The following is a 72,089-nucleotide window of genomic DNA, read 5'->3' on the forward strand; positions in this document are numbered from 1 at the left end:
ATATATATGTATTAAGATATACATATACTGTACGTTTAAAAAAAATATACGTTGGAAGTACATTCTATTTTTATACACGTTTCTAATTTACAGAGAGCAATACAAGTGTGTTGTTGACTATTGTAAATATTCATTTTTATGTCTGTGTTTGTAGTAATAAAGCAAATCGTTTTTACCCCAACTCAGGAGATCTGAAAGCATTACTATCAGGTGCAATAAACAGTGCACACAGTATACATACAAATATATTTATTTCTCTAGAAAGAACAAAGCGATTTTTACGAAACTTTTAGGGTTTATTAAATATAAATCAAGGTATACTTAGGTATAATTTCTATGTTACTATATGTAAGGGGACAGGAGCTAGGGGAATAAAATATCTGAAAAAGGGAAATTTTTGAGGGAATTTCCCGAAAATCCCTCTGTTACGGGAAAACTGTACGTGATGGAGAGAAACCGAGTGCATATTCGAATTCAGCGCAAAAAGTTCCTTGAAGATCAGGTCATTTTTCTCATGTAACAAACAAAAAGTTTAAATTTGTTAACTAGTGTAATTCATTGTGCGAGTCTGTATTATTGTGCGAACCCCTGTTTTCCCCAATGGGTTTACTCATTTTTGTCATTTACAGAAGTACATTGCGGTCTTGCATTTGCGGCCGGACATTAGGAATTTTTCATTTTTCATTATTTTTTTTTAATATAACAATGATGGGTCATGTATTTTTGGAGATAACATGTAAAAATGGGAAGATGTAGTATGCCACTGACATCTTTTAAGTGAAACAGAAAATTCTCCTTTCTATAGTGCGTGAGCATCTATTTGTTGCATACCAATTTACTTTTTCTGCAGGATATAATTTTGACATCTCTCGCTTCTCAGAAAATTATATAGCGATCTCAATGTTGTTATTTTTATTAAACTTTTGCACTATACGATCTCAATCAATATTTCCTTCTCGAACTTCTTTTTTCTTGTTTCATACTTACTGCTTCTGTTGAAACTGGATGTGCTTGTACAAAACGACCGGAAGTTTAAATATGTTAATTGTCATGTAGATCATAATACGATAGCCCTCGTGCGACGTCAGACATAAGTACTCAACAGAACGAGTTCATATATCGTCCCAGTTTTAACTATTTTACTTTTGATTTCTTTCCTTAACTTCCACTTTTCCCACTGTTTCACTTTTTACACCTTGTTGTATCTTCAAGTTTCTCTACAGTAACTATTTCCCCCTTCCTCATCTTGTCTTTTATATATATATATATATATATATATATATATTATAAGACTTCGACTTGTCTACACGCTCTTAGCTCTTACTTAATAGACTGCTTTCAATGCGGCAAACTATTTCATATGATCTAGTTTTCGTCCAATATTATTTTTCTTTTCTTGACTCTCTTCTAAATTGTGATGTCGACACATCCCTCTTGGTGTCCATATTTAGCGTTTCCTGTATCTCTGTATTTAGCGTTTATCTTCTAACTACTCGCACATTTATTACGAGTTTCCTATTTATGCTGAGATCCCTTTGTTTAACCTGAGAGAGAAGAAGAAAGTGCAAACTCCATCCATTGTTTCAATCACCTGCTGCATTTAGGTGTTGCTGAAGCTATCGAATCAGTTTCTGAACTCTGTAAAAAATTCGATATTTGTCAGCAACGCTATTGATTTTTCAGGAAATAGCACTTTCAAAGTCATTGTTGGAGCAATGTTATACCGGACATCTATACACAGTCAAGGTATTTTATGACGACATGGTGATCCAAGAATCCCGAGAATATATCTCGTTGAAAGTATAAGCCACCATATCTCTCCTAAAACTTTCTGCTTCCTTGCAGAACTTATGTTCACGGTTCTTGAACATCCAGACGACAAACGCACCGTTGGAAGAGATTCGGACATTAATGTTGCTGTGAAGCTAATAGACTGTAGCGGAACACCTCACCTGTCAGCAAGAAGAAGAAATAGTTGGAAATCTCTTCCGTTGCATTGAAGGGGTGTGACTTAAAACACATCTAGTCTGTCACCCTTAAAACGTAAATGTACATTCCCCAGTAGCTTCGCTGATTCAGTAGTTCTTCTGGAAGGCAAAAAGCTGGAAAAAGGAGATTAAGACGAGAATGACCTGAGGAGATTCTTGTACGAAGTTACCAATTTTCACATCGAAGAAATTCGGAGCAGATTCAATGATACAGGAAAGAATGTGATTTTAAATATACAGTACTTGCTAAGTGGGAACAGAAATGAGAAAAAAAATTGAAACTTCTGTGCGACGTTGTCAAATACTTTGAAGTAGCAAATTGATCTGTCCAATCACTAATGAATGAGACTCATCGTTGAAGCAACTCTCAATACAAATTAGAAAATATGGTAAGGGTTTTCCGGCTAAAGGTGTTTACAGAAACTGCTCAATTATTTCGTCTTCCATGGCCAGGGTCGAAAGCTGCTTTTCACATCTGATGGCTCTCTTTCGTGCCAATGACTCTCCAGACACACCAACGAAAATTGCTTCTTCAATTTTTATAGGTACAAATACCTCATAATTTCCTTGTAATATGCGACATTTTTAATTGTCAGTATGAATTTTCTTTACGTAATTAATGCTTTATACATTTCTGTACTCCCTAAAACAAAAAATATGTAATTGAATTGAATTATGTACCATCGTATTTTTATTTATATTTATTTGTTAATATAGTATATCCTTTGTGAAAAGCTACAGATTCCATAAATAATAAATTAATTAATTTTGTGCATGGGCGTTAGGGTGGGTCTAGGACGGACTCTTGGAGGAAAGGTGGTGGGTGGGGTGTAAGATTATTTTCTCTCTCGCTGGGCTTTTGCAGCACTGGTACTTGTTGCTGGGATGGGCAAGGGAACAGATCCTTCGCTTCCTTGGGTCCGATTATGAAGGGCGTCGTCGGGATTTCTTTCAGAGAGGTGCAAAAATGTAATTTCGAACTTGATTACAATTTGATATTTGTAATATTTGTACACTCTACTCTAAAAAAGGACGACCGCATTGATTATGGCTGTTATGAAAATTCTGGGGTCAGAGCTGAAAATTCTCTAAGTTAAACTTCGGGTATCTTCGGAAACAGTAAACCAAAGATGCTATGTTCGAGCATCTATAGAACCTTAGCGATTAGGAATAATAATAATAATAATAATAATAATAATAATAATAATAATAATAATAATAAATAAATAAAAATAAAAAAAATGTGTGGGTATGTTTTAGAACTTTTAAGTGTAATAATGCATGTTGAAATATTAAGTGTAGAAAAGAGTAACATTCATTTAAATAAGTTAAGACAGTATACCAATACACGCTTTCCCCTCAAACCTATTCTGTCTAGCAATACAAAACTTGGTACATACATTTCTTATCCCCTATAGAGGAGTCCAAAGTTGATGGGAGGGATTTCTGGAGGGAATTTTCCCGATATTCTCCCAATTTTCCCTGTTCAAGTACATTATGGGCCCCAATACATAGCACTTCTGGAAAGCTTGTTTCATGCTGAGGGGAATGAACTATAAACCGTGACTTTCTAATGAACAGTGTTGATGCAATAGCTATTTCACTATGAACCTACGATTTTCTTTACACTAACAGGGTTAATGGGCCCCAGGGACTTATTCCGTTGTCCATGGCACCTAATTTTTTGTGCATGAACATATCTTTGTTATGTTTATCGAATGGACTAGGTTTCATTCGGATGTCCAGATATGTTCATGTCCGTTCCCTGTAAGGAGGAAACTTGTCTCTCATCTGCCAACGCCCATGGTTCTGTGGTGTTCCTTGGTGTCTTTGTCGTTGTCCCGTTCAATATTCATTTTTATTCTGTAAGGAACAAGGCTGGCAACGGGCCCATTATATATATGCACAAAATTTTGTTAAATGGGAATGATTATCTGATGCAATATATTGGACTGGTTTACAGGAGTTAAGGAAGTGCCACCAGAAGGGAGTGGGAGGCGAATTCAACATGGCAGACACAACAGAAGGGAGAGAAATGTAATACGACGGAGGTAGAGATTACAAAACGAAAATTATGTAGGAAAACTTCCAGTAAAAAAAATAGTGTTAAAAAACACATATATTTAGTTTTTACAATAACCAGTTGCTGTGATAATACAAGGAAAAGCTATGCCACGTTGTTCTAGTATTGGATAGCTATGTAAATCGGAGTACAGTTTTTGATTTGTATGACGTACTAAGCTGAAATTTATCAGGCTATGACCACACTACTTAAAAGATTAACATTTTGCCGCGTGTTATTTAAAATACTTTACGAACCACAGATCCTGTAAGTTTATTCGTATGTTCCTACTCTAATTCCTACGCATCGTCACATCCAAGTCTATTGTACAGTTCCTCTACTTTGTTGGTTCCCCTACGCAATTCGATGTTAACTTCTTATACACCTTTATTTTCCTTCTACACAGCTTTGTTTACACATTCTTCTCTCTTTTGTTTTCAACACATAACACATCTGAATATGGCTTCTTGGCCCTGATCTATTCGCAATATTCCAGATTACGGGTTTCCTGTCGCAATATCCTAACCATTTCCTTTGCAACCTCATTCTCTCTCAGTTTCGAAAATTCCTGTTGCTCTCACTTACTAGGTTTCTGAATTTTTGAATACTTTACTTCAAACATTATCAACAAATTTATTTCTAATTTCTTCACCTTTCACCTGCTCAATATCAGACTTCTGTTCCATCTTTCTCCAGGTATTTCAGTTGGATATCTGCTTCAAATAGTATATATGATTTACGAAGATAACTGAATTATTCTGAAATCTATTCTATATCATTACATGATCTAACTGAAATCTGTTAATCGAATGGAGACTTCCTCTGTGTTGATTGAACTGCTTTCTCTTATCAGAAAGATGATAAATTGAAGCAAGGTGCAATGCAACCTTCGTAAAAGTTATCCAATTTTGATGAGATCAACTGTTTACTTTAAGGCCTACCAATCATCAGTATTTTAGATCGGAATCAAAGATAAGGAAGGGAATTCAATCTCTAAACTGAAAGAATGTTCCACGACAATGTTTTGAGGCTTAAGAGCAACTCCTATCATTTAGAGTTTAAAATGAGTCGAGGTTGTAAACAATAATAATAAAATGAAAAATAAATAAAAAAAAAAAGTTTTCAATGAGACATACAATATGTTTTCTTGAGGTGTAAAAATTTCCCTTTTGTTTGGGGTTGAGATAAGTAAGTTAGACCGGGTCTGAATTCATAATCTTGTTTATCATCATCCACTAGATTCTATTGGGCACAGAACTTATATTAGCCAGCGGAGCAAAGTGCAATGGATGCATGTTATCCTCCTATTCTAGACTGATTTCAATCCCAAACACAGGAGTGATAGAATGCCTTAAAAAAGCCTTCATAAAAATGTTTTTCTTTTTAAATGAAGGTTATCATGGAACAAATACACAAACAAGAGATGTTAACAGAAATAAATGTCGTTGAATTGTAGAAGCTCGCTTCAATAAAAGAAGATTTCAGTCCTTCATCATTGCCCAATGTATCTGTGTATCTTTTGATATCCCGTAACCTGATCTTATTGTGACCGAATAATACTTCTTTCCAAAACTATATTGCTATACTTTCACAATTTATAATCCTCTGGAAAAGAGAATGAAGAAAAATCCAAGATTCACACCACAAGTGAGATAGACAATGCATAGTACTAACGAGAACGTACTTGTAAAGTACACATACTTTTGTTTGACATAATCCTATCCAAAAATAGAAATATAAAAATTTGGAAGTTGTGGATATTCAGATATCGAATAAATGTCAGTTGTACATTGTCCTTAAAGCATATGTTACTTACACGAGTTGTTCTTTGACAATACAGGTGCATGTTCCAATAGCGGCGGTTAAGCTTTTGAATAACAAATAAATAAATAAAAGAGCCTTTACGAAACAGTCTTTATTCGTATATACTGAAAGATCATCTGATGTGCACTCCTCTGTTCGTAATTCAATGAATTTCGATTATTCGGAATTCTGTATAATCCGACACTGCTATTTGGAAAACATTTAATATAAAGCAATACCCGACAATTTTGTCACCTGTTTTAACTTGGTCTTATTTCCTTTGAATCTGCATTTTCCAATAAAAAACACATTTATTACTGTAAGTTGGCTACGTGTTTATCTCGGGATTATGATCACATTGCAGCAACTCTACTTCTACATTGATGTTAAATCCACCTCTACATGTTGGACTTCTAAAACATGTCAAGCTGTACACTCAACAGTATACGTGATCTTTCATTTCTTAAAGTGACCTTAAGTGCCATTCATATTCTACAATTTTTAAGACATTAAGTAGTTCAGTCCCGAGATATTTATCAAGTTATGAGTGCCCTTTGCTTTGCTCACGCATTCGAAGCATTTCCCTTCTGGAAAATGCAAGATAACATTAACAAATGAAAATCGAATTCGTGTTGCAAAGCGTAAAAAAAGATAACGGCTAAAGTCTGTTTCACCCAGCTGCTTGGTGGTTAATCCCAACTCGCATGGGATTATAGGATGATTATTAATTCACAAGTATGAACCACATGTGTTCGCTATTTGAGGAGTGGATAGCATGGATGTTCTAAGTGTTTCTTAGAATTTACAATCTCATCTGCATCTATCACCAAAGATGGAAGGAAAAAATAAAGAACTGTCTTGTAGGTAATTAAAATGCAGTTATAGCGTTTAAATCAGAGTACGGACGGGAAACTAACCGAGGAGAGAGGTAATTAAGACAATGAAATGAAACATTGTTGTCACTCGATAGAGTTCCTGATGGCCTATTCAGAACTATTTTCATCTCATTTCAGATTATATTCCAAGGTTGCATCGAGTCATCTGTTTTGCCTTATTTTCCACGTAAAACCTTGTCTTTGCTTCTACTACTAGTGGGATTATGAACAAACAAGGCTGCGAAAAGTTAATCAAGATTATATTCAACAAAGTAGAATCAGAATTCTGAAAATGAGTTCTTTACTCTTTGCTCGCTGAGATCCATTTAGTGACAAGGACAAGTTGGTGGAGTGAATAGCTATTGAAAATATACCTAAGAATACGACCCCTTGCTCCCAGCCACGAAACTTGTATGCTTTTGCCCTTAGAAGGCCTGTTTCAAACGAATGCAACACTATTTGCGTTTGAGCACTGAAGGCTTTCGAATATCTAAGCGTAAAAATGAAATCAACATGTTTTCCAATCTTCGAAATCAGAGACTGGAATCAGATTACTACGTTTTTTGGGCTTATATTCTTATGCTTTCTTAAAGTCTGTGGATACCAGGCCCGCAACCAGCCACAGGGGTTTTGGGGGGGGGAGGAAGTCATTACACATATCTAACTTGTGTTTCTGTGTTGAGGTCTGGAGGAGCCACGAAAAGTTTAGGGGGGCCAGCCCCCCCCTCTGGTTGCGGGCCTGGTGGATACACTGATTTTCCTTCACCATTGGACCTCGGTTTTCGGATTTGTGTTGAATGAAAATAAAAACTAAGTTTAATGTCCCATGATTATGTCCTTAGGCTAAGGGAGACTGATGATTAAGGCAATTGGATGATGATGAATTGGTGGAATGAGAATGCAGGAGGAATTGGCAGTAGCCCGAGAAAACCCACAAAGACTATGCTGTCCATCACAAACTTACTTGGACGGGGATCGAACCAGGGACTCCACACACCAGAAATAAGCGCCCTATCACTGAGCCACCGTGCCTCCCCTCGGAATCGTGTTGTGAACTGCTCTGAATGTAATAGCCTTGCGCGTGTTCGATGCTTATGGTGCAAGAAGTACTTTTGTCCTACCGTCAAACGCAAGCCATGTAGTCAGTTAAATATGTTGATTAACTTTCCACAACCTTATTTGTTCATAATATCACTAGTGATAGCAGCAAAGACAATGTTTTATATGAGAAATGAGGCAAATAGAAGGTTTGATGTAACTTTAGAATGGAATGGGAAGGTAGGAAATTAATAGTTCTGAGTAGGCTATTAGGATCTCTATCGAATGAGACCTATATAAAGTTTCATCCTGCTGTCCTAATTCTTCCTACCTTGTTTTATTTTTCGACACTTTGGACATTACTTTTATTTTAGCAAAGTGTACTCATCGCAGAAATTTTCTGTGGAGTAGAACACTTTTCTCATTTTCTTTAATCATATACGAGGTATGTTAGAAAAGTAATGAGACTGATTTTGTACTAACTAAAGTTTTTATGTTTTTCAAAGAATGTTATCCCCTTCAAAGTAGTTCCCTTGGGGAGTTATACACCGGCGGAGTCCTTGTTCCCACTCTTGGTAGCAGCGCTGGAAGTCTTCAACTGTTATGACTTTTAACTGGTCGGTCACAGTCTTTTGAATGTTCTCCAGAGTCCCAAAATGACGTCCTTTTAGGACATGTTTCAATTTCGGGAAAAGGAAAAAGTCACAAGGACTCAAATCAGGTGAATAGGGGGGTTGAGGAACAACTAATTTTTTTTTAGATTAAAAAATTCACTGATGGAAATGGCCGTGTGACACGTGGCATTGTCATGATGAAGCATCCACTTGTCTGCAATGTCTGGTCTCACACGAATCACTTTTCCTGAGCCTTTCAAGGACACTTTTATAAAACACTTGGTTGACAGTTTGTCCTGGTGGAACAAATTCTTTGTGCACGATACCCTTACTGTTAAAAAACAAATCAGCATCGTCTTCATCTTTGATTTGCTCATTCGACATTTCTTCGGCCGAGGAGATGACGGAGTGTGCCACTCTTCGTTTTTCCGCTTTGTTTCAGGATCGTACTCAAATATCCAGGATTCATCACCTGTGATCACACAATTGAAGAATTCTTGGTCACTGGCAATCCTCTCAAGAAGAGCAACACACATGTTTTTTCGATTGTCCTTCTGTTCAGTTGTGAGGTTTTTCGGCACCGTTTTGGCACAAATCTTTCGCATGTTCAAATCGTCTGTGTCAAAATTTGATGTACGGTAAAAGTGCTTAAATTTATCTGTTCACTCATCATCCTTATTGTTTAACGACGGTCTGATCTCACAAGAGCCCTCACACGTTCAACGTTTTCGTCAGTTTTTGAAGTTCAAGGTCTCCCTGAGTGAGGTTCATCTTCAACGTGTTCTCGGCCTTCCAAAAATGATTTATGCCAGCGGAAATCTTGTGCTCTTGATAAGCAACATTCCCCATAGGCTTGTTTCAACTTTTCAAAAGTCACACTCACGGATTCACCAAGTTTAACACAAAACTTTATTACACAACGTTGCTCTAAATTCCGATGCTCCATTTCTGTAACACAACAAAAACACAACTTCACTGATGGCGCTGTCAAAAATAATGTGTTAGCTGTACCGAGTTGTATCCCTTCCACTTTCTCGGACTGAGGAAGTGGAAGGGATAAACAAACCGGTCTAGCACAGGCCGGTAGACAACGTTGCCAGATCGCCCGCAGTGTTGCCAGTCTCATTATTTTTCTCACACCCTGTAAGAATAACGCATTGTTCTCGGTTTTCTCAGACCGTGGTACAATTGTCGCAAGGGAGATACCAGGACCTCATTGCTAGAAGCTGAAATGTAATAGCCAATCATTTTAGGTATTTGAAAGTACAATTTTCTACTAAAATGCCCTGGGATTCAGTGCAGCGTAGCTAATCATTGCGCAAACCGCGAGCAGATATTGTGCAAACTTTCATAGGAGTAACACGTTGTAGCGTACGAGCCCAGCATGTACAATCCACATAAAAGCATAATTTAATATTGTAATTTTTTTTTTCTTGCTCGTGTCTCATAACCTGTAAGTATGCAAAGTTTAGCAAACGTCATATTAAAATTTGGTTTATGTTAAGTATAATGGCCGAGTTTCATTTTGATACACGATTTTCCCATGTTGGAGTTATATTTGTGTGCATAAGATTCCTGTTACTTTTCCTTCTTAATTAGCATTCGAATGAGTGACCGCTTCTTGGAAACTCGTAAATCAAAAATCAGTATAAACTTATCTGGTAAGATGCATTTATTTTATGCAATGTTTTCATGTTGCAGAAGTAACTTTTACTATAATTATATTGAACAATTTACTAAATGTAGCTATAATTGTAACATTCAAAATAAGTTTATTATTCTTTTTCTTCAATCTAATTTTCTGGAAGTTGGGCACTTTTTAGTTGAAGTAATGAGGCCGTGGTAGCTCAAGTAGTAGAGTGTGCACATCTGGTGCGTAGGGTACTTGATTCGTTCCCAGCTTCTATCTAGTGGGCTTTTGGTGGTGGACGAACACCAGGTGAATGAGTTTTCTCAGGACATTTCCGCTATCTCCTACTTTCTTCATCCCACCATTTCATTCATTCTCATCACCGTCATCTTACAGGGCAAAATCGTGGGTCTAGTTGAACTGATGATGGTAAACAGATTTTTACTATATTTGTTGTAGATCTAAAAAGGATCATTAATTCATGGATAATTCCACACATGGGAGGTCTACAACTTCATTGGTTTTTCCGTTGTTTTCTTTCTTCCATTTTTTCTCTCCATTAGATAATTATTTCAGAACTCGCTCAGACTAGGTAATGTGGTTTTCTAAATAATTATAGAGAAACACTAACTAACTAACTCTATGGCCTATGGAACCCGGAGGTTCAATGCCGCGTTCACAAAAGCTCTCCACTGACTTCTATTCTTAGCTAATTGGATCTAGTTTCTACTTTGTATTCCTATTTCTGCGAGATCCATCTTAATATTGTCCTCCCATCTGCGCCTAGGTCTTCCTAATGGTCGTTTTCCGATGGGTCTTCCAGTGAAGACTTTGAAAGCGTTTCTACTTTCTTCCATTCTAGTATAGAGAAACACTAGGAAACCTTTTGTGATTGAGTTGTTGATCCAAAACATCTTGTAGAAAACATGTACCAATTTGTAGGACTTTTATTAAAAGTTAGTTTATATTTAATCCTACAACGGCCAAGAAAGGATCGAAGCGGATCAGAAGGGAGCCCATACCATTAAGTACGTTAACTACTGAATGTATATGTAAGAATTGTGCCAAAATGACAGCAATACTACTATACGTCATTCTCATTGAGCAAGGATAAACAAAGATGACTATTCAAGACCTGAAGTGTTCTTAAAATATTCACGTACTGATACCTGAACAATTCCGGGTTTTCTGACTTATACATCACTTCCACTCCTGAGTCGCACAAACAAATATAGTGAATAGAGGTTACATAAATTTGGATTACTCACAGCTCATACGCTAATTGTGCATCTCACAGTATATACATATTGACATTAGTTATAAATGTAAACATAGGCCAATATCAAAATATTTGACAGTGTTCGAATTGCTGGGGAACCCTCAGCAGTTTACATACGCGTATACTTCAAAATACATTTTACTGGTAATCTTATTCGAAAGTACATGTCATTCTCCTGCGGAAGTCCCTTAATTCGCAAACTGATAAACTCAATCATGACGGTTTATGAATTTCTTGGGAAAAAGAAACAGAAATGTACACACTGGGGACAGTAGTTCCTGTTTGAACTGTATTTGCTATACAATCTATTGTACTGTATCACATTTATTTTCACATTACAGAAATGTTTGTAGGAAATAAAGATTATCCGTGTCCGAAAAAGGGAGGGCTCTTATTCCATAATATTATATATATATGTATGTTCGCCGGGACAACAAGATTGAGGTATTATGGAGGTGTCTGTTAAGGAAGGTTTCACTGTTATTATAAATTACAAAACAATTTAACTCGCGTTCTGTATTAGTATGGAATTCATTGTTTATGAAATAGTACAGACTACTCTCTGAGACTTCATCGGGGATCTGTAGAGCCTCCTTCGCCACCACACGTTTGCTGCCTTTACATTGTTACGAGGCTTATTAAAACCGCTTAAAGAATTTACTCTTTATGATAAAGTCGGGCTAATAAATAATAATAAAAAATAATAATAATAATAATAATAATAATAATAATAATAATAATAACATCAGTATTTGTTTTACAAACTTGGTTTCTTTTATTTTTCAAGTACAGAATCACGTAAAATGTAATGTCGGTTTCATTCTACATGAATATACAAAAGTCCCAGGTTTTTCTGAACGTATCGTCAATAAATTTCCATATAACAAGATTTGACACTTTTTTTTTTTTTTTTTTTTTGGTTTGTTACGTTTATTAGACAGTAATGATCAGGTTTAAAGCAATAACTAAAGCTGGCCTAAGTATAATTACGATATGTTTATCATCGAGGAATGACTCCAAAAGCATTCGGAAACACTGTAACATATTACTTATATATTTAGAAGTTTCTTCAAATCGTCCTCTGCACACAAAAAGTCGTGTGCAAAGCAGCATATCAATATTTGTAGGGAACTTCTGCACTTATTCAAAGGACTTTGAACTCAAAGAAATCAGAAATTGATTGGTGACCCTCCAATGTCGAAAATCAATTCACTGGTAGCTAATGTCTAGGATTAAACCATGCAATCATTACACACATTTAAAAACATAAAAGCATAATATCAATTCCACACACAGAAATTCGTACACACATCAACAAACAGACAATATATATACTTATACAGGAAAGTGTTGGAGAACAATAATATTTTTTTAAAAAAATCATTACTTAAGGGCAAGTATCTTTTTAGAACACTGTTATTGATAGTAATTTTCTTTATGAGATTTTCACGTTTCTGGTTCAGATATTAATCAAACTTTAAAAAAAGGCAATATTCAATATAATACACTTCTTTTATTGCTAATCAAGCATGTTTCACAAGCGTTGTTTATAGTTAATTAAAATTTTTTTGTCAAATTAGGGGTAGAAAATAAGATACACTCAGTAAGGTCACTGGAAAACACGTAATCCACGCATGAAACCTCAACTTAATTTTGAGATCACAGAATTGTGTTAATTATCTCATTACTGCACAGTTTCCGTAAGCAACATGCATGGATAAAGCTTACGATTATTAAAGGAAAAATATTTAAATTTGTAGTAAAAAATCTGCTTGTTGGTAAATTCTCCACCGAACTCATCACTTTAAACAGCAATACATTAACATATATAATATGGAGAAATTAACACTCAAAGACTATGGCAGATTTAAAAAAAATTGCTAGCGTTTACCATAATATAATGTGCATGTTAAATCACGCATATATTTCACTATACTGCAACAAGTTTTTTTTTTTTTTTTTCTTTCTTCAAACGAAGATTTGCCAGTATAATTAACACGATGTATTAATTACACAGCAGAATCAGGGAACCATATTTACTCACATTGCTGCAGTCACATGCGAAGAATAATTGTCTCGAAAGGTATTGGACTGAAGACACAAAGTATGTAGAATTGAAATCATGTCAAAAGTAATTATTTTACTCTAAATTTTGAATTTCAAACACAAGGAATACAAGGAATTTGTGGAATGACAACAGCACTTACTGCCTTTCATGTAAAATGTTCCAAGGATCAATTATAATTACGGGTGGGAAGACGAGACTTAATTCTTTGGGTTGTCTTTCTTTTAATGTTCTACACAGAAAAATAAATATTGGTTCCATAAAGATTCTTATACGATTTTGGTCATTATAATTTCGGTTACAAGAAAAGTTATTATGTGCACGATAAAAATTTGAGATTGATTTTATAGTAGTCACGTTCAAACGACTTAAACACCCAACCAAGAGTAATTTTGTAACAAAGGCTTCAGCCCCTTAAAGCCTTTGAGACTACTTACGATAACCAAAGACATGTTTTGAAATAAAGATGAGAACTCAAGTTATTTGAATATGATCATCAAAATGGGGTCACGAGAAGGGCATAAAACTAACGCCCACCGACACACTAATACATGTAATATTACACCTGCGTCTAACATCTCTGAGTTATATAAAGAAAACACAAATTTAAATTTATTTCGTTAATAGTGGGATTTATAACAAAACTGAATACTGTACAATACAAGGAAACAATTAGAAACATATCAAAACTAAACATCAGGTACAGCAAGACTTACGAAAAAACAGGGCCTTAATGTTTCCACGATTTATGGCATTGAACAAGACACGTTACAAAAAGGCCCTTCTTGCATCCGATGTAGTAATTACTAATTGCCATGTACAGCTTTTGTTACTCTATGGCTTTATACTATGTAGCGTAAAGATATTCTAATGTTTCTTTCGACTGTTAAAGAAATAAATAGTGCCCTTGCGTAAATAATTTCCTTCCTTTGTGTGTATTACATTCAAATTAAATTTTCTCGCTAGGACTAAAAGAGGGTATTCTAAATATTCCAGTATTCTATGTCCTAATGATGTGGTGCTCGGTTATGACTCTCAAACGTTATTATGACTTTCTACGGTAAGCTGTCAAAGTACTTCAAGACACTGGGAACCCAACTTAGTCAACATAATCCAGTGTTATTTTCCACAGCCTTCATTGTTTCAATCAAATCAAAATTTGATATTCTAGTTATTATATATATAGCGAAGAAATTCGCTCTGATGATAATTATGAACTTTTCATATGAGTTCTTCATGAATACAAAAATTAGCTAGACAGGCAAGTTCTACGGAATGGAGGGAAGGTAACATACTGAACGCAATAAAGGACAAGAAGAAATATTGTCTGAGACATTGAAATATATTTCAAGCTAAAGGGAAAGATACTATGTTCCCTGACAATATTAAAACAACGTAGATAACATTAAAAAAAGAACATTGTTGAAATCACTGTAAGGAGGGCTGAGCATAATTTATCACACTAATATTTAGCTCAAGAAATATGCAGTTACTTTCAATTTCAGAGACGAATTACAAGAGATGTCACACTTAATTTCTGGTATGGCCATTAGAACTGGAAGCATTACCATGTCATGGATAGGAGGTAGAACAATTTACATAGCGCTATAAAAATAGCAATAAATTGGAAGCACACACGTCTAGCTTACTTTACTAAGAAAATATGTGAATAGATGAAGCTTGTCAAAGGAAAAACATTTCAAATTGCAGTACTTCGTTAATACAATTTAGGATATTTTAATGCTTGAAACATCTAATTTGAAAGCATAATTTAAAGTTCAAGCAGAATTACAGCTCGTATTTAATACAACTCTTTGCTACATGCATGACAAACACATATTTTTTAAATATCTATTCATTGTTTAATTTATCCAAAAATCTTTACAACTGGATACCAATATCCTAATATTTGTCTATAGATGTTTTGCACGAATTTTTCGTGTATCAATTTACACTATTGAAGTTTAGTTTCATATCTTAAGAAATCAAAGTGAAGTCCAAACAAGTTCTAGGTACACGCAAGAGAGCAAATGTTTATCTTCTACAGCAAAACACAAATTTAAAAAACAGACTTCAGGTAGTCAATCATCACATGCTTTGTTTTCGGTTACAAAAACTATGCCCTGCGCAGTCTCCTCTAACATGAACTTAGGACTTCATGTCAAATCTAAACGTTTTGACAACTAATAAATCAATAATTTTAATGATGCATTTCAAACTGACTTATGACGGAGGCTTTGCACTTGATAGGTAACGTAACTTATGTAATCTGAAATCCATTATTTACTGAAAAGGAATATCCTAAATGAAACAACTCCTCCAAGAATGTAATTGACAATCTGAATAACATTAAAAGAAAACTAAAAAATGCATGGAAAATAATTCGGAAGGCAATGTAACCATAGGAAAAAGAAAGAAAGAAAAAAAAAACTGGTAGTAATATTTTGTGAGGTACTTTTATACACGGACTAGAAAAATATATTTCGCGCGTTAGTAAGTTGTTCAAGTGAGACGATACAACAAGCGCCCGCTATTAATTTCTGATAAACGATCTTAAAGCTTTCAATTTTCCTATCATCTGAAACTAATGACGTACTTATCTACTCAATTCCAAAATGCTCTAATAATGATCGAACTATCAATTGTCTTGAAACAAAGCTTACAAAGACAAATACAGGATGTACTGCAGCTTCTAATTTTACCCATTTATGAACAGCAGTACTATCACACTGCAAACTTATGGTACATATTACACAAAAATGAATCTGGTATTCATCATTGGATAGTCACAATTTTGAGAATATAGGATTTCTCACTGTACAAATCGTAAATATTTAAGTATTGAATTACAGTAAGGTATATTTATACATATATATCTATATTTTCCCGGCTCATTTGTAATTTTAACAGGAATTGTTAGGTTAGTCCCTTTCTTGAGCAACACTTATTTGATCAGACCTAACATGTATACTCCTTTCATAGAAAGGTTCGAGAAATCTATTTCCAAAACTTTTTTTCACTATACACAAACTACTTTTACAATGAGCACAACTAATAAAAATACAATAAACGCATTTTCCATTTTAAATTTTGACAATCACTGCTCTAAATGTTTATAAAAAAAATAATTAAAGCACGAAGTGTACACATCAGCTATACCTGAACAAGTAAGATCACATGTGTGGAATATATAGCGATAGGGGAAGGACGTACTGCTACCTTTTCAACTGGGTTACCAGAATCACAGTGACTATCACGCCAACTATCACAGCCAGGAGCAGCAGGAACCATAACTTCTTCCGATACCTACTCTGAAATAGTAAGAAATTAGCCATTTAGTTTTCTCTCATCATGACCTTTCACAACACAATTCTCATTAGACTACAGGACGTCATCCTGTTTATTCCCGTTCTTCGTATATGTTTTATATTATGCATTACTAATGATGATTTAAGGAAAACCTGTGGCCTTTTGTGGGCAAGTAGCTAACGTGCGTGGTCCTGCGTTTGTTTATCAACTGGAATACTCAACCTCAGTGCTGAAAGAGGACATTAAATTTCAAACAATTGCGAAAACCAATTATGAAGATGTTAATAATGATGTAATTATTTGGTTGTTATACTGTTGAGCATCGCCTTTTCTTATCAAGCTCACTGCAGAAAACTGTAAATGCCAAGCTAGTCAGGTGGCAATATGATGTTAAAGTTATATGAAAAAACACCATGAAGAACACAATTAAGAGTGCTTTTTCTTTAAGACTTCGAACAGACATTCTACACATCTAGCCCGAAAAGAAAGAAAGAAGAAGAAAAAAAAGTTAATTTGGAACAAGTAATGGTTGAATGGATGCTGAAATGTGGTACCGGTAAAAATGAGTCCCACGCCACCGACCAGTAGAATGTTTTATTAAGTTCCTCAGGAATACCGTGGAAGCGGACTCTCGGAATAGTGTTCATACAATTGCAGACGAGTTAAAGCATACACTATATATTATTCCATACGCTCAGGGAACTACACACCTGCCCGATTACGTAGAACAGTCGAATATTAGAGGTGTATATATATATATATATATATATATATACACCTCTAATATTCGACTGTTCTACGCAATCGGGCAGGTGTGCAGTTCTCTGAGCGTACGGAATGACGGAATGACCAGGACGATTTCCTGCATTCGACTGTCACTACGACAATGGCAAACGGCCAGGACAGTAGATAGGATTATGATCAATTCAGGACAGTCTCCAAAATTACCAATCAAAAATTTTGATGTTGATTCGTTGTGCCATTTGTTCATTAATATCCATCGTCGATACGAACAAAAACAGGACACCACAAAATCAATTTCACTTCTAGCTGTACACTCGCCTCGACAGTCTGGCAGTTACTGCCATTCCAGTGGGTGCTCTGCTAACAAAGCAACAAGTGCGCATAGCCTAACTCAAGGAGACACTGCTAGCTCAGTTCGCGTATTTGGACAGACCACGTATATTATATATATATATATATATATATATATATATATATATATATATATATGGTGGAGCTATGAATAAGGGCCTCTGATTGGCTGAGGGCAGAAATCTTTGGAACAGAATAACACTGTTCAACAACGAAAATGTAAATTGAACAAAATCAGCTAATTCTTATTGATTTTGTGGTGCTGATCACGAATTTGAAAGTTATTTTCGAATATTAGCTCTACTTTTCGTTTTACAGGCATGTCTAACGCTTTAAAAATAAATATATTCGCTTCGTTTGGGGTAAAATGTTACGCTGATCCGGCAACACTGGAGAAACTATATGAACGCTTGGTTTCATTGTGTTCCTTATCTCAGTAGTGTTCTACTATTGTTAGAAAAGACGGGTTTAGTGCAGTTATCAGCGTTTTGGGCAGGGTTTGAAAAAACCCGGGTATTTTTGAAAAAACCCAACCCACCTGGGCCCATGTGGGTTTTTTCGGGTATTTTCGGGTTTTATTAAGTTTTTTCGGGTTTAATTGAGTTTTTTCGAAATATTTCAATCTTTTTGGGGTAAAAATGTTAAAATATGATTTATATTTCATGAGTGTCATTGTCACAACTTGCAACAACTTTCTATTTACTGCTGTTTTGAAAAAAATGCCGCCATTTTGAAATTTTATATTGGATCGCCGAAAAAATCCATACAGCAAATTTAGAATGTCTTGTTCTTCTACCCTCAAAATATAAACTTAAAAAGTCCGAAAATTGCACCTTGTAGCATGGATACCCGCTATTTTGAAAAATGGACGCCATTTTGAAATTTTATGCCGCCAAAATATATACAGCTAATTTAGTCTTTCGTGCTTTCTACTTTGAAAATTTCAACTTGAAAGACCTAAAATCGCGCTTTGTAGCGTGGATATCAGCAGCGGCGCAAATTTGTCTTCAACATTGGGGGGACGGGTAACGGTATATATATATATGCGATGTACAAAATATTTATGAAGGCGAAAAACAATGCTGAGGAGGATTACCCATGTCGGTCTCGGCGTCCTCCATAGGGGACATAAAATATGACATTATTATTGCTTTATAACTTTAAAATCCGCCCGGCAACATTGAAAACTGTTTACAAGGGATAATCCAAGTATGATCATTCCCTGTAAACAGTTTTCAATGTTGCCAGTCTGATTTTAAAGTTGTAAAGCAATAATAATATCGTCATATTTTATGTCCCCTGTGTGGGACTCCGAGACAACATGGGTAGGGGAGCAGAGTTGTCTTCAACATTGGGAGGCGGTCAGATTTGAGGCTTATTCTGGGAAGTATCAATTTCATCTCACTTTCCTTTGTGACAGTTGGACACAAATCATCACATTTCTTCCTAAAAGACACATTTCCAATCGGATTATTGAGGGGAACAGTTCCAAGATTGTAGGGGATATGTCCCCATCATCCCCCCGGGAGTTTCGCCAGTGGATATCAGCTATTTTTTTTAAAAAAGCGCGCCATTTTGTAATTTTACGTTGGTATGCTGCCAAAATCTAAACAGAAAATTTAGAGTGTCTGTGGTTTGTATCCTGAAAATTTAAAAGACCGAAAGTTGAACACTGTGTGGTAAAGGCAGACAAACTAACAAATGTAGATCGAGTCATCCTAGGAGCCTCAGTGACGTTCGTCAAATATGAATACCAAATAGCTATATTAATTTAAAACAAAGACATAATTCATCAAAATGTCTTAAATATTTTTCAACGTAAAATAAATGGTCTTATTGTTGAAGTTTACTTTCGATGCTTTGTGCATTCAATTACGGGAATTACCCGAGCACTTGTTGCAAGACCGCTCTTTTCCGAAAATTAATTTAAAACAATTAACAAAGATAGGCCTATAATTCATATTTTATAAAGTAAATGTTTCAAAATGTCTAAAATGAAATGAAATATATTTATTGTTGAAGTATTCACTTTCGATGCTTTGTGAGTTCAATTGCGGGAATTTCCCAAACACTTCTTTCACGACGGGTTTTCCCTGAAAATGCAGCTTGCTTTACTGTACATCGAAACTTCCATTAATACTGAAGTTTGAATGCAACACTTGAAATAGTAAGCGTTACGTAGTCTTCGGAGCTCCGACCATTAAGCTTCTTAATTTTGACAAGAATTTTTACGTTATTGCTAGTGTTGATTCTACAGAATGCTTATATGAAGGCTAGCAACAAATGACTGAACTTAACTGCTGTTGTTGGAAAACCAAATTTTACTGAATACTTTTGTTACCATCAAAGGTAAGAAATAATACTAATAGTTTTACTAATGTATTTACATATTTACTGTTAGTACCGGCACCTATGACCTTAAACCCGTCAACGTATGAGGGATAACGTCCCTCGGCGGCGCCGAGTCAGGAAACACCTTATTCACGGAAAGTATTTTCTAAAATATACAATCGCTTACTTTACTTCAAATAGGCTATAAGCATAATCCGCACATTAATTTGTTCTACAATTATCTCAAGCTAAGGTGAGTTTTTTTAAATTTATTTATTTATTCATTCATTCACTGCATTTAGAGCTTTATAAAGGTCTTATGTTGATTATTGTTGTCTATCTTAACATCTTAACATGAAAGCATATAATTCGCCCAAAGAAAGTTTAAAATCTGATAAAAATAACTTTCAATGTGATCACCTTAGTTGTACCAATAATACACTAACAAAAAAGTCAAAAACCCAGGTGGGTTTTAAGATGTTTTTTTTTCAGGTGGGTCCAACCCGAATTTTCGGGCTGGGCCCACTTGGGCAAACCCTGGTTTTGGGTGTGACGTTTGTGTAGTGCAGGACATAAAAATACAACTACAAGTACGCAAAAATACTGGTATTTCGAATGTATATTTTTAAATAGTTGTCGGAACTATTTCAAGCGACATTTTGAGGATTTCAATAAACAAAAATGCCGCGAAATTGTGTAAACAGTGCGGATAGCTTCTGCTACGTGTGTGGGGAAGTGACATTTTCCTCACAAAAGCAGACTATAACACCACTAATAAGAAAAGCCTATCAATATTACTTTGGTTGTAAAATTGGAGACCAAGATAAATCTTGGGCACTCCACATTGTGTGTAACACTTGTGTCAGCAATCTAAGAAATTGGATTAATGGGAAGGGGCGCTCAATGCCTTTTGCAGTGCCCATGATTTGGAGGGAGCCAAGCGACCACATCAGAGACTGTTATTTTTGTATGGTTCCTTCCTCAAGAAGGGAATTTCCACGAAGAAGAAGCGGGCCTTGATCTATCCTAACATTCCTTCTGCAATGCGCCCTGTTCCACATGGAGAAGGACTACCTGTTCCTGACCCACCTAAAGAATACGATCTTTTTTCTGATGATGATCAAGAAGTTGAAGCTCCTGAATCAAGTACTTCGAAGGACCCTACGTTTGTTGTAGAAGAACCTCCATGTGAACCACATAGACTTACTCAAGAGGAACTAAATGATCTAATCTGAGACTTGGACCTCTCGAAAAGCAAAGCCGAAATTTTAGCGTCACGCTTAAAGCAATGGAATTTATTGCAGGAAAAAGTAAATATTTCAGTATATCGGAATAGGGAGAAGATGTTCACTTCATTTTTTACTATGGAAGACACACTTGTGGCATGTACAGATGTAAATGGTCTCATGAGGGCACTTAAAATTAATTACGAACCTACGGAGTGGAGGCTCTTTATAGATTCGTCCAAGGTGAGTTTAAAGGCAGTGCTTTTACATATTGGAAATGAACTTCCTTCAATTCCTGTAGGTTACGCAGTTCATATGAAGGAATCTTATGAAAACTTGAAACGTTTACTTCAAGCCATTAAATATTACGATTTTCAGTGGCTCATTTGTGACCTTAAAGTAATAGCACTGTTGCTAGATATGCAGTTAGGGTATACAAAGTATTGTTGCTTTATATGTGAATGGGACAGTAGAGATCGTGGATCTCATTACCGCAAAAGTGATTGGAGTACCAGAGAAACTCTTCAGCCGGGAGTGAAAAATGTGCAGCATGAACCACTGGTAGATCGTAACCGAATTTTGCTTCCCCCTCTACATATTAAATTAGGTCTTATGAAAAGTTTTGTTTAGAGCATGAACCAAGAGGATGAGGCCTATAAGTACCTAAAAGGACAATTCCCTCGATTAAGTGATGCCAAAGTTAAAGAGGGTGTTTTCATAGGGCCACAGATTAGGCAACTATTCAAAGATCACAAGTTCGACGAAATTCTCCAAGGTGAGGAGAAAGCTGCGTGGGAAAGCTTGAAGAGTGTTTGTTCACAGTTCTTGGGAAGACACCGAGCAACAAATTACAAACAACTGGTAGCAAAGTTGTTATTGTGCTACGAAAATCTTGGTTGCAATATGTCTCTGAAACTCCACTTTCTTCATTCACATCTAGACTTCTTTCCCGAAGATTGTGGAGCAGTAAGTGACGAACATGGTGAGCGTTTCTATCAAGATATTGCAGCCATGGAGAAGAGATATGAGGGGAAGTGGAGTTCTAACATATTGGCCGACTACTATTGCAAGGGATGCTCCAGATATAACCTACAAAAGGCAAGCCAAGCGAAGACGCTCAAAATAAAATAAACATAATCCTGTACAAGGGATCACTTGAAACTTTTGTCTACGTTGCAGTGTAGTTCTTGCACAAAAAGGTATTTGTACATATTTTTCATGTTTTGATGTTAATACTGATTTTTATTACGGAATTGTTAATGTTTAACTTGACCACGATTACTTTATTTTCTGTATCGCTGTGAAACTGGTATTTGCGCAATTTTGAAAAAGAAGTACAAGGGTATAGAAAGCTATAGGTTAGGGTACTTCTTAACTCCCCAGCTTATCACATCACAGTGAAATAGATAAAAAAAAAAGTGAAATGTAGGTTTTTACAAGGATTTTGCTTAAATGTTCTATAAATATTAATACATTTGTATATATACAGCTACTGTTGTACAAGGGCGTTTTTTTCACAACCTGAGCTAAGAAAATTCTTCTATTATCATTTCCTTTCATATTATGCTTAAATGAATGTAAAAATCGCAATTTCAAAGAATTTACATACTTTCGATCAAAATTTGTTGAACAGTGTAATAAAAGAAATCCATCAGGGCTGGCCTTAGGTGGGGCCCGATTGGGAATATTTTACGGGGCCCCGGGTTTACAACTAACTTGAACCTGTATTTTATATATATATATATATATCGCTCTCCCTACTGGTCTTGTGGTTATCCTATTTCCCTTTATGACCTTTTTCGATCTGCGAAATGTTCTGGTGAAAACGCTCACCCTGTTCATTGCTTATAGCAGCTAATTTTTCAGAGAAATAACTCAAATGGAAATGCAGACAGTGAATGGATTTAAAAAAAAAAAAAGGAAAACACATTTCATCCTTGTGCCTCCCAATTTTTGAAGAAGGTTCTGTACCATAGTTTTCTTCTCTTACAAATAAACCTATCGATGTTGAAATCTAGTATCTTGATCAAACTTGACAGAGAAGTGTGGAATATCAAGAAACGAGCGCAGGCAAAATTTAAAGTGCTTCCGTCCATAACGACGGCCGCAGTGGTCGGAAACCTGATTGATCAGAATAAGCCATAACAGTAGGTTTCAAGTTTGAAAATTCCATTTTAATTGTAAAGCGGGTCAAGGGATGAAAAACACATTAACCTATACTGGGAGGAAGTAGACATCTATTTGAGGGTATGCTTATTATGACCGCCATCTTGTATCTCGCTCGACTTTTTTAAATAGGAAGGGTGTCATGTAATATATTAGACTGAGCTAAAATTTTACGAAAAATACAATGGTGAAGTTTATGTTTCCATACGTTTATATTTGTAAGACATAATGAAATACACATTTATATGAATTCGTTTGTTTAAAGATTTCTTAACAACTTTATTTTTTTGAAAATAATTCAAGTTAGGCAAATCTAATGTAGGCTAGTGAGAACATTGTAGGTAGCTACTTATGAAAGGTATAATCAGCTTGATATTGTTATCGATTGCAGACAAAATGAAATGATGATGAGACGATCACAAACCTTAAGGAACTGATGGAAGATGGATGACATATTTTCCATTGCATTATTCGAGTTAGAAAACAAACCTTCATATGCAGCTACCTATTCATTACGCACTAGTATATATTCGATTTTCCTGATTTTATTTTTTAAAAAATAATAATACATCCACGGGATTTTTCGCAGGAGAGGGCAAATTTTGTCCTCTGGTTTTATTTTTTATATAGCTATAATAAGAGAAAGAATATGCAATGAAGTTGCATTGAGGCTGATTTATTTGATACTATCTCGGTATTCATGGTACTATCACATGACAACGTCAGGAACTCTTACTTAGTGAAGTGTTCAAAATCAAAGAGGGTTTGCACCCAGAATAATTATATACATTTTTACACAACCTCAAAGAAAACAATATTTTTATTCTCAGGGGTGTGTGTACGGAAATTTGGAGAGTGTTAGCTTGGGGGTGTGCAATCTACTCCCTGGACATAAAATCTGTTTTTACAACAGAAGTTGTAAAAAACAAAAATTGCAGCATTAAATTCAGAAAATATTTGCTTATGCGCGGAAACTTAATACAAACTATTCATTTCCTTGTTAGGGAGAGGTCATACCCTCCCTTGTGGAGTACATGGATGTACCTGTATTGCAATATGTTGTTGTGTGTACTTGAGAGCAGCAGAGCCATCTTAATAGTATCACAGCCACTTGACTGGGGGCACGCGAGCAGAATGGCATGTATTAATTACATGTATTAGGAAGACAGTTTATCAGATGGACCACAACATACTTGTTTGCTCTGGTGCCTAATATGCTCTTAAAACGGCACTATGGAGAGTAGATTAGACTGGACAGAAGAGTAGACGGCACTAGCGCGGGGACCGATTGGCAGCAATCGGTCCAATTGGCTTAAGGCCGGCCCTGAAAGCCATAGCCATCTCACAGGAAAGCAATGATCTAGAAGAGACAATGGGCTTCAACTCAGTCCTATCCGGGCGGTTCTTTTTAAGATAAAAAAACAGGCGTTCAACAAAGGCACTTCTCGTAATCACAACAGTCAATCACAGGCCCCCACATTCATAGCTCCGCCTCTACATAGTCACACAAGTATATGCCCACATACCTCCGGTTTCATCATCATAATCCCTGAAGAAAAATGCAATGTCTGCATTCGAAACACTGAAAGTCAATATTTTCACCTGGCTGATAATCCAAGGAAACTTATTAAAATCACGTCGCCAGAAAAAAGTCTATTTCTTTCTTCATAATAATCTGCTTTTATAATGCTATCTTTTACTAAGAATCCTTATAAACTACGCTGGTTCATCTTCGGACTCTTATCTACCTGCATTGTAGAATACATTTGAGCACATTCCCAGAAACCTTTAAGTTCTGTACAGATGAGATACAGTCTTGGTCATAGAAACCTAAACTCAGTCCAAAAGATGAACCTAGATCCTTACGAATTCCCTTTGTCTCGCTCATTTTCCCTGAATTGAACGATACGCAGACAGGGGTGGAAATTGAACAATTGTATTACTGAACGCATTATGTAATTTTGTTTCCTGCACATTTAGATCAAAAATATTTACCATACTGGAAAATACGGTAATGTTAAGTCGCAAATTTATTTTTAATCTAAAACTATTAAAAAGACCGACATAGAATTGGAGACAACATCATAATTACAAATAGCCTACAATGATTAATAACCTGTTTCGCGCGATTGTTTTTTATTTCATTGACAATTCGAGTTTCCCGAAAACATGACCTTGCCCAGTTAGCTTCACTGAAGCCAAACTAAGGAATAATTTATGAAAAATCTATCGAAGCTCTTTTCTTCTAACAACGTAGGTAGGAATTTATTCAGAGGGGGGATCGAAAGCTTCTCCGGGGGACCACATTCAATATGAGGGCAAATTTTATTAAACTTTGTAAACACCCTTACGAGTAGGCAAAATTTGCAGAAAAGTCGGGATTTCGGGAGGTTTAGACTCGAGGACTCACCCCTGCATACGTCTCTGGCGAGTTACTCTTTTTTTTTCTTTTTCACAAGAAAACAGCCGTGGGACCTACTGCAAAATTTCTGTAAAGGCCGCATATATCTCACAGGACCTACATGTCTATTATATGTTGCTACTTTTGTAAGGCCGTCAGTTGATCTTGGGGAGTTTTTTTTTTTTTTTTTTTCTTTTTCAAGAGAATAAACCGACGAGACCCCGAGGAAAGGTTTTCTGAAAACTATCTAGTAAATTTATTTGTATTTTTTGTAATTTTGTTTTTATTTGTAGCTCATGCAGAAAGTTTAATGTAAATTTCATGGTATTTACGTGATTCTCAACTTCGTGGGATATTTATATTACCATTTTTAATGCAATGCACTCACCTGTATGAATATTGTGTTGTTAATAATTTCCAACCCTGTGCTCAGAGATAATAGGAACAGCATTTTAACATTCTTTCATGAATTTTTGAACATCCTTTTTCCCCTCATAAAGTAACTATATACAATGTCTGCACAGAATCTGCATAGTTCTATTTAAGCATGGATTTGCATATAAGTAAATAAAGAAAAATGGAACCCGATTTTGAAGAACTGCAAGCTTTACTCACAGTCTACTTGAACTGACAGAACGATACTATTCACAAAAAATGTGGAAATGAAGGAAGTGATACACCGTAGGTCGAAGGTTTGAATCCACTAAGGACTATATTTCTTTTTCTGGAGTGAAATTACGAAATAAGGAAAAACATATTCAGGTCAGAAAAGAAAACATTTCACAATGACGTCATTTACAACACATACCTCGTGCTAAAAGAATCGTCTACCTTAAGACTAGGAAATTGGTTATCAGTCTCTCTCTCGGTTTAAATGTTGAGACAACCAAAACCATACAATGCATGAAAGATAGTAGATTCAGTTCCTAACGAACGAAAAACGTGCTAAATCACAGTATTTACACAACCATGGAAGATTTTTTTTAAAAGTATATTTAAAAGAATGGTTTTACATTCTAATTTTTATTTTCATCTAATTCTATTATTACAATGAAGTTACTTTTGATTTAACATTGTTTGGTCTGAATATGTATTACGAGACTTATGAAAGGGAACTGTAATTTAATAAAACCATATTGTTCTAGAACACAACAATAAAAAACCTTTTAAACGAATGAGATATACTATCGTTTAACATTTTAAATTATTAAACATATATACATATTGTTTTGGATTTTGTCTTATACACGAAGGGATAATTAGTAGTCTATATATTATGTAGAAAGCTTACTCGTTCTCGGAATATACTCGTGAGACGTTATTAAATAACATATTCTCAGTCACGCCTTCCCACTGGTATAGTAGCTTGGGCGTGAGTCTTTGCTGCACGAGGTTCTGAGTTTAATTTCTGGCACGACAGCTTTGAAATTTGAACCGATTACGGTGCTTTGAGTTCTACCTAAAACTGTAGGTCTACATCTCACATAGTCTCGGTGCTGAAAAGGTATACTAAACTTTAACCATCCAAACAAAAGAAGCGAAATCGAATACATACATCTATTTACAACAATAGATAGGCCGTTATTTTAAAGTATCCCTTAGAGAATTTGATGTAAGTGAACTGTTAAATGTCGCCTCAATAACGAGAGGTATTATGTTTGCCCGAGGCCAGCCATTCTAATTTCTATTTTATCTTCTTCTGCCTCCGTTTTGCATATGTATAATATTTAGAGCTTGACCGTATTTCTGACCGAAATAGGTTTTTTATTTTAAGTTCGTAAAGCTTCTAAATGTTTATAGTTAATAATAATAATAATAATAATAATAATAATAATAATAATAATAATAATAATAATAATAATAATAATAATAATAATAAACATCACGGAAACTTTCAAACGTGAACATATTGATCGATCGGGTTGGAGTGTAACTTTCCCTTCCAGCGCAGACAGAATCTACTAAGAAAATAATATTTAAGGTATATAACAGATAAATAACAATTAAAACAATTATGATTTCACACAACAGGTTATAACATAGTAAGTGTAAATATCATCTTTGTAGTTTCTTGAATCCATAGACCATGGAACATCGTTATCATCGAGCAACTCACTGCTCTACGCTAATATGAGTGTAACTGAAGCTGGTGAACAACTTTGTGTTCCCTGTGATACAGCATACAATTGGTGGAGAAAGTATACAGAAATAGTTAACGTAGCTCAGAAAGAACTAAACCCAGGACCAAGATCAGGGCTTGATTAACAATAGCCGTCAAAACCCTCTCTTATGCCTTCCCGACAATTAGTGTTGGCAGCTCGTTTCCCTGGTTCACAACCAGTAAAGTGGATCTTTCTACGTTTCCACTGCGCATAACAAATAAATGTCCATAACGAATCTTAAATCATCCTGATAATTTATACAATATTAATGAACAAATATGAAATAGAATAATATCAATGACAAATATAATTCGTCAAAGTAACAGATATCATGAACATTAAAAATTAGACATTAGATTATGTCACGGGGAATTAGGTTTAAATTTGAGAAGATACAAAATACACTTCACCCTGTAACAAGAGGTGTTAATCAACAAGTTTAATGCAGTTGCTAGTCAGTGACTAATCTAGTGATCTGAGATGTAGCTGATGATCAGGATGTGCTTTTAATCGTTGGTTCGTGTCCCACTAAAATGCAATTTCTTTTTCCTCGAAGTTTCTATGTTCGTATCCCTGTTGGATTCGATTAAGCAGAATTTGAAATAGAGATAGTTATTTACATTTTTTTGTATAGGTGAAATAATAATTTGTGTGCGAATTTGCACTCAGTCTCATTCCCACTGACGATATTTTACCTACAGAAATCACGTGTATACAACATTGATATTATATATATATATATATATATATATATATATATATATATATATATATATATATATATATATATATAATAGTAGTATATAAATATATATATATATATATATATATATTCCTAACTTACTTATACTTGATATTACTATTTTTTTGTTTCGACGGACGTACTGTCATACTGTGTGTACATTTGTAACTGTGTTAGGTTCTTGATCGATCAATTAATTGAAGTTTAACGTCACTTTCTACCATCAGGTTTATATAAGGAGGGACTTTAAAAGTGCAATCTGACTCAGTACTCGAGTTTTAATGAGTTAAGCTCCGTATCGAAAATTGGTATCATACATGGTAATATCTACATTATACCCATTATACATTTTTCATATATTTATACAGAAATTATGGTTTTGTCATTTGAAAATGTATAACAAGAAAAAAATAAAATATTCTATTTGTTAAGAAGAGTTTACTGAATGATTTTATGTTACGAATCAGAGGATAGTACGTATATTAAACATATTAAATATTTTCAGCTATGGTATTTTACATTCGTAATTCGTATAATATTCTCTCCTAATAGAATTTGGAAGAAAAGAAATCACGAAAGTGCATTCGGAGAAATGTTTTCATTCCCTGGATTACGATAGAAGCACGCGATAAAATAAAGTTTATTTCGTTCAGGATCTGAATACAGAAACAGCACATTCACAAAACTTACTCAAACAGCATGAATATCTCTTACACTAACTGAAATCTACTTCAAACGTTTGTGCGAGGGTGGGTTGATAAGTTCTCAGCCTCACTAAGAGAACAAGTAGATAGAAAGCGAAGCTTGGTGTTTTTATTCAACATATTCCCCTTGTAGTGCAATGCACTTTTCACATCGCTGCTGCAGTGCTTGTAGGCCAGAAAAATAGAAGTCGGATGAATACTCTGCAAACTAGGCCTCTGTTTGAGAAATGACGTCATCAGCGCCATTGAAATGCGTTCCCATTAAAAACATTTTCAATTTAGGAAAAAGAGAAAAGTCTGATGGGGCCAAATCAGGCGAATAAAATGGATGTTCTTGTATTTGAAACCGTAGGTCCTCCAATTTTTGCAATGTCAGACGTGCCTTGTGTGAGGGCGCATTGTCCTGGAGGTAAATTACCCCTTTTGACAGCTTTCCACGTCTCTTCTTCTTTAGTGCTGCTTTCAGTTTGTCCAGAAGAGATGTATAATAAGTTGCATTGCTGGTTTCACCCGATTTCAGATAATCCAGCAATAGAATTCCTTCACAATCCCAGAAAACCGTAGCAAGGACCTTAGCAGAGGAGCGCCGTGTCCTAGTCTTCTTCGGACGTGGAGAACCGCTGTGGCGCCATTCCGCCGATTGCTGCTTCGTCGTGGGATCGTAGAAATATAACCAGGTTTTGTCCACTGTTACCAGCCGCTCAAAAAACTGGCCTTATTCGTTTGAAATTGGGACAGAACTGCCTTACTTGCCTCCACCCGTTCACGCTTCTGATCTGTGTTCAAAATCCATTTTGCCGCGACCTTCCTCATATCCAAGTCTTCATGGATAACTTTCCACATCCGTTTATGAGTAATGCACAATGTGTCTCCTGTCTGTCTGAGCGGGATTTGGCGATTGTAGAGAATCATCCGGTGAATTGCGTCAATCATCTCGGGAGAGGTCAATGAAATTGGTCTGCCACACCTTGGATCATCGTTCAGACCAAAAAACTGTCCACGTTTGAAGTTCGCTGCCCGTTTCTTCACAATGGCATACGATGGTGCCTTGACTCCCAATGTCGTAGTCTGCTCTAAATATCAAATGTATACCTTACAATTAGATTTAATAATTATTTAGTAAATCAAATATGAGCACCGAGAATAAACTATGAATTTTTGTGCCCCTTATCTAGATTTGAAATTCCGGATTCATACATAGAATCAGGCAGAAAGATAAATATTTGAGATCTGGAAACCGAAACATGTGCTAGTACCAAGATCGTAGCCGTTTGTACCTAGGTAATGCGAGCGTAAGGCACTTGCACTAATTCCGCATGTACTTTGGGGAACACGAGAAACTAAAAACAGATAAATATTCTTTTTCAGGGGCAAAGTCGCGCTTTAACATGACTTTTCATGAGTGTTGTGTTGTGTTCAAATACGAAAACTGTAATGGCGAATTGTTTGAAATAAAGGCCTTTTCTTTTTTTTTAGTAATAAAGTTAGATACTTTCACATTGAGGAAAAATTAGCAAAGCACATTCCACTGATTAGAGTGCTGGTTCTTATGGAAGCTTTCACACTGAACCGAAGATTTCTTCATGTGGGTATCGGATTGCCACAATTCACCTTGCTGAAAGACGTGGTTTATCAGGAGGTCAGCCAAGATTTTTTTGGACTTAGCCTGTAGACTGCTTCTGGTCTCAATTATTCCCATATAACAAGACTAACCATATATAAAGTTGGTTCGAAATACTTTAAAATATCACTAATTGACCTTAAGGGGATAATCGCGATTTAAATATTCGTAAATCAGAAGAGATGTGAAAGTTAAGCGTTAAATAAATCCGATAATTCCTAATGCAACCTAATGATAGCAATAAAACTCCTTACGTAAAATTTTCAAAGCTAAGATTAACAGTTATCTTCTTGAAGAGGGTTAACGGCAACACAGAATATTATAAATCCAATTATCATAAGTAGTACCTCTGACAGCCCCGCATTTCACATCACTATCGCCCTTCATCCTGACAAGTGGGCAATTCACTTACCCACAATGACTTTTCAGGCGTTCCAGTGACATCAATATCTCAGTTTGGGTTTGGGATCATGCTTCGGTGAACCTTGACTATCACCATCAGCAGCTATTAGAGAATCAGAACTTATTTCTGATTAGATAATGTGGGTAACTATAGCTTTTCGTCTATAGAAGACGGAGAGTATATGGTGTTATCGCAGGAAATATTTGATACATAACACTTAGACTGTCAGTATTTAGGAGCAACTTTTAAAATAATCAGTTACTTTAAATGTGCTACGAATTAGCCGAGAAAACCCGACAGCCATAGTCGAGTGGTCTGCGGCATTAGGCTGTGGATCGTTTGCTCTGGATGTCTTGGATTCAAATCGCGCTTCGGGCATAGGTGTTTTTAACTGTCCTCGTTTACTTCTATGTCTGTGTGGTGTCAAAATGGTTACAGTGTAATCCGTACAAAGCGTTCAACAGGTTAAATAATCTGATAAAAAGCTGTTACCTTTTTATATATAAAAAACAGTGGTTAGCGCTGCCTTCGGTGCCCGTGGTCATGGGTTCAATTTCCGGAGAGGCACTAAACAATTTCGATGTTGACCCAGCATCGTGAGTACAATTGGGGAGTTATCTTAAGTAAGAGATAGCGGACTCCAGTCTAGAAAGCCAGCATTAGGGACTTCGGGTGTCGATGCGTTGACTACACATCCAACTTTGAACCAAAGGACTGTCGTGCCAAGAATTTAGTTTGTTTTAATTACCATAAATGCCTTCTTTATTATTAAATTTTATCCAATATTTTCTTTTTAACCAGTTTGCAAAACTCAGAGCTAGCTACTTGTTTTCTTTTTAATTCATGTTCATAGTTAGCTCAACTAATCACTAAGGAAAATCAACCTTTTCAATAAAATTCGCGTCTTTCGTAGCTCTAAGTTTAGTTATTTTTAGCTTGAAGGGCGATTTATCATTTTCGCTTTCCCTATTTTTTTTTTTTTTTAGTTTTACCTATGTTTCTTTGCACGGACATTGCGCCTATACGCACGTGCTTAGTGTGTTCATTTACAAAAGCGGGCCATTTTCCTGCCACTGCAGAAAGTAAGAGTGTGATGAAGTCATAATTACTCAGTTTTTGCATCGTACATAATTTCCTCATCCTCACTAATCTCTCCACTCCCGCTTCCTGAATTCCAGTTCTAGTATTCTTTCTTGATGGGGGACTGATGTCTCATGTAGGCTTATTAACTATAACATCAGCAATAAAGAAAGTAGGGTTTAATTTGCACTAATTTTAAAACATTACGTTAATTAAATAATGATAATAATAATACGGAGCGAGCTCAGGCTACTTGATAGGATTCTTGCTTCGCAATTGGATAAACTGGGTTCGAATTCGGAGACCAGCCATCCTGACAGGATTTTCCAGGGTTGTTCCTCAGTTTTACTGGGCAAATGCTAGGTTAATACCTTGATCTAAGGCTCTGGAGACCTTCCTTCCATTCCTTTTCCAATGTTTTCATCTGTTGATTACTACTGTGTAAAGTGGCCTCTGAGGATGTATCTGGTAGCTTATAGTATAAAAACAATAACGACGTAATATATCTTCACGAAACGTGTGGGTTAATTTAACTACAGCCTTACAGTCCCAATAGATAGCTAAAGTTTTAATATCAATTTTCTGACTTTTAAAATACTATTTTCATATTGTTTCAGCTTTCAATTTTCTCATGTATGTTCCCACCGAGAATCGAACTTGAGATCACATGAACAAATGCGAATATGTTAAATATTTTTGAACACTTTAATATACAAAACACAAAACGCTTCAATGATACGATGCATGGATATGTTTTGGTTACGTCCTGCAAAGTATGATTAAAGAAATCTGGAGGGTGAAGAAAAAATAACAGAAATCTCTTTTATATTTACTCCTTCAACAAACTCCCGACCTCAGAAGGACAAGCCATAAGTTAGGTAATAAAGTCATACAACGAACACAACCATATCGCTCTCCTTAAATTCTCGTGTGTATGTTTAAAAATCTATTGTTGTTCCACGCCAACCAGTCTATATTTTTTGTTGTATATACCTTCGAAGTGAAAGATATGCATTATTACATTTGTTGATGGTTGGACTCTAGTGAGTCAGAAACTACTATTAATAAAGAGTTTGTTTTGTCTAGTATTCCTGCGATTAGAAGGGCCTTATCTAAAAGATATTTCATTTGTATATGAGAAAATAGTAAAGTTTATTTTCTACGAATAAAATAAATATTTTCAATGTGAAGCTAAACATTGAGTTTCGAAGAGGAGCTAAACAGAAGAATTTGTTAACGTTTACATCAGTTTTCAGACAATTCAGTATACTCTGAAATGGGAAGAAGTCACACTTGAAAACATTTTTCTAAAGAGACTTGGACAGAAAGTGGAACATGTAAATATTGCAAGGTTAAAATAAAATAAAGAACAAAGGTAGCACAAACGTGTTATGGAAACATTTAAAAGCACAGCAACCTACTATATTAGTGAATCCGAAAAAAACTTATGACGAATTTTAGATATTCAATTTTATCATCACAATTTCAGATGTAGGTTTGGATACGAATCAAGATCTGAGATTCGAATTTCGGATCCGGATGAGGTTCGGATTCGAGATCCGGATCTCACTGGATTCGGGATATCCGGATCCGAAAATTTTTGGCCATCCCTAATCTGGACAAAGCAGGAAAGACCGATAGTATAATATTCAACTTCCTACAGCTACTCGAGTTTACCCGTGTTCATCTACTGAACTACAAGATATATACCAGGATGCGTCTGTTAATGACATGCAAAAATATCAGCAGGCTTGTGGGCGAATGCTCGATGTCATTACAACTCTTCTTTCAAGGGGGAAATTGTTTTTCTGGGACGAGTGTGCAGTATATCGCAGTGCAAAAAGCCAGAAACGTTTATTTCTGGAATAAAGAACACCCATATTTTTATGAAGAACTTGAATACAATCTACTGCATGTCATGATTTGGGCTGTAATGTCTGCAACTCACTTGGTAGGTCCATATTCCTTTGACGGTGCTGTGAGGAGAATTTCATATCGTACATGAAGGAGAATCATACTGTTATGACAACGATAGTGTACACACAGACACTCTGGAATAAATAGTACAGAATAATCATACTACTTCAAAGTCGTCTTCTCCCATAATCCCACATTAATACAATGCAACCATCTATGAATATGTGGACACGCGATACGGGATAACGCAAGGATGTTATAAAATAGAGAATCTGCGTATACAACAAAATCGTGAAGCTATAAGTCACAGTTTCGCCACCCCACTCTGCCCGCTCCACCCAATAAGATCGCAATGTTTTGAACATACATTCATGGCGGAAACGAGAGTAGCCAATCAGACTCGGTGCTCTGACAAATGCTCGGTTGTTTTTAGACTTCATTGTGTTAACAGGATGAAGATATGTATGGGCAGATCCTCTATTTTATAACATCCTTGAGATAACGGGACTCTGTACTATGAAAAGCGGATAAGGGGATCCGAACAACTTGAAGTTTTTATCGAGAAGTTTTACTCTTAAGAGGTTTGCACTCCCTTTACTGGAATAAACAAATTAATTGTGTTAGATCAATTAGTTTCTTGAAACAAGGCAGGTCTACACTACCACTTATTAAAATAACATTTACAGTACTTTTTAAAAATCCTTTTCCCTGTAATCTTCGAATTGCTTGCTAAATGCTCATCAAAAATTGACATTGAAAGACTTAAAACTGAACTGCATTTGTTCTTTTCACTATGAGTGTGAAAGCTTGAAACGAATATTAATCATTCTAATGACACTAACATTTCTTTACGTTATTTTTCTCTCTAATCACATGCAAAGAATTTTCCTTTACATTCAAAAGCTTTAAATTCGCATAAATTGTGATACACACATATTGTAATAAACCATATACTAAATATTTGTTCTTATATGCACATGAGTGAAATCGCTGTTTAACCTTAAATTTTTAATTTCCAACAATAGGTCTCGGAGCAAGTAATGCCTTTCAGATACGTCGAAAAAATGAAATGAAATCTGAGTTTAACGTCCCACGAACATGGCCTTTAGGCTAAGGGAGACGATGATTAAAGCAAGTGAATGATGATGGAAGAATTGGTGAAATCAGAAAGTGGAAGGAAACTGGAGTACCCCGAGAAAACCCACGCACACGATGTTGTCCACCACATACAAGGCCGGGGATCGAACCAGAGATCTCACGCACCAAAGGTAAGCGCTATATTACTGAGCCACCATGCCCCCACTTCAGATACGTCGAGTAAGTAAAGCAACGAGTATGTATGTATTCTTGCTGTGAGCACCGAAAATCACCTGACTCAAGTTTTAGATAGCGTTTGTCAGAATAAAAAGTTTTAAAATTATTTATTAATTCATTATGCTTACCTTTTGTTTTGCTAAATCATATTAATGACATACACACAAATTTCAACTCTATTACTGAATACTAAATATACTTCTCTTATACTTAAATGACATACTTACAAATTTCAACTCTATTAATGAATACTAAATATACTTCTCTGATACTTATAATGTTACGAGGTATTTACCTGATAATCAGACGCTTTTTCTAGTTCTTGTCTACCAAGGTCAACATTGTCATGGACATTCTCTATGTTGTTTTCAATAGAATCTGCAACAAAAAATCTCATTAATATATAAGCCAATTAACTCAATTCTTTGAGCAACAAATAGTAATATTTCACTAACCAGACCCTAATTCAAAAAATACTGACACTGCCCTGATGGTTTTAAAAAATGTTATGACTATTTTTGTACTTTTCCCATATACGATAATGTTAATTTTAAATTCAATTTCCACGTCTCTGATGTCGGCCCAAATTAATATGGTTTTTCGTATTAACTCTTGTAGTACTTTAACATTGCATTATCTGCAAAGAACATGGACTATAGGAAATGAGCCTTATCCTTTCATACTCTGAACTACGAAGAGAAACTTTCTTACTCATGCACTCATTCTTGTATAGTACTTCTTTAATTTTACAGCGATAAAATTACAACTTTTACCGATATGACTTCTCAAGTTACGTCACTGAACTAGTTCGTACTCTTTGAATATTCATTAATATAATAATAATGCCATTGAAAACTATAAAATTCCACATTTTGACCAAATTTAACTGATCTCAAACCCATCCACTTAATGTGCGAAAAGTGAATAACCTGTTACAATAAATAAGGAGTATTTGGATCATACTTTTCAGAGAAATTAAAAGGAAAATATTCCTGATATCATAAACCTTTATATTTAATTTCCTATCGTAAATTTTCAATTAACGATGATTGGAACTTATTATCCAGGACGCCAAAAAATGAAAATTAATTCGAAATTTTAACATCTCAAGTTCAGACTAAACAAGACAGATTAATGGAAGTGAATGATCATGAAATAATTTGTGGATGATAATGTGGGAGGAAGAGAGAAACTCGGCTCACATGGCCTGGGATGAAACTAATGATCGCTCGTACCGGAGGTCGGTATACTTACTGAGCCAGAGTCAGCGTTAAATTTACATTTAAATAATTAAAACTCGACTTACAGCTTTCATTTCTATGCTCGTTAATAATGGGTGCCTTTATATCTGGATAGCCTTATGTTTTTCCGTGATGTGTTCTTTCACCCTGGTACGTATGTTAATTCCTACGTATTTTTCAATACAGTAACACTACCTTTCATAAATTTCAAATAGAAATAGATCCGTACGGAAGTTTTTTTTTTTTTTTTTTTTTTTATAGCTACTTACATTTTCCTTCGTATTTTTTTAGAAGTCTCTTCGCTCTTACTGCTGATTATTATTATTATTATTAAATGCATCGCTTATATCAGCTTTCCTCGCTTATCCAAAACAAAAGCTACTTTCTGTAGGGTTCATAACTATTTAGTTTTAGCTAGGGACACGGGCGGAATAAAAGTAAGTTTCTTTCATTGTAACATACCTATGTATATTTAAAGCTCTTCACGGCATTTAATTAAAAAGCTACTATAAGCAGAATGGTTCATTAAACATACAGAAAAATGCGCTAAGTCAAATATCAAGTGTCGTTACCAGATTATTAAATAATATTCACTAATAGTATACTTCCCTACTTCTTATCTAGTGCACGATTTTGTTAGGTATACCAGTATAATTTGATTCATTCTTGAAACAGGCTACAATATAGTTACACGTAACACAAAGAAATGCTTACTTATTGTATCTCCTTGTTCATGGATCATTGCACCAAGTTCCCTCATAATCTCATTAACATCTAATATATCAGCTTCTATTTGTCTAAATCGATGTTCCCGTTCAACTAGGAGGCCTTGCTCAAATTCTAGCTCCTTCTGCAGTTGTTTCTGTCGAAGCAACTTTTCTTCTTCCTCTAATAGTGCCTGGCGCTGCTCTTCTGACTCGTTGTCATAGCCAGCGACAGAAGACTGAGGTGTTGGCAACAAACACACCTTCATTTTATCTGCTACTTGCTGTAAGGAAGAATACGAAAGTTCTGCAGTTAAGACATCCAAACCCACATACTAATGTAAATCATACTCTACACATTTCCACCTTTCCACCTTTCCACCTATTTTATTGTCACGATTCAAGGATAGCGAAAAATAATTAACTACTACTTTAAAAAAGTAAATAAAATTTGATTAGAAAAATTCTACAATATTCTTAGGTTTAACGAAAAAAAAGTTCAGAGATGAGACACAATAACAATATCTTATTTAGCTGAACAAAATGATATATGTGCGTGCAAAAACTCGTGTGTATTTCTCGAGAAAAACTATTCATTTTAACCACTTAACGTAAAAGGACGAGTATACTTGTCCTAGCTTCCGTTTACCCGTTTTTCTTTTAAAAGGTCGAATACACACGTTTTCTAATGTTTCTTTACGTTTCCACCAGATAGTGCTGCTGAAGAAATCATTTACGAGTCTTGCCGGTAAATGTCACTGCAATCTCCTCCATGTAGCGTTCTAGATTGATTTCGTCAGCCGCAGTCTTTGTGATTAAGCCAATTCCGGCGACTTTATTTTTTTCTCGTGTTTTCTGATATGATATGCCTTTCTTGAGACTATGGAAAGTGATGAAGAGTTTGACGTTGAGTTTAGTGGTTCAGATAGCTCCGAAGAAAGTTATGAAGAAAGTTCTGGAGAACGGAGTGATGCATCAAGTTCAAGCGGGAATGACTTTGCCAGTGTCAGGCAATGGTGTGAAATTGATACGTCTGGACAACTCCCACCTGTCCGCCCGCGCTTTGCGTTCAGTGGTAAACCCGAAGTGCATTTTGAGCCACATGTTGATGATGTTTTGTGGTACTTTAGGCAGTTTGTTGACGATGATTTTATGGGAATTTTGGTGACTGAAACGAACAGATATGCAAGGCAAACAATGGCACAAGAATGGAAAGACACAACAATGGACGAAATGTATATTTTTGTTTCGCTCATTCTGTTACAAAGTATTGTGAAGAAGCCGACATATCAAATGTACTGGTCAAAGAATCCAATTTTGTCTACACCATTTTTTCGAGAAATTTTATCATACCAAAGATTTCTGCATTTGAAGAGGAATCTGCACTTTTCAGACAATAGCGCATATGATGCTGAGAGTCATTCACAACCAAAATTGAATAAAATATGGCCAATTTTGGATCTCATATCTACTAAATTTCGAGCTGTTTGCACTCCAGAAAGATATGCGACAATTGACGAAAGTTTGATGTTGTACAAAGGACGGTTGGGATGGGTCCAATTTATGCATCTGAAAGGGGCCAGATTTGGCATTAAGTCGTTCATGCTGTGAGAGTCCTCAACGGGATATGTCTAGTCGCTAATCATATACATAGGGTCTGGCACTAAATTTCATGACGATTATGAAGATTTACTACGTCGTCACAAGTTGTCATGACTCTCATGAAACCCCTGCTGAATATGGGATACTACTTAACTGTAGACAACTTCTATAGGTCTCTCCAGCTTGCAGATATTCTCATATCTGAGCCATTCCATGTCAAATCAACACACCCAATTTACCTCACCATTTTAGATTTTGTTAAAATTTGGTATAGTTATAGTGGGTGCTGAGAGTAAGCAAAATACCAAATTTCAACGTTTTATCTCAAACAGTTTCTGAAATATGGGGATGTAAAATTTGTAAATACTAGCCAAAAAAGCGTGAACAGACTTTCTTTAAATCGCTCTAGGAACTGTAATAGTTGAGCTAGAGAGCTGGAAAAGGTGTCGTTTTGCAGCATTTCGTATGCTCTTTCCAGTGATATACAACACAACATAGGTTCTAATAAAAAAATTTTTTTCAATACGAATTAAAATTTTGATTAAAATTTTTTCCAAAAAGTACATAATTTAAAATTTTCAAAATATTTCCATAAATACTTGGTACTGTTGTAAATCAAATGGCAAAGTATAAATATGGGATGATGATGGGTTCATTGTTAAAAAAAATATTTCTGACACCTGTTTTCCACTAATAGCCTACTATGGGTATTTGGACCAGACATATCTTCAATAAATAAGAATTTAACATTTAGGTATTAACGCTAATTTTTAAACAACTATATATAAAATATAAAGTAACAATAACTAACCTGAGGAAGTTTTGAGTTGAAAGCAGTTTCCCAAAAAAAATATCTCGGACCTTTACAGATTATATTTTGAAAAAGCCAATTGGGTTTGGCTTACATCACTTTCAACAAGAGTGTATGTTCTTCCAGTCGGAGTAAACGGATTTACATTTGTGAGAATATCCACAACTGACACCCACAGGACGTCCGCGTGTGTTGGGTAGAAGAATGATGTAGCTGGTCCACACGGATGAAGAAAAGTTATTTTCACTTCATCAAGTTCTTCATTTTTGTCTAAAATGTACCCAAGCCACCAGTTGTTGTCATACACAGTGGTAACGTAGCCTGATATGTCTTGTAGCTTCAGTTTGTCCGGCGATGTAGTTACCTCCCTCTCCCAACCTTGCACATCATCTGAAAAGTGTTTCACTAATAATTTTGATGTAGTTTTGGGAATGAATGCATGAAATTGCTGTGTTCCTTTGATTGTTAACGCTGATTCAAGCCGGCTTTTTAAGAACATTTCTGAAGCAACATAATCTTCTTGAGTGGAATAGGCAAAATCTATGTTTGTTATGTTATCTACTGCCCACTCAAATAGATCTCGTGGGGTTTGGATCTGGTTGTGGTATGGCCTTTGCAAACTTGCACGAGCTGCCAGTCTCTTCACGGAACCCCCTACTCCGTCGCAAGGCCCCTTCCCATGTGCTGTGGCTGAAAAGTGCCACTCGGCTTTGATGTTGAAGTCTTCCTCATGAAGGCAAAGGTTCAGAAAGTTTTTCTTATTTTTGTATTGAGCAGCAGAACCGTCTGAAAAATAGTAAATCTTTTTTGGAAGTGTCTGAAATTTGTTTGTTAGATATGAAATTAGCTTCTTTTGAAAGGTGTACACAGCAATAGTATTGTGCTCTAGGCAATCAGAAACAATGACAAAGCTCACATGTTCAATTTTGTCTTTCTCTTTGTAATATATAACAAAGGGATGTATAGTAACCTGTTGGCTTGTCCAGTGGTAACTCTGAGCTTCATCCTGTAGAACTATACTATAATTTTCTGAAAAATCACATGTAACAAATTCCGATCCATTAAGATTTTCTTTTGTGGAGTTTAGAAACGCTCTTTGTTGCTTGGCAATAAAGTCATGCCGAACCAAAGAGGACATCTGACTGCAGAATAAATCTATAAATTCTTCGGACGTTTTCTGTACGATTTCCAGGTTACAGCGGTCAACTGACACCCACTGGCGAAATTGAACTCGTTCAATTAAATTTTCATCAAGAGAGTCTTGTAAAAGTTTACGTATTACAGTTTCTCCTGGGCAGTATTCGCAGTTTCCCATGTTGCAATCAATTGATGATGGGTTGCAAAGCATTTTTGCAATGCATTGCTTGTAATTGCTTAAGTTGCCATTGGTTACTCTATTTAGTTTGGCGTTTTCTATCATTAATTTTATGTTTTGGTGAGTTGTGCACACACAAACGGAGTGTGTGCCACTCTGTCCTGCTAATACACAATGTTTTGGTCTCAACTCAGCAAATTTAGAGAAACCTATTTTTATGTTAGGATACATGTCTTTAAAATGTTTGTAAGCTTCTTTAAGGTTACACAAAATAAGTCTTTTTGATACTTTTGTTTTACTTCCATTTGGTTCTGTAACCGTTACGCAATCTTTAATACCTGGCATTACCCGGCTAACTTCATCGTTTTCATAAAATGAACGTACATTTGTGACAGTTTCTATTGGTAAACATTTCCCTGGTTTTGGGTTTGGGCCTTCCATAAACCCTTTTTCTTTCAAAATTTGTTTGGATTGGCGAACAAGGTAATTAGGAGCATTAAATTCGCGCATTATTTTCCTGATACCCCACTTTTCAGGTAAACTTGTTAGAATCATTAGTTTTTTTGCCCTACTTGTAGAATTAACAAAGTTAGTTTTGAGATTTTGGAGAACAGATTCGTCACAGTTTGTATCACTATTTGATGAAGTTTCAGCAGCAACAAACAGGTTACGTGTCATCGCCACGGAGATTTTTTTTACTTTTGATTTGGCATAGTGCTTTGATGTTAATTTTTTCTTATCAATTGGGGACTCACCTAGTTCTTGAAGTGATGTGTTAAGTGTTTCAACAACTATTGAATTTGTAGTGAAGTTTGGGTCTTTGTCCGGAATGATTACATCCGACCCAGAAGAATCATCATCTTCAGCCTCACCGATTGGCCCTGTATTTTTCAATTTGCCTACATCTTTCCTACATTTATCACAAATCATGGAGCCATTTGGTATTTGTAGAAATAACTCAGTCATCCACATTGTAACTTTTCTCAGTTTTTTTCTGTCTCGAATACAATGATTTGATTTCTTCAATGGATTACAACACTGCACTCTTATAGCACTGCACTTTTTAGTAGTTTCCACTTCCATATTGATACAAAACTCACTTACACTCTCTTCTTCAATCAATTTATAGTTTTACTTGTAAATGAACTACTCAAAAATACCAAGTTCCACTAAATTATATTAGATACAAAACTGTTCCATGTAGGGGTAATAACTGCTTTACACTTATACCATGGTGTACTATAATGGCTTAGGAACACTAACGAGAACGTGTTTAACTATCCACCTTAGAAGGAAAACAATACAGCACACATCCTCTCAGCAAAGGCTCTAGACACTGAATGATTGTACAGACAGCAACTGCATGATGGATGCAGACTGTGCTTGTTTAAACTTGTTCCTGCATGCATAGACAAGCTAACTAATTTGCTCACCTTGCATATACTGGCTCAAGTCACTGAGGAAAGGGAAGATACATTTAATATTACAAATGAGAAAGCCAGTAAGGTTGATATAGTAATAAAAGACAGCCATAAGTTTAAGCAATATCATTATGTGAAACGTCAATACACTTGGTTTAACTTCAATTTCCAAATGCTGAAATGATTGACTGCGCAAATGAACTGACATAGCAATGTACATTTTGAATAATCTGTTTGGATTAGAAGTATTACATCAATACTTACACTTTTATCATACCTTATTTCAATTTGTATTTATAGGTCCACAATATTTTGTTTTACAAATTTATAGGCTATTAGTATAAAATTAAACTTGATCAACTTAATTTAATTATAGCATGTGCTGATTGGTTTCATTTTAAGATGATATTTTGATATTTCATATGTATTGTTAGTTACCTGTCTGTATGTTTTAATTAAATTCTTACTTGTTGAAGATATGTTTGGTCCAAATACCCAAATATAGGCTATTAGTGGAAAACAGGTGTCAGAAATATTTTTTTTTAACAATGAACCCATCATCATCCCATATTTATACTTTGCCATTTGATTTACAACAGTACCAAGTATTTATGGAAATATTTTGAAAATTTTAAATTATGTGCTTTTTGGAAAAAATTTAAATCAAAATTTTAATTCGTATTTTGAAAAAATTTTTTTTATTAGAACCTATGTTGTGTTGTATATCACTGGAAAGAGCATACGAAATGCTGCAAAACGACACCTTTTCCAGCTCTCTAGCTCAACTATTGCAGTTCCTAGAGCGATTTAAAGAAAGTCTGTTCACGTTTTTTTGGCTAGTATTTGCAAATTTTACATCCCCATATTTCAGAAACTGTTTGAGATAAAACATTGAAATTTGATATTTTCCTTAGTCTCAGCACCCACTATAACTATACCAAATTTTAACAAAATCTAAAATGGTGCGATAAAATTTTTGTTTAAAGTGTGTTGATTTGACATGGAATGGCTCATCTAACAGAACAGATATGTATGGCACTGTGCGCCCAACAAGAAAAGACTTGCCTCCATCGTTTCAGAAGAAGAAACTCAAGCAAGGAGATACTATAGCATTCCAACGAGGGAAACTTCTTGCCCTAAAGTGGAAATATAAAAGGGAAGTATGTATGTTATCCAGTATTCATAGTGCGGAAATGGGAACACTCAGACAAAGGAACAAAGTCGTTGTGAAACCAGCGGTCGTTTTTGTATATAATGATACCATGGGAGGTGTTGATAGGGTTGATCAACACATCGCAAACAATCCACTACCACGAAAGAGAGGGGGGGAAATATTATAAGAAAATATTTTTCCACCTCTTGGAACTAGCTATGTGAAATGCCATTGTACTCTACAGAAAACATGGGGAAGAGAAGACTAGTCTTGATTTTCGTGTTGCTGTTATCGAGAAACTGGTTGTTCAGCATCAAAAAGAAGAATTTTTATCGAAAGCAGCTGGTCGCCCCTCAGCAAAAGCAACACCAATGCGACTTGTTGGCCGACATGTTCCTTCTGCGATTCCTCCCACTGAGATGAAACAAAACCCGACATGAAAGTGCAGAATGTGCAGCAGTGTGTGTGATGCTAGAGGAAAGAAGGCTAGACGAGAATCCAGATACATGTGTCCGGACTGTGATGTAGCTTTGTGCATTGATCCATATTTCAGGGCTTATCACACAGCCAGTAACATATAAACAATGCATCTGATACCCGTATTTAGTGTGTATTTTATATATGCTAGTGTGCAATTATATACAAAAACAATGTTCCTAGTGCACACTAATTGTTATTTCAACTCTCTTTTTGATTATTTTTCTGTTATACAAATGCAAATCTCTTATTTCTACAATTTCCATATTTAATATTGGTCTAATTGCAAGGACGAGTATACTCGTCCTTTTTTTATTTTAAGGGCTATTCGAATCCCTGTATCTCATTGTTGAGTTGTCAACAATGAACACTATCACTACCATTTATAATGTTCTTACGTGAATATTGTAATAAAGTAATAAAAATATTACATTAAAAATGGAACAACTTTCTGTTGAAAATCTGTACGTTAAGAGGTTAAACACAAAAACTGGTAACTGTACATGAAGTATGCCACTTATTGAGGTGAAACTCATACTGAAATATACCCTTATTAAGCTCTTCATTATGATGCTAGCAGTACGACAGTACAAGGAAGGTTAACGAGATATAACCTAAATTTATTAACTCTTAAATTTTAATTCCTGTTTAACTAAAATATTGACCAAATATAAGAAAAAATATATCAGTTGATAGGGGAGTCCAGGAGGGAGTCCATAGGTGGTTCTAAAGAAAATAAAAAAAAATAAAAAAAAAAAAAGAAGAAACCTTTGTGACGATAAAAGAGTATGTCATTCGTTTGCTAATAACAACTGACAGTCTTTATAATATCTTAATGATTTTATTTTGTTTACGCAATCGTGTACGAGGGCTGCACTGAAAGTTTCGGGAATCATGTACTGGGAACAATGTAATCTGTTAATTTTATTGTCGTTATAAACTGTCATCTTTGTTCACTATAAATGCAAAACCATGTGTAACTCAGAATCTTTTGTCGTTGCAGAGCACCAGTTTATAGTGAGGTGGTCGTGATCAAAAATTGATATGAGGTGAGAGCAATTCTGTGCCATGATTTATTACGATTTTCGCCAAAGGTTAACACAGCAAGAGTGTGTTCGTCGGATGATTGCTGCTTTTCCTGATGACGCCCCATCCCAAAATCAAAAACATGTTGCGTGGGAAGCGCTTTTACACTCTAGAGGAAGTCATCGAGGCGTACAAGCTGCATGTTTCACAGGTACGAACTTCGGAGTGGCATAACTGTTTCAAGATGTGGTTCTATCGCATGAAACAATGCACTGCTTCACAGAGGGAGTACTTTGAAAAGCAATAAAAAAAATTGCTGTAATTTTATGTTCTTGCGTTCTATCATTGTCCCGAAACTTTCAGTGCAACCCTTGTATTATATAGAAAATAGAAATTTTAACGTACCGTGTATATGAAATAAAATAACATTAGGTATGTTAAAACTTCTATTTTCTACATGATAGTTCATTTTGCTGGAAGAAATTATTATTTATGTACTGTATCTGTAGCAAAATACACTACTAACTAGCAGATTGTTGTTTCTTTTCCTCACTCACTTTCTTTACAGACTACTATCTGTAAAAATGTTCGCTTTCCTTTCGTTATAAGACTCAAGAAGTCTATGAAAAATATAAATCCTATCTAGCGAGAAAATTATCTGGAATGGTAATGTGGGAAGGAAATACTATAGAATTAATCGGAGTGCTTGTCCTTCACCATGTTAATTAAGCCGCACATTTTCTTGCGGTTTGGAAGGAATATATTGATTCGTTTCACAATTGATTTGAATTTCGTGAGTGTCCATCAGAAATCAACAAGAATATTGTTGCTTTCCGATGGCAGTGGCAAGTGTGTCAATCACTACGTTCATATAGCTAAGCCTGGTACTAATCTCAGGCCATCGATTGATGTTGACACCAGAAAACTAATAAAATAATAATAATAAACTCCTAGTAGTGTGATGTAGAAATTCATTCTGCAAACAGTAAGCATTGTAAATTAGTAATTTGAATTGAATAAGCTCTTCCTTATGTGCATTTTCTCTTTCTAAGTTATTTTTATTCGTTTCCTTTTCTCTTTCTTTATTTTATTTTTCCTTATTCTTTGAATAACCCTATTGTAATAGGAACAATGGTCCTATTATAGGTGTCAAATAAATAAATATTTTCTTTATAGTGCATATTTACAGGTTTTTAGTGCACAAAATCCAGATCCTCAAAATAACAGGGGTCATTTATGCCACGCAGGATCGAATGTCGAACCCTGTGGATAAATACACTGTATGGAGATAGTTTCCCGGCCTACTTCCGTTTCGTGTCACTATCATTGAGCTAAAGAAAAAGTCAACACTGATACAAATTTTCCTTACTTTCTATTATAATGCAAATAATGACTTAGTATTCACACTTGGGGCTTACTTTCTCATTACATTCTTCAATTAATCAATCCATCCAGTCTTCCAAATCTTTATATTTTAATTTTTTTTCCACTCGATGATTTCAACTGATTCACTGCTATCACCTTCGATCAAATTTATTTGTGTAAGAAAAAATGTTCTACTTACACAAATGCTTATTTTGAAAATGTGTTAATGAAGATTTTGTGTTTAGTCATTTTTTGTAATTAGAGATTGGATGCAAAGAATGTACTTTAATACAGTGCAATCACTTAACAGCGGAAGTAGATGGGACATGATCATTTGTCCGTAAATGAAAGGTTACATTTTCAGATTACTTATGTCTCGTGTGACAATTCTACGCAGCATAAAACATTAGTTATAAATTTAAATACAGTCTAATATCTAAATACTGTACTCAGTATTCGATTTCCTCCGGTGCTTGGGGTCCCTGGTTCGATCCCAGCTCGCGCCGTGTGGACTTTGTGGTGGACAAACACCGTGCTCGTGGGTTTTCTCGGGGTTCTCCCGTTTCCTCCCACTTTCTTCATTCCACCATTTCACTCATTTCTCATTATCACCGTCTCCTTTAGCGTAACCGGCATAACCGTGGGACGTTAAACTTAAAGATTTCATTTCATTTCCTTTCAGTATTCGATTTACTGGGGTATGAGAAGAGACTCCCTCTCTGTAAAGAAACAAAAGTATCGCTGGAGGATGCGTTTGTATGGGTTGTGTGATAATTTTCTTTTCAAGTACAAGTTATATCTCTACAGGAATCCCTTAATTTGCTTACTAACTGTATTATAAGTAAAATTAACCTAATATAAACAAGGAATATTATTGTTAAATACTGAAAATATAGCTCTTGTGGAGTTGCTGGTCTCCCAAAGGGGCGCCTCTCAAGGTGGCAGATAGAATGCCATCTAGATATTGATGGTACCTGGGCATTCCGAGGTGGATCAAAACCTACGCCTGCTGCCCTGCACTAAATAGAGGGATTTACAAAGGATAGGGGAAGAAAACACCGACAAAAAAATCAGGTCTCCCAAGGCGGGTGTTGGGTTAAACTCTACACACCGAAAAAAAAAAAAAAAAAAATACGAAACATCAAAAGCAACCTCGGAATGATGGATATAACGAAAGATGATCTACGGAACGGGCAGAAGATAATGACTTGATAATGGAAAACACAAAATGTGAGATCAACATTGAAACTAGGAAAAACGAAATAAATTGCAGACGAAATGGCTACCTTCAAAACCAATTGATAGTAGCTACAAGAAATAAGATGGGTGGCTCAACAACAAGAACTGTAGACCTAGCACAAGAACGGCCAAGAGAAGCATAGGTTTTATGATTAGTAGAAAGATTAAGAATAGTCTGTTACAAATTGAGCTGACAAGCGAGAGCCTATGCAGAATAAAACTAAAAGTACATTTTAGGAACATCTCAATCATATCGGTCCACACTCCGACAGAGGAAAAATGAACGACAGAAACCGATTTTATGCGAGTTTCGAGAAGGTGTGCAACCAACTCCCAAAGTACGATCACTTGCTAGTAATGGGGGATTTCAACGCACAGATAGAAGAATTTCTGAGTCATGTGGCCGGACAACACACATTGCATGATGTGAGTAACGAAAACAAAATTGCTAGGGTTCGCAGCAAGAAACAAAATGTTAATTAAGTGCACATGGTTCTCACATAAGAATATCCATAAAGGAACATGGAAAATACCAGACACGCAGGAAGAAGTTCAGATCAAGTATTAACATCATAATAGATCATGTATTAACATCGAAGACATGGATCATCAGTGATAAATGTTCGGAGCTGTCGAGAACCAAACTACGATTCAGAACACTATTCAGTCAAAATAGTAATTAGACGTCAAAATAGTAATTAGACGAGAGAATAGAACAGTACGAAGCGTTGAGAGAACAACAACAAAAAAGGAATGAAGATTAGTTTGACGAAGTATGTAATATGATACAAGTCAAGATGAAAATAGAAAAAGAAACCAGAAAGAAGCATACACAGAGAAAACAGTGGGAGAATACCAATGTAGATTCTGGTCTGGAGCGTTAACAGGAATTGAGCAGGCAAGCTAACATAATATTCAGAAAGAAAAAGAAAGACACTATGAAGAGGCAGATGGAAGAACTAAAAAACGTAATAAATAAAATGAAAGAAGGAAATTCTATATGGAGTGGATAGACTTAAAAATCAGCCAAGAATGACAGGATGCAAGAACAAAGGTAAACTAGTAATTCAAGATAAGGAGATTCTGGAAAGGTGGGCACAGTATTTTGAAGAATTACTAAATGAAAAAGTACGAACACCAAGTGAAGAACACGATAAGAACGAGGAGAATCAAGAGATTGTGCAACCATCAACTAGATTGATTTGATTTTCAGTTTAGCGTCCGTTTCAGCGAGGTTATATGAGACTTAGATCTACGCTTAATGCAGGATCCGAACCACATGAGTTTCCACCAGGAATCGAACTCGGGTATTCCACGCCAAGGGTGCGTACGCTAACCACTTAGGCACAAGGTAGCTCTAAACACCAACTAGAAAAGAAATACAGAATTGTGTAGGTAAACTCAAGAACAATAAAGTTCCAGGATAACAAAATAGTGGGAAAACTAATCAAATAGGGAGGACACATCATCAGCGCGATTCACAAATTGATGGAGATATGAACAGCCGAAAGGATGCCTGAAAAATGAACAACAGGAATTATATGCCACATATTTAAGAAAAAGGATAAAAACAGCACGCAAGAATTATAGAGAGATAAAAGTGCTAAATACAGCATACAAAATATTGACCCAAACAATATAGGAAAGAAAAAGTATACACAAAAGAAAATAATGGGAGAATACCAATATGGATTCCGACCAAGCGGAAGTATAACAGATGAAATTTTTGTGACGAGACAGATGACTGAAAAACACACAGAACATGACGCAGATCTGTACACATTATTAGTGGACTACAAGCAAGCCTGTCAGTACACACAGAAAAATGCTACTTGCAGCCATGAACAGAACAGGAATACCGAAGAAACTAATAAATGGCTATGAAAAACTCAAAACCGAAAATTAATATCGGTAACCAGCTTACAAACAGTTTTGAAACTAATAATGGAGTTAAACAAGAAGATGGATTCTCAATTATCTTGTTTATATTAGCATCACACTTCACAGGAGACAAAATAGATCAACGCGGCACGATATTCACAAAATCTAGTTCAATATGTGCATATGCTGACAAGGTAATAGTGGTGAGACCACAACGAATTGAAACAAACGCTTGAACAGATGGAACAGACAAGACATGGGATTAATAGCAAAAAAGATATTCTCACCGTTTGAAGCAAGAAAAAGACCGCCTAGACAGACGGAATTTGAAGTGGGCTTCACCTATTTAGGAAATGTCATACCTAGGCAGAATTCGGCAATAAAATGGTCGCGTGGTTAGGAGACAGATTACAAAAGAGAAACAAGGCATGTTTCGAAGACTTTCAAATATTCAAAAGCAGATCAATCTCGAAATACAGAACTACAGGTATATACAATGTTGTTAATGAGACCAGTTATTACGTACGTATGGGAAAAATGAACACACACTAAAGCAAACGAAGCGGCCGTTACAAGAACGGAAAGAAGAACACTGCTAAAAAATTACGGACCAGTGATAGGCAGAGATATACGAAGAATGTGACAATGAACTAGAAGAAATAATCAAAGAGGAGAACAGTTTATGCTTCATCAAAAGTCAAAGAATCAGATTGTTAGCGAATATAGAGCGAATGAAAACAACGAGCTTGTGACAAGAAATAGAGGCTGATCGTAAAAGAGGCCAAAAGCTCACCGCGAGTTGTAGCGCCGAGGAGTAAATAGTAACTACTGAATATGTAGACAGAACCAACCAATCATGATTGTTTGTCAATTTCTTCAGAAAAGGTTCCAATACTTATCTGCTGTGAATTCTGCGGGCACTAGTTTCTGATCGGAATTTGCTTGTAAATGCTAGATCAGTTTATGTCATCAATTGAAGGTTTACTTCCGAATTGCAGAAAGTATTACGCTAAATACATATGAAGAGAATAATTCCTCTCCCTTACGAATTGGTTACTAAAACGCTGGGGGTGAAAGAAAACTGTTAGTGCTTGTAAATGGGAGGATTCTGTCCCATAATATATATTTATTTTTATCGGATCAAAAAAGTTTATTCGTATTATGGAGGTGCCCACTATTGAAAGGTGCCCGTTAAGGGAGGTTTCACTGTATTAATACTGACGTTCAATATTATTTATTTTGTAATTTCATTTCTTCACTATAATTTCAGAAAATTGTATTCGTTGCGTACAATATTCGATAGTCATTATTAAAATTCATCCTTAGCTAAAGGGCTCGGAAAAAAAGTAACAGGCCCAGATCAACGAAAATAAACAATTGTACCTTTTAGTGATAGTGATATTTCATCCTACGCAAAATTCAACGTTTAAGTTCACGTCAAGTGAAATGTTTAAGTTCATGTCAATGTGTAGGCTCTGTCCAGCAAACTTCAAGAACAAAATCATGATACAGAAAAGGACAGACACAAACAAACAGAAACAGGAGAGAGAAAAAAAAAAAAGAGAGAGAGATGTCTTCCATACGCCACCAAGATATTGAAGCACACTCCTTTAAACTCAAATATTTTTTTAAACCGACGATAATCAACGTTATCGTCTAATATTCCAGACTTGTTACTTAGGTGTTCATCAGCAATTTGGTTGAAGTCTTTACAGAGGTACTTTAAGACAAATACAATCCGACACATTTTGTTAAGATTAACTAATACCCACCTATTGTGTTACCTGGAAAATCTCTAGACGAAGGAAAGTTCAATAAAAATTGCAATCTAGTTATAATCAGCTTTTCTAAACAGCTCGAAGCTCTATGGCTTTAAATTGTACAGGTAACAATTTTTCAGACTTCCATATAACTGATTAATGCAATTTGCTTATGGACTAAAGCAGAAAATGAAATCTGCAGTTTAACGTCTCACGATTATGCCCTTTCGGCTGGAGAGACGGATAATTAAGGCAAGTGAATGATGGAAGAATTGGTGGAATAAAATGTCGGAGGAAACGAAAGCGCTCTACCACAGAGCCATCCCCTCTGGGCTAAAAGAAGGAGGGAAAAGGAAGCACAAAGTGAAATAGAACCTTTTAAATTGTGAGAAATGTGTGTAAATGTATTATGTCATTTTAATAGTGGTATTGTTAAGTTGTTAAGTGATCACCACTATTACAATAGGTTGTTGCTAATTTTAGTGGGCGAGAGAGAGAGTGAGAGAGAGAGTGAGAGTGAGAGAGTGAGAGAGAGAGAGAGAGAGAGAGAGAGAGAGAGAGAGAGAGAGAGAGAGACGTACAACACTTATGAAGTCGAAGCCCTTCATTAGGATATAGCTGTCGAAGGGAACATAATCGGTTGTCGAAATCATACTAGGAATATAACAATCCGATTAGGGAACGTAATAGGGTAGCTAATCTTTAGACAGCTAATTGGAAAAGTATCTAGTAGGTCATCGTAGTTGTGAATGTCAATGAAAAAGGATTGAAATTACACCTTTAATGTCAGGCAGTTATGAGTTTTAGGTTAATAACGACTGAGTATAGTTTAAGAAACGATACTGCAAGTATTGATAAGGTAAGAAAATGGGAGGGAACAAGAAAACGCGAGAAAATTTATACACGGACTGATTCATCACAAACTCTGGGACTGGAATCCAACCAAAGGCCTTAGGTATTGTAGTAATATCACAGAGTAACTGTGCTTTCCACGCGAAAATATATACTGGTATACCTCCCGGGGCCTCCTTACAGGGAATCAAAAGCTTACTGTGTGACTACGTCGTATATTAATTTACAACCATTAGCATTGCTCTCCGAATCCATCAAGCAGTTACATCGATTGTTACGCTACTAAGTGATGCTAGTGTCAACGTGTACCGACTTTAACTGGTATCTGGAAAGAATCGATGCAACTATTTAATGGACGTTGTCACATAATGAAATTCGTGTTTATAGACGAAGACCAGAAAGATATACAATTATATTTATTTTTTGCTTTATTTTGACTTTCTGTAGTCTGTGGACGCCATTTTTTAACACCATATATATATATATATATATATATATATATATATATATATATATATATATATGCGCACGCTTTGTGTATCATTGAATTCGCACCTATGGACGATTCGGTGTATTAAAACTCGGTTGTTTCCTCCATCCGTTAACGTAATAACTATATAGTTACTCAATGGTAATCCCCTTGAAGCCCAAGTGGTTTAAATAGGTTATTGTTTTTTACAATTCTCTTTCAATGTCTACGTTATTCGGCTCTGTTATAATTTTCAGTTGAAAGAAACATAGGTCTAAATAAGAGGGAGGGGGAGGTAAGGGTGTAATGGTGTTTTCCTTTATTGCAAAAAAAAAAAAAAAAAAAAAAAATCCCTTATACAAACAAGTATATTCTTTAAGTGCCAATTACAAGGTTTTCAGAGAAAACTCTGATTTTTACTATGTGGTATGTCTATCAGATTTCAGAATCATTCCTACTATTACGGGCGGCGGGAGAAAGGGGCTCCCACTTTCATTAATAGTCCATTTTCTTTAGCCTAAAGCGCACACTGTAGAACGTAAAACTAGAACTTCATTTTCCATTGCCACCCCGATATACTCTCAGTGAACACATCATTCTCAAAAATTTTCGCTAGAAACATTCATTTCCTTTCATTCTGTCACCATCCAACATTTGATCAATCAACATCAATCCTTTTATCTGACAGTTTCCTTTAGCCAATGAAGGAAAAACATATGCAATATTACAAAAACTTAAAAAAGTAAACGCTGAACTGTGTTTTCTCCAGCATATCAAGAGTAATGATATTACACCTAACTTACCTTTTGTAGTTTACTATAACACTGAACTGCCTCCTTAAAATCATTGGTTAACCTCTCTACTTGTAACTTCTGTTGTTTATCTCCTCTTTTGACCACTACTGTTAGCCTATGAAGATCCTTCGTTGTTTGAGATATGATCTGATTCGTACTCATTTGCGTTACGTGACTGAAAGATAAAGGAAACGCACATGAGAACAAATTCTCTAAAATTAACTGCTGATATACTAAAACAAAATACTCTGGCAATGAAGCTCACGAAGATCTATATATAGCCGGCCAGATAACCAACGCTTAACTAAGCAGGTCAATTAAGAGAAAATGAAATGTAAGTTTTTCGTCCCACTGATATGCCTGCTAGGCTACAGGAGACGGTGATGAGGAAAAATGAGGGAAATGGTGGAATGAAGAAAGTGGGAGGAAACGGGAGAACCCCGAGAAAACCCACGCGCAGTTTGTCTACTACAAAGGTCACTTGCCGCGAGCTAAGATCGAACCAGCGACACCATGCATCAGAGGTGAACGCTCTACTACTGAGCCTCCGCGGCCCCTAGGTCAATTAAGAGACTGTGTCAATATTCCTGAATTTCTTACACATTCAGCTAAATTTTAATTCAGGCAGGTCTCTAACTGTCTCACGATACTGGGTCAATACAGAAAAAAATGTGCTTCATTGCGAATCGAATTCAGGCGCATGCAGCTACAAAGCAGCATCCAACTAATAGCTAACCCGAAATTTAATTCCTTATAGCATGTATTTAATAATAAATAAAAGTTATGAATCAATTTTAACAACGTACACAAAGGCAGAACTAAATTATACCACTGTGCGATGGAATAAACTTTGGGAAAACGTCTAACACGGACATCTGCTTCTTTCTTTCTGGTGATGGTTAAGTGTCAAAAATGTTTCGGAACCAAGTATAGATATGGAGGGGATATTTATACTATTTTGGCAGTCTGTGAGGAGAAAAATTCTGGAAATGAATTTAAGAAGTTAACATCAGGAAGACGAAGTAGTGCGCGTAGTAGAATGATCTCGTGTTTAGGAAAATTCAGCAGTTAGCCTGAGACAACGTAATGCACAACACACCATTAGAACTAGTAATCTTGGTAATTACTTCGGAAAGATTTATGTAACGGGGCTCTTTCGTTGCACGACAGCAGCCAATTAAAGGTGAGAAAAGAAGAAAATCGGCAAGGATTCAAACAAGAATTCAGAACTTGTGCACGAGTCTAATCGATAATAAACCTAATTTGGCAATATTGTACATACAGAATTTAAGCATCTATCATGTTGGAAAACATAATAATACGACACGTAAAAGATTATACGATAAGATTCTTTAATAATAGTAAGTTTGACTTAGTTCTTAGTGCACTAACCAAATTATACTATATTGAAAAAATGTATATATACACAAACATCACTGTAGTCACAAAAACTATGTGAAGACCTGCCTAGAAGAAAGTTTTGAGCTTAAGCCTTCAACAAAAGGCCCTCGGGAAGCACTTGAAATATATAAACACGAAGAAAGGAACGCTATTTAAATGAAAAAAAATGAAATCTTTGAGTTTTACGTCCCACGGTTATGCCGGTCAGGCTAAAGAAGACGACGATGATGAGTGTTGAATGAAATGGTGGAATGAAGAAAGTGGGAGGAAACGGGAGAACCTCGAGAAAAACCACGCACACGGTGTTTGTCCACCACAAAGTTCACTTGGCGGGGGCTGGGATCGAACCCGGGACCCCAAGCACCAGAGGTGAACGCTCTACCACTGAGCCACCGCGGCCCCGCTATTTAAATGAGTTGCTAATTATTAAGTGTACGTAACTTTCTTAAAAGAGCACATCTCGTTGCATACGTTTCGACTGAAACACACCTGAGATGTGATTGACGCACATTAAATTGTGAAAGCAACTATGTAATGCATTTAAAAGACACAATATACTGTTTTATGACCGTTCATTAAATTATGACGGTAACTGTGATGTTACTGGCAAAGGTAGGAACCTAAATAAAAATTATGCTTTATTTATATTTCTTTAATCGTGTACGAAGAGAATCCACCAGGATTTTGCTTTTTATCAATTTCGCAAAAATTTTGTTCGGATTTTGCCCTGCACTTGTAACATCCCTTTGGGTTTTAGAGAATCCTATGTCTGAGTATTATTTTTATTTTGAAAACATATAAATATAACAACATCAAATATAATGAAGCACGCAAGAAATGTAACAATAGCTAGATATTTTAACTATGGATAAGAAAATAAGGACTTCTAGAAGATATTCAAAATATTTTAAAATATAGCTGTGTAATGTACAATCAAATCCTTTTCACCCTAGATTTTCTTTTGCCAGTAACTTCGGTTACCGGTTCAGTAACTTGCATCTTGTTTTCGCCAATGTAAACAAAAAATGAAATTCACCCAATTGTTTAAGTCCTTTAAAAAATCAAATCAATAATAATAATAATAATAATAATAATAATAATAATAATAATAATAATAATAATAATAAAGCAGTGTAACTTTTGCAAGCAACTTCTTTGCCATAGAAAATATATACTTATTTTGCTTCTGACATACCTGTAACATATGTCAACATAATGTATGTGTTATAACACAAACGATAGAGGAATGATTCCTATGTATTAATCAAGACTTCACATAAAATGTACCACAACGCAGTTTTCCATAAATTTAGTTCCTAGAACATTAAGTCAAAACAATTTTAGAATGAAAGAAAATCGTACACATATTCAGGATGTTGGTAATCTAAAATTTTAGAAGAAAAACTTACACTTTGTCACGTAAGCCTTGGTTATCTCTATCTGAACCTATAGTTCTTAATGCAGTTTCCAAATTTTTCCAACTAGTGTTGATTGTATATACGTTAGTGGTGATATTTTCACATAAGTTATAGAATTCGGTGGGGCTGAACTGTGAACCAGCAAATCCGACATTTGGCACATTGCTTGTGGCTCCGTAAGTTTTCTGTGAATGTGCAAAACCTTGCGACATGATGAATTATACCTAGAAAAGGAAAATACTATAAATTTATATATTCTAAAACATATTATTGTGCATTCACATGCCAGTACTATTAAGGACAAATCACTTTACATTTACATACACAACAGGCTTCCTACAATACTCCCTTGTACTAACACTTTTACTGTAATTAGTGAACTTCTATGTATTAGTAATCATTTATTTATCATATGATATTTATAGTTATGAACAATTTTGGTACCTAATCCTCAACTATTAATTGTAGGGCGGTCAAATGGCTTCATTACTATTTATTATTTTTTTTACCCTAACAAAATATGAATCTATAATAAAACGTCAGCGTCTGTCTATTTTGCCTTAATTCTTTTCTTACGATTTTCTCTTACAACGCTCAAGTTACAAAAATTCAGCGAATTTTTACCAAATCAATGCTCAATTGTGTAATTTCTTTGTTCCAACTTTATTTAAACAAAAACAAGCGTGCATGAACGTCAATGTCACTTGACATGAAGTCATTAAATACACCCACTGCATCATCATGTTAAAACTTTACAAAAATAATATTAAGCAAAAATTTAAATTATATAAATACTATGTATCTTTTAATTAGTATATAATTATTTGAGAGTTGAAGTAAATTATTATGATAATATACTTACGAGTTTAACCGTTGAATACACTAACCACAAATCCTCCTCCAGAGATTCACTTACCTTGAAAGATGCTTCCGGTTGGATGACCTTGTTCCTATTATGAAATCAACTGACATTCATAATATATTTATTTAGATACGATAATAGTTACAATTTTGCTGATTTGATTATAGAACAAGTGATCTGCTAGCAAAGAACCTTGAAATATACTATAAACTACCCTGCTACTTCTATCTGCAGCCACTACCCATTCAGAGAAAAAAAAGTACTTCTACATCAATCATATGACGGAAATTACTAAGTACTCAAATATCTGTATGTTACTCTCCTTTCCGAAATGATTTTCGATACTGATAAATATAGTTGATAGCGTTAAAAGTTTAAACTTTAATAAATTATTAATTTTGTAGGAAGTTTGCCCCCAAGTTTTATTACATAGTTTCAGAATTCGTGAAATCTTTTTTTTATTTGACTTCATTTGAAGGACGAACTTTACCGAAGTTGGTCGATTACGAAACACTACCAGAACAATAACTGTCGGCCCGTAAGTATGATGTATAGATATAGTTTCTCAAAATTTATAGTTTACATTGTGCCTTTTATATGTATAATGTCCGAAAGTGTTCTGTTACATTATGTAAACTTAATTTCTAGTAATATCCATATTGTTCTTCTTATTTTGTATTGTATTTATTATGAAAATTTAGTGTTCTATTAGCGTGTGAGGCCTAACTAAAGTGGAAGAAACCTATTGTGAAAAGGGGTTCCAAGTTATAAATCAGTGCGATATTTGAATGATATTGTGAAGATACCGCGTTCGGGTAAGGCTTTTGAGTGTTACCTGAGATTAACTGCCTTTTCCTAATTGAAGTGCTATTTTAATACTAAAATTCCTGCTTGTATATGCTTTGAAAGTGAGACGGTATTGCCTGAGTACAGTATAAAATTATTGTACTGTGATAGTAATTATAGAGAATATTATCCGATATACTTAGGCGATACATCTTCTAAGTGAAATGAGGAAATTGTGATTCATAAATGTGTTAGGAATTATGTTAAACAGTTAAAAGTCGAAGTGATCAAGCATAACTTTCACCACCAAACAGCCTTGATATAACAGTCATGTTTGGACTCTCTTTTTTCATATAACCGTATGTGTTTTAATCAAAGTAAGTGTATATTGCACAATATCACTATAATTGGTAGGAAAATTTGTGCTAGAATGTCATATTCGGACAATTATTTTGCTAGGAAATGTAGGGACAATTATGGATGCTCATATTAGTGGTGACCTTATTAAATATTCTAGATGACTCACGGCACTAAAGCGTACCGTAAGAGTTTGCATACGTTACCTTCGAATCACTTTAACTACCAAGTGTTTTCTATTTATTAAAATGTTAAGCCATGTTTTTCTTAAATCAATTGCTTCGACTAATAATGTTCATAGGGCCCTATTTTGTTGCTGAGTTCTCTAGTATCCATACAGTATGACTGTGAGAATCAGCTCAAGTTCAGCATCAACTATATAACATATTTTCGACTACGTGTTGATTTTAAGTAAGTCATATATTTTTCCTATACTTGCTTTAAGTAAACATCACTTTTATTGATCAAGATAATTAAGAATTCCACATGTGATCCTTCCGTGACGGAAAGTTTTGAGACCACACGCATAGAAAAGCTGAGTGGCTTTGAGTCGAGTCTAGAATACTTGAGGGTTGGGACATAGCTTTTCTGATAACATTTTGAGAGACAGACAGAAAACGTTTATTTTTGAAGACATGATTCGAGCAGACGGTTCTACCAAATTTTGACACATTTCAAGGTTAGATTAGAGCTATGTATTTCTATCAGCAGAGCATGCACTAAATGAGGAGCTCCATTACTACATGCAGATTGACTTCAGGAAGGCTCAGTATAAATACAGTGTGGATGTATGGTGTAAAACTACAGTGCATAAAGCACGAACAAACTTGTGCCAGATGGCCACAAAAAAAGCAAGATTGCTATCCAACCGAGTCAGCGCAAGAGCGTAGCAGGAGAGCCCTAGGGTCAGCGAGAGGCTGCATCCGTAGGCGCATCAGCGACGGAGGAGCATATGCATAATCGAGGATAGTGGAAGAGCACACTTACACATATAATACTTTCACTATCAGAATTCATTTCAATGTGCTGTGCACTAACAGTAATTACTTATATCCACACTCATTCCTTCGCGAAAGATGTTTCACAACGCAGTTTACCTATTAATGTTGTATTTGGTAGGACCGTCTGTTCGAGTGAACCCCTTTTAGGGTATCTTACATGGAAAACAATACTGTGAAATGTTTCCTAATTCTAATTTAACAAAATTAATCGTAACCAGAATATTTAAAATGATTCAAAAATTATTCTCTAATTGTATGTTACTGTAATCTTATCCATTTTGACGTGCAGGTTTACAGTAGAGTTTCCAGTACAAAGTCATTACATGTACTGCGCCTTTTTAACAAAAGGGTCATTCCGCGTCAGTTCAACCAAGACTTTTAACCCACTATCTCAGATTTGGATGATATTTGAATGAGTTATAAACCTTTTTATGTTAATTGCAAGTATGTAAATTTTATTGCAATAGCATCAGCGGTTCAGAAGTTATTGCATTTCAAAAATGAGAAGAAAATCTATTTTTAACTGTCACAGCATATTTCCCAATTTAGTAAGAACACTAAAAAAGTCATATTTCGGTTCCTATTAATACTAAAAAACATGATTCTTTTTTATTCAGATTGTCTTGAAGTTGTTTACCATGAAAAAAAATGAAAGCTTTCCGTAGAGCTGATAGAAAATTTATAAAGCTTTTTGAAAGGTAACATTTTGAAAAATAAACTAGAACGCAATTTTGTAAACTTTAAACCTTTATTTCTCAAAGTCCCCATCATGGATTTCAGTGAATTTGTTTTTGTTTGAAAGCTTGTTACATCTATACAAAAATTGTGATGGGCCATCCAAGCACTGAGGAGATATCCCAGTCAATGTTGCCAACTGATTGCGAAATAAACTTTTCCCAATAACTTCCATAAGATTTAATATATTAACTCCAAAATTGGTACAATTACTCTTCGGTATCCTAGCAATGCGTCTGTGAGTATTATCACTCCTCCCAAGCATTCCAGTTGTCAGGGTTGCCAACCAATTTCAGTGTTGCCTGTCACAGCGTCAGACGTTTCTGTGCCACACTTTGCAGTAAGTTTATTACATCTATTTTCACTATACAAAAATTATGATGGGCCAACTAAGCATGGAGGAGAAATAGGGAGTTCCAAAAATTTATAATTAAGGGAAAAAAATACAATAATCTGAACAATAAATGGGCATTAGCATTTTTTAATGTTAATCAGAATAACTATCAAAGAAGCAAATATAATAAGTGTGACAGTATTATAGGCCTACATGTTATGACACACAAAATAAATCTTCGGTTTTGCTGTAGTTAGATATTAATATGAAGTGCTTTTTGTAAACGTTTCCCTCTTTGAATTAACTACTTTTAGAGACTTAGGAGATAATTGGTATGTTCTGCCAGTAGCAGTTGTTATATCCACTTTACATAAGATGTGAGTAAACGGAACACAACAGAAATCATTTTCAGCCCAATAATATGAGGGAAATGGACCATGAGGATTTAGGAATTTTACTGATGCATCTCCTTCATCACTATTCACTGACTAAAATCTTCATCCAGACTTGTACGCTTTGCTCCAATCTTGAATGGGTCAGTTTTTTTCAAAACACTGCATTACACGTGTCCCCGGAATAGTTTTTGCTCTCAGAAATCTTTGTTGAAGTGTGACACGAACAATAGGCACTTTTTCTTTGTGCACAAAGAAAAACTTAGTGCATAAAGGCACATGTATTTATTTGATCAGGCAATAGTCTCTGAAGTCTTGCTTTCGAAATAACCCGCTTAACAGTCCCACGAATTCCATCGCATAGGGACTTTCCATGCCTGGTAGCAAAACAGACCATTTTGCACCATACCATGGAAATCACTTCCGTGGAAATAAAGATTTAAGAAGGCTTTGCAGTTTTTATACTGGGCTCCACACCCATCAGTGAAATATTCCTCTTTTGTTATATGAGGAAACTTTTGTTTTAAATCCGACATTACCAGTTTCTGTGTTTGAAAGGCTGTTGGTATATCATGTTCCGTATCATCTAAAAATAATTGAGTAACTTTTATGTTGAATAATCATAGTTAGTTGAGGGAATTACATTGGAATACAATAGTTTCCTTAATTCTAACATTAACAATATATACTACATTCGAACAGCAGCATAAGACTTCACTTGTTATAGATATACTAGCTGATACACCCTCCGTTGTGCGGAGTAAGCAATATTCGGAAAATGTTCAAATACATCCACTAACTCTGACTTTCGGAAAGATTGGGAGCGTTGAACCATGTAGTACTTTTTCTAGTGTCATAGACATTTTCAAAGAAAGAAAAAGAAAACAAATTTCGCTATTGTTTGGAAATGAGAGCAGAGTGAATACGGGTTTTGACCCCTACGTACAGCTTAGAAGGTTGTCGAACACATAGTGTTCTGTATAATTGAATATATATATATATATATATATATATATATATATATATATATATATATATATATATATTGTTTTTACGAAATTGGTAGTTCAGTAATTAGGGGTATTTGGTCCACACGATTTCGTATATTTGTAATGTCGCAGGTAATAATGCAAAGTGTGGGCACAGGTACGTCTAATGCTGTGATAGTCAACCCTGAAATTGGTTGGACGCCCTGATAATTGGGTTGCTTAGGAGGGGTAGTAATGCTCATAGGTGTATTTCCAGGATACCAAAGAGTACTTATACCAGTTTTTTTTTTTTTGGGGGGGGGTATATTAAGTTATCGTATGGAAGTTATTGGAAGAAGTTTATTTCCCAATCAGTTGGCAACACTGACTCGGATATCTTCTAAGTGCTTGGATAGCCCATCACAATTTTTGTATAGTGAAAATAGATGTAATGAACTTACTGCAAAATGTGTCACAGATATGTTTAATGCTGTGACAGGCAATAGTGAAATTGGTTGGTAACTCTGACTACTGGAATCAGGGTTAGAAAAAACCCGGGCTTTTTTGAAAAAGCCCAACCCATCTGGGCCCATATGGGTTTTTTCGGGTATTTTCGGGTTTAATTGGGTTTTTTCGGGTTTAATCGGGTTTTTTCGAAATATTTCAATGTCTTTGGGGTAAAAGTGTGAAAATGTGATTTATATTTCAAGATTGTCATTGCCACAACTTGCAACAATTTTCTACTCACTGCCGTTTTGAAAAAAGGGCTGCCATTTTGAAATTTTACATTCGATCGCCGAGAAAATCTATACAGCAAATTTAGCATATCTTGTGCTTCCACCGTCAAAATTTCAACCTAAAAGACTGAAAATTGCGCTTCCTAGGGTAGATACTCCCTGTTTTGAAAAGATGGCCGCCATTTTGACATTTTACATTGGTATGCCGCCAAAATCTATACAGGAAATTTAGTGTGTTTCGTGCGTGTACTCTGAAAATTTTAACTTAAAAGGCCGAAAGTTGTACCCTGTAGTGTGTGTGGTAGAGGCAGACAAACGAATTGAGTTGATTTTGAGTTTAACGTCCCTTTCAGCAGCGAGGCTATATGAGACGGGACCTACTGATTAAATTGGAATCCGAACCACATGAGCTCCCTCCGGGAAGAAAACCCAGGTCACTCACGCCGAAGACGCATACACTAACCGCTTAGCCATGAAGGACCTCGGCAGACAAATGAACAAATGTAGATTAAGTCATCTAGAAGCCTGACTGACGTTCGCCAAATATGAATACCAAAAGGGGTCTATTAATTTTTAAAAAAAATGAAATGAAATCTTTGAGTTTTACGTCCCACGTTTATGCCGGTTAGGTTAAAGGAGACGGTGATGATGAGAGATGAGTGAAATGGTGGAATGAAGAAAGTAGGAGGAAACGGGAGAACCCCGAGAAAACCCGAGCACAGTGTTTGTCAACCACAAAGTTCACTTGGCGGGGACAGGGTTCAAACCCGGGACCCCAAGCACCAGAGGTGAACGCTCTACCACTGAGCCACCGCGCCCCTCTATTAATTTAAAACAAAGATACAATTCATGTTGTATGAAATAATAAATGTTTCAAAATGTCTTACATGAAAGTAACATCTTCCAGCGTAAATAAACCTGCCATATTTTCTCTATGAGAATACGGGACACCTCAGATTCCCCCCTCCCTCAACTTTCCAACACAATGAATTGAACTATAGTCTGGTTATGAACAAAAGTGTAATAGGCCGCGGCGGCTCAGTGGTAGAGCGTTCACCTCTGGTGCATGGGGTCCCTAGTTCGATCCCAGCTCACGCCAAGTGAGCTTTGTCGTGAACAAACACCTTGTGCGTGGATTTTCTCGGGATTCTCACGCTTCCTCCCACTTTCTTCATTCCGTCATTTCATTCATTTCTCATCATCACCGTCACCTTGAGCATAGCTGGCATAACCGTGAGACTAAAAGTAAAATATTTCATTTTATATATATATATATATATATATATATATATATTTTCAAGAATATAATTGGCGAAAGTTCACTAAGAAGCAGCTGCTTTTCTCTCTTCGTACCCTGCAATTAATTGTATAGACTAAAGATGCGTAAAAACTTAAGATGTGCTATAAAAATGCTTTACAGGTAAACAATATGCAAATTATTTAAATCAGTGGTACAATCTACCTTCAATATTCTTCGCGCGTTTAGCAATATTTATTTACATGGCTGTATTTGCCAAAATTACGTTCGTCAGTTTAATCTGATGAAAAGCTGATTTTTCTCCCTGTGTCGTGTGTAATTGTAAGGACCAGATTTACATTTTTCTAAGACCTGGACCAAAGCACAATTCTGTGCCCCTAGCCTCTGAAAAAGATTATAATTCTTGTTAATTTATCTAATATGTTGTTGGAGAACAGGTCAGCCATCTTCCCTGTGTTTGTAAATGTAGAAACACTCAAAGCCATTTTTTTTTTTTTTAAATGTTTCGGAGAGTATCCGAGTTTCCATCAAGTTCAATGGAAAAAGTAGCATTGCAAATTTCACTCGCTATCAAGTCGAACAGAGTGGTGTAATAACTTCCTCGAAACTGCTACATGCAACAGCGTACTGTTCATTCACTAATTACAGGATTCCCAACCAATGTCAGAATTTTTTGCTTTTCACTTTTCGAATAAGCTGATATTGATAGCAGAAATGTAACGGAGTTAAGATACGGACATTTCCCTGTCCCGACTAAATTTACGGGGACACGGGACACTCGGGGCCCAAAAACGGGACTGTTCTGCTTTTTACGGGACGTATGGCAGGCTTAAGCGTAAAATAAATAGTTTTATTGTTGAAGTATTCATTTCCGAACCTTCTGCGTTTAATTCGGGAATTTCCCGAGCACTTCTTTCACGGCGTGTACATCAAAAGTTCCACTAGTACGGAAATTTGAACTCAGCACTTGAAATAGTAAGCGTTACATAGTCTTCGGAACCCCGAGCATTAAGCTTCTTAAATTTGACAATAATTTTTATGCTATTGCTGGTGTTGATTCTACAGAATGCTTATTTGAAGAGTAGCAACAAATGACTGAACTAAACTATTATTGTTCAACCAGATTTTAGTTGAAAAAACTTGTGTTTTACAGCAAAGGTAAGAAATAATACTAATAGTTTTACTAATGTATTTACATATGTACTATTAGTACCGGCACCTATGACCTTAAACCCGTCAAAGGTATGAGTGATAACGTCCCTCGGTGTCGCCGAGTCGATGAGCACCTATGCACGGAAAATATTTTCTAAAGTACAAAATTACTTATTTTACTTCAAAAGGCTATAAGCATAATCCATACATTAAATTGTTCTATAACTATCTCAAGGTAAGGTAAGTTTTATTTAAATCCATTTAGTGCATTCAGAGCTTTATAAAGGTCTTATGTTGAATGTTGTTGTATACCTTAACTTGAAAGCCTCTAATTCGCCCAAGGAAAGTCTAAAATCTGATAAAAATCACTTACAATGTGATCACCTTAGTTGTACCAATAATATACTAACAAATAGGTCAAAAACCCAGGTGGGTTTTAAAGTGGGTTTTTTCAGGTGGGTCCAACCCGAAAAAACCCACCGGGTTTTTTCGGGCTGGGCCCACTTGGGCAAACCCTGACTGGAATGCTTGGTAGGAGTGGTAATGCTCACAGACATGTTGCTAGGATACCGAAGAGTTCTTGTACCAATTTTGGAGTTAATATGTTAAATCTTATGAAAGTTATTGGAAAAACTTTATTTCGCAGTTAGTTGGCAACACTGACTGGGATATCTCCTTAGTGCTTGGATGGCCCATCACAATTTTTGTATATGTGAAACTAGATGTAATAAGCTTTCAAACAAAAACAAATTCATTGAAATCCATGACGGGAATTTTGAAAAATAAAGGTTTAAAGTTTATAAAATGTCGTTCTAGTTTATTTCTCAAAATGTTACTTTTCAAATAGCTTTATAAATTTTCTATCAGCTCTACGGAAAGCTTTCATTTTTTTCATGGTAAACAACTTCAAGACAATCTGAGTAAAAGAAAAATCATGTTTCTAGTATTAATAGGAACGAAATATGATTTTTTTAGTGTTCTTACAAAACTGGGAAATATTATGTCGTGACTGTTAAAACTGGATTTTCTCATTTTTGAAATGCAATAATTTCTGAACCGCTGATGCTATTGCAATCAGCATAAAAAGTTTTATAACTACCAAATATCATCCAAACTTGAGATAGTGGGTTAAATTTCCTCAAAATTTTGGTTGAATTGATATGGAATTACCCAAAATCAACTTTTAATAGCTTCAAGAATTATATTTTATAAGTGACGTTGCATTTTTTGGTACAGGTTTATTGTAAGAGGGTTTAGCTGTTATTGCTTTAGATATGGCGGTTTGTTGGTAAAATTCGTCGCAGAGTGCCTAAATAAAACTGTACCACCTCTACAAGCATGCTACCCATTAATTGCGTAAATTTATAATATGCATGGAAATTTGCCATACGTTGCATGCATGCTAATTTAGATGTCATACTGTATAAACAAATCCGGAAACCACGTACTAACCTGTCCTATGAGGTTACTAATAGCTAATTTGTGTCTATTCTGGTTCAAGGCAAGGCGATGTTGAAGGTTGCGCGGGGTTGGGTCCGTATGCACTATTCACACTTGAGCACTTATGCATTTGTTTCTGCAATTAACCAGTATACCTAATTTATTTTAATATCTACACTATTGATTAAATCAGTTAGGGATAGTGGTTAATTCAAAGGAGTAAGTGTTCGTGTGAATATTGCACAAAGGTTACTTCAAGCATAAAAAATACACAATTGGCATTTTCAAGTCTTTGAGTGCACAAAGGATAAGTAATATTTATTCCACAATTTTACAAGCCCGTAAACAGGTGTAAGCTACTAACAGCAGTGGACACAAGTTATAGCACCAAAACTAGTAGGATTGACAGAAGCGTACCGCGGAATATTCGGTTCCTATTTTTCTTTTTACCAGGTTTGAAGCGATATTAATGTAATATATATATATATCAGTTGTGAGTAGTGTCACGCTAAACTTGAAGATGATTTCAGAGAAGATTCAAATATTGTGGGAAAAGTGAGTTAAACATGAATGGAAGTTAGTGCAAGGTAAGTTTTTGAGAGAAGACCCGTAAATCTTTTCGTTCACCACATCTTAAATTAGTAGGTGTAAAACTTTGATTTTTTTTTTGAATGATTTTGTACCGTGGGCTGTATAGGCCTATAAAACGTATAAAACGTGGTTTTGTTAGGATGTGATGCTTTAAAGATGAGAAAGTTGTGGTTGTTTTCTTTTTTTTTTTTTTTTCGTTCTCGGAAACTATTAATGTAAAACCTTGAAAGTTTGCATAAATATTCCGTATGTAGCCTACCTCAGGCTGACTTTAAAATTTAGTTGTACGAAATATGATCACTTAGCGGAAAGCGGAAAGGAAAATTTACATAGCCTACCGGGTAACTAATGAAACGGAACTTGAATCAACAATTGTTTTAAGGAAAATGAAATTGTATACAGCTTTCAGATATTTTCCATAAAGTTTATTCTTTCTGTGCGAAGGACGGAGATTGTTAGTATTAGCTATGTAGGTGTGTAAGAGAATGATAACCAGTATGTTAATACATCACTTATGCAATTTTAAAGGCACTAATTTATATAAAAGAACAAATACTGTTATCTATGTGGTGCGTCTTCGTGGGGTATTATTTTTCTATCATATTTCACGAATCAATATTTGCTTATTCATGTAGTCCGCATCTCTGTATTATTATTTAAACCACTGGTTTATTCTTTTTTATTATTTATTTATTTATAAAATCAGGCTTTCGGGAAAACAGTTTCATTCCATGAATTGTTATAGTCATTTGCATTAACACATTCGTCTCACTGAGCTCCTCCGTGGCTAAGCGGTTAGCGTACGCGCCTTTGGCGTGGGAGGCTCGGGTTCGATTCCCGGCGGGAGCTCATGTGGTTCGGATTCCACGTTAATCAGTAGGTCCACGTCTCATATAGGCTCGCTGCTGAATGGGACGTTAAACTCAACATTCGTCTCACTTGTGTTATTAATATTTTTAGAGGCTTCCAGAATTAGAATGTTTACAGACGTTTGTGATATTGTGGCGTCCTTAGTTTCGTAACACTAAATAGTAAGTGTGGTATTGTAAGTTTCCGTTTAACATATAGATTGGAAGTGTGTAGTAAACTTCCGTACTGCCATTAAAAATAAGTAAATTTATGTTGAGTTGGCAATACTGTTGATCACATGATTTTGCGGAAAATGCGTCGATATTTGTACGTTGCCAGATTCTATCGATTTTTATCAATTAGTCTAAAAGTTACAGGAACGTTTCAAGATAAATGGTCCCACAGAAATACTTTGGTAGGTTGTTCCACAACTTAAAACAAGGGGGGAAGTCCAAATAAACATAGATCTAAATCGGCGGAATTTACGAGCAGGAGCCGCGCGCAAGATCTCTTGACACCCTTTTCTACATCTGCCGAACGAAAAGAGATGTTGACGTCGGGTCAAAAGAATTATTAAGGAAGTCATACCCAATGTGTGCAATGGCGCGAATCTTTAACGGGACTCCCCAAGGAAAGAAGGGGTTTCACCAAATGAGAGGAGGTATGGGCCCTGAAAATTGAAAAATACATGCTTAACATGACTTCGTTACCTGAGGCATACGTACTCTGATTAACTGGAATATGCCAAATGTGATTCTCCGCTGCAGCGTTCGAAAGCAATTCAAGCTATAAGCTACACGACGAAAGAGATGATTTGTTGGATCGACGGTATTGCAAGACGAAGAATAATCTGTATTCTTGTTACCGACTGCTATGTCCGAGAACAGACAAAATGGCAAAAGGTATAGCGGTTGAGTTTTGTTGCTTAAAGTCTACTGTATGGATACATGTTATGCTAATCGGGAATATGTGGTTTAAAGGAGGATCCGAATAATTATGCGGGGGGGGGGCGGTGGCTCAGTGGTAGAGCGTTCACCTCTGGTGCTTGGGGTCCCGGGTTCGATCCCAGCCCCCGCCAAGTGAACTTTGTGGTGGACAAACACCGTGCTCGTGGGTTTTCTCGGGGTTCTCCCATTTCCTCCCACTTTCTTCATTCCACCATTTTCATTCATCGTCTCCTTTAGCCTCACCGGCATAACCGTGGGACGTAAAACAAAGATTTCATTTCATTTTTCCGAATAATTATGCGCCTTTTCCGGGGATCGAGCCTGGGTACTCCTGATAACGCGGGAACGATACCAGGGAGGCACAAAAAAGAGAGGAAGGGAGCAGAAACTGCACAGATCATGTCAGAAAGGCACATAAGGTATATGAAGAAAGGACTCTACATTTTCATCTTCTTAAAGAATGTAGGTGGTGTGGTCAGCACCATGTTCCTTCCAACTTTTGTCCTTGTGAATTTTTGGCTCTAGAATTTATAAATGTCCTACTGACTAGGCAACCACAGTTCGTAAGACATGTCGATGAAGAAAATAAATCAAAATGTACAGCAAACATGGGCTATACTTTGCAAGGAAATCGCACTATGAGAAACAAAGGGCCATTGCTATACGAAGAAGGCACAGTACGTGCTATATGCACTTTCCGCGAGAGGCCTCCGCGTGCCAATCTATTTCAAAGTGAACCAGAGAAAGTTAGTGATGAAGTGATACGAGTTGCACAGCCACCGAGGATCAGACCTACAATGTCTAGGAAATCCGTGCAGGGAAAGTGGGTAAATCTGCATTGTATGTTTTGAAATTTCATCCATAGTGTGTTGTGCTGTAAATATGGACCAGTACACGTATCAGGGAAAAGCGTTGATGCTTTTCGTGTATGAACAAGCAAATAGAAATGGTTTGGAGGCATCAAGATTATACCACAAATCAAAAGATACCATAATAGACAACAACTGCATCTCTATATCATCGTTTTTGTATAAGAGGGGAGCACGTGAAGACATGTGGACCATCACCGTAGTGTAAGTTGCAAGGAGCTTGCCCGTCGTCGTAATGTCCCTCATTGGATGGTGTTGCCTATCCTACGTGCGTACTCTCTTTACTTCAAACGTTTGCAACGGGCGTGGAGTGTATTTGCAACGGACTTCCGTCCCAGGATAGACTTTTGTCGTTAGTTCCTGCACTTGGCCGCAAGTACTGTAGATTTATCTTCTTCATTTTGTTTACAGATAGTCAAATTTGAAAGGAATGATATCCAGAATTTCCATGTCATCTGTGGTCTGTGTATAATTCACATGGAATAGTTCAGATTCATCACCAGCAACAATTTAGGGTCAATATGGGAGGATTCTGTGTGATAATCTGACTGGACCATTTCTTCCACAATGACATACCAAGTCTCTTTTATCTGACCTGGCGCGAGCTCATGTGGTTTGGATTCCACGTTAATCAGTTAATCATGTGGTTTGGGTCCCGTGTCATATAGCCTCGCTGCTGAAAGGGACGTTAAAATTGAATGAAATGAAATTTTTGAGTTTTACGTCCCACGATTATGCCGGTTAGGCTAAAGGAGACGGTGATGATGAGAGATGAATGAAATGGTGGAATGAAGAAAGTGGGAAGAAACGGGAGAACCGCGAAAAAACCCACGCACACGGTGTTTGTCCACCACAAAGTTCACTTGGCGGGAGCAGGGTTTGAACCCGAGACCCCAAATACCAGAGGTGAACGCTCTACCACTGAGCCACCGCGGCCCCCAGGGACGTTAAACTCTAATCAGATCTTTATCTGACCTTTTTGTGGGAGGTATTTCTTACACTTGTTGAGGATGTTTCTTTGGATCACAACAACGCATGTGGATAATGCGCAATAGTGCCCCAGCCCATTACTGTCTTTCTGTGCGAGGATGTTTGAACACTCAAGTTTCCTGGCAAGTAGATGGGGCGTGACGGTCCTATCATGAGCTGCCTGTTTGCCAGATTTAAACCCTCAGGATTTTTTCTTATGAGGTCATCTTAAAAGTATTGTTTATGCCTCCGGTACCTGATATCCATACGTTGGAACAACTGGTAAAATCCGCCCGTGACACTTTGCAGGAACAACTAGGAACGCTCGAACGTGTGCGTCGCGCGACGTGTAACGTCTTTGTGGAGATTCATGGACGCCATTTTAACCCGTAAGTGCTCGCGTGGGGGTCTCCTGGACCCCCAGCAAGTTTCCTTAGTGATATTCTTGAAAATGGAGTTGGTTATACTGCTGCCACTTACATCACCTTCCTGAGAAACATCAATATTTTGTCTTTTATTAATCACTGAGTCGAAAAGGAAGGTTATAAGGAATGTCTCTAGCAATTCTCACCACAATATTTTAATTAACAGCTAAAAAAACAACAAAAAAATATGGGGGTCTGTGGCACCCCCACGCGAGTACTTACATTACAAAAAATGGCGCGACTACTTACGGGTTAAACATTTCTAATTTTGCTACAGGTACGAAGTTACATGATCTCTCTAACCTTTAGTGTGTTTCCTCGTATTGGATATTCATCACGTACGCTGTGTTGGCAATGTGATTTCCTTGCAAATACAGCCCATGTTTTACTGTATTTTTTGTTTTTTAATTATTTTTTTAAAATTTTATTTATAGCCATGTCCTACGGTCCACGGTTGCCTAGTTTTTGGGGCATGTACGATTCTTGGACCAAAAGTGGCCGAGGACGGCGGAAGGAGCGTGGAGCTGACTACACCACGTACGTTCTTTAACAAAACAAAGGAAATGTGTAGTCCTCTTTCTGTATTCTTCATGTGCTTTCCTGGTATTATCTGTGCAGTTTATCTTTCCTTCCCGCCATTTTGTGCGTGATACCGCAGTGATA

General features: G+C 35.9%; 1 protein-coding gene across 2 annotated transcripts; it reads right to left on the reverse strand.

Moving 5' to 3' along the window:
* Window positions 1-12,040: 12,040 nt before the first annotated feature.
* Window positions 12,041-57,907, reverse strand: Syx13 (syntaxin 13). 2 transcript variants are annotated; one of them, XM_081751638.1, is made up of 6 exons: window positions 57,671-57,907; window positions 56,746-56,978; window positions 53,945-54,110; window positions 37,781-38,054; window positions 36,121-36,203; window positions 12,041-16,665 (listed from the first exon to the last, which is right to left on the reverse strand). In XM_081751638.1, the coding sequence occupies exons 2-6, from the start codon at window positions 56,964-56,966 to the stop codon at window positions 16,570-16,572; spliced, it is 840 nt and encodes a 279-aa protein (XP_081607764.1). In that variant the 5' UTR covers window positions 56,967-56,978; window positions 57,671-57,907; the 3' UTR covers window positions 12,041-16,569. The 2 variants fall into 2 exon arrangements, with proteins under 2 accessions (XP_081607764.1, XP_081607765.1); XM_081751639.1 differs by having other exon boundaries at window positions 57,617-57,678.
* Window positions 57,908-72,089: the final 14,182 nt, after the last annotated feature.

The sequence above is a fragment of the Thermobia domestica genome, chromosome 3 (assembly GCF_964235325.1).
Source record: "Thermobia domestica chromosome 3, izTheDome1.hap1.1, whole genome shotgun sequence".
Taxonomy (NCBI): domain Eukaryota; kingdom Metazoa; phylum Arthropoda; class Insecta; order Zygentoma; family Lepismatidae; genus Thermobia; species Thermobia domestica.

What these genes read in the sequence shown, in the direction of transcription:
- Syx13 (XM_081751638.1), bottom strand. Translation starts at nt 56,966, where the DNA reads ATGTCGCAAGGTTTTGCACATTCACAGAAAACTTACGGAGCCACAAGC. An exon ending in GTTATAGTAAACTACAAAAG is followed by an intron (nt 38,055 to 53,944) that starts GTAAGTTAGGTG and finishes TCTTCCTTACAG; the next exon opens with CAAGTAGCAGATAAAATGAA. An exon ending in AAAAAGCGTCTGATTATCAG is followed by an intron (nt 16,666 to 36,120) that starts GTAAATACCTCG and finishes TTACTATTTCAG; the next exon opens with AGTAGGTATCGGAAGAAGTT.